This window comes from Varroa jacobsoni, unplaced genomic scaffold, assembly GCF_002532875.2.
Source record: "Varroa jacobsoni isolate VJ856 unplaced genomic scaffold, vjacob_1.0 scaffold_1382, whole genome shotgun sequence".
NCBI lineage: Eukaryota > Metazoa > Arthropoda > Arachnida > Mesostigmata > Varroidae > Varroa > Varroa jacobsoni.
Window position 1 is genome coordinate 3,356 of NW_019214284.1, and position 72,089 is coordinate 75,444.

Here is a 72,089-nt window from a genome sequence, read left to right on the forward strand (position 1 = left end):
CGACCCGGAAAAGGGACTACATTCACATTGTAGCTTACATTGATGGGACGACGAGATTTTTGATAGGGGTGATTGAAAGCAAAATTAGTGTATCATAACATTATATGGAGTAATATTATTATCCTGTGATTATTATGACCATTATTGTTTCGGTAAAGGTAATTTGGACAGACAATGGTGCCTTATCTAGGCATGGGACAAGACGTAAGGTTCAAGAAGAAGGCAATGGTAAATAAACTTATCTAAATGTATACTTTCTCAAGAACGACATAGACGATAATGTTAGCATTTAACAATGCATTTTTATTACGTTTATATCTACAGATACATTATATTTACAAACATGAAAGCGATAATTAATGCTACAGAGTAATGACTGAACGTTATGATTGATTACATATGCTAGCATTGTCTGATAGTTCTCATCGCTATTTTCAAGACAGCACACCGAACAATGAGCGTTTTAATGAGACAGGGCGGTCACATTGCAGCATAAACAAAAACGAATTCAGTTAGTTAAGACATCGACAAAAAACAATAAAGTAAATGTATTTTTTTCAAGTTAGGCTCTGCCTCGGTCGACGAGCATAACACACCTTCACTTCCATCAGGCTCGATTTTCTATTTACAATGTTCCTGAGGCTTACCTATATACTATAGTAGGTATGATAAATAAATACGCTTTCCTACAATAACTTGTTTATAACCAGCTCTGGCTTGACAGTGGTATGGTGGTAGACATCTTGAGCATTTGTTAAGACGAGTAATCGGGTTGTGGCCGAACAGTCGGCTTCAAAAGTTAAGATTAAGCCAGTCGAGGTATTTAGTGATCCGTGTGTAAGCTCCTGGATATCCCGGTGTTGCACATCGTTTACCAAATGAAACGATCCCTATCAGGTAGAATCGGTCGTCATCGAAAAATACCAACGGACCACCGGAATCTCCCTAACGAAAAAATATCAGAGGGGATATGAGGGAGGTAGATCTAGGTTCCAAGACACGAGAAAATAGCCGGCAGCTTTCGTGAAAAAAAATGTTTTTTTTTTAAAATAACAAATTAGAAACAATATAGATACATTCAAGTTTACTAATAATCGACACTTAGCATTTATGAAAAATAAACAGGGCCTCTGTTAAAAAAACTGTAGTAACAAATAAGCGAATAATAGCAGAAAGCCAAAATCAGGAAAAACATAAGCTGTCAGCACCTAGGATGCCGCACGGTTATGGTAGAGAAGGCATGTCAAGGAGCAGCACATTAAAAATCTGAGATGACCTTTCTAAGTAACTAGGGATTTGAAGAAAAAAAGCTTACCATAGTATGTGATTACGGGCATACTGTAACATTGCTTTAATAACAATAGCAAGGAATGAAGATACGTTTGTTAGTAGCTTAAGGTCATACGAAATAAACCAGACCTTATCGCTTAATATCGTAATATTTCCTTTATAGACATAATTATACTTTTCGATACGATAACTATCTTCTTTTTCGTTCTCTGTCTCGCTCATATTCGTGGTCGTTGCTGCTTTATATCAAATTTAATGTGTCACAACCTTCTCATTAAGTAAATTTCGAATTGTACGGCATGACTATCATTTTAGGCTGCATGAAATTGAAAAGCGTTTTCGAAACGTTCATATAATAGGTTTACAGGCAAAGATCAAACCAGATTCCCAGAAATACTCATACCTGGCAAGAATCCTGTAGGCCTAATCCATCTCCAGCGCAAATATATTCTTCGGATATTGTTACCTCCTTCTGAAAGGCCGCAGCACACTCTTTCTGGCTCCAGATCTTCACCTGGGCCTGCTGAAGAACATCACTCCCAGACCCTCTTCCTGTGGCGAACAGTACCATGAGAATCAGATGGGCTTAGCCATCAATTAACAATGACAGGATTTAGCGTATATGAACGGTATAACGTTAGATAATGGAACACAACTGGCTGGAACATTTAAACACCGTTCAAATATATTATTGAATAATAATTGGATGTGTTCCCCTGGTAAATTACAGTCTCTAACGCCTAGCGCCACAGCGTACAGTAGTTACGTTTATCTACCAACACACAAGCTACGTATTTCGTAAACGAACTCATTTGTTAGAATTCAAAAGCTTGTCATTTTTATTTCTAGTCAGAAATGCTTGTAAATGTACGTATAAATAATAAGGTTTTTTTTTTCTGCTTCATACTTTCCACAGCTCGACCGTCGAAATTCAATAACTACCTGTCATTGAATGTCTATTTCATAAAAAGTACGCCCAATATGCTGACAGGACGACTACGCAAGCTGTTAAGCTAAATCATTGCCAATCAATGGTAGCCAGGGTTTGCCAGTAACTTGCTTGTTAATAAAGCGGAGTGCCCTTTGTCCGGCTGTTACAACGCCTTACCAAATTTCGTGTAACCCCATCCTGTTACGAATCCGTAGTGTCCAGCTATGTTTTCGGGCACCGCTTCGTAAGGTAAGCAGACAGGTTGTATATAGCGCGTGAACGGTACTTCAGCTGTTAAGAGTAGCAGAGCAATGTCGTTGAGATAGGTTCGGGGGTCGAAGGCGGAATGACGCCGTATCCCTGCTGCTGCGACTTCAAATGTAGAACCTAGCGGTAGATCGTTTGTCGTCTGGAGGTTATGATCCCCCAAACGAACAACGAAAATACTTGGTGGTAATCTGTGACAATAGAGTGGAAAGAAACGTTTAAAATCATCTATTTAACGTCATAGTACTGAAAGTATACCGGTGCTGCGAGATAGATGATATTGATGAAATCAATTATGTTAGCGCATCTGACTGCTAAGTCAATTCGTCTTTATTCTTCTTCGATCTTCTTGGCGATCTTCGGGATGCCATATATTTTTTTTTTTGTTTAGGTAAGCTTCTGCTATAAATCTCCATTTGCTTTTTGAACCGTACGAGAATATTGTCTAATGTCATCTTATGCATCAGAGGAATTAGAAACCTTTTGCAAGTCGCATGAACCTCCTTACCATGATAAATATTAATTATTTGAATAAAGCTCTTCTTACTAGATTGTTTTGTAAATACCACTCCTAAAAATGGTCATACTTGAAAGTGGCTACAGTGTATAACGTCAAATAAAAAGTTTAAGTAAGTTTGTGGGCACGACAACTTACGTTTGCTGACGGGTTCCTATTCCGACGCAATGGGCAGCCGTTATAATATGTTTGCTGGAGACCAGAGCTCCTCCACATGTATGCGTCGACAATCCATTGTACCGCACGTAGATTGCTGCCTAAGCAACGAGAAGTATGTAAAAATAAGAGAACTTTTTACTTGCGGTCATGGTCCAATGTAAAGCTTCGTGCGAAATCGAATTGAATCTTTCAGCTATAGTTCTGACAAAGCCCTTAGTTATAACATTTTCATTTTGATGCGAAGATAGCTTACTATGGCTAATTTCATCATCCCTATTTAAAAATTCATATTCACCAGAAAGCCAATGCTACGGTGTACTGTATAAGTCCACGCACCATCCAAGGCCATGCTCCAGGTTGAGCATCGCTTCCGCCGACAATACGACTAAGACTAACGTTTGAAAAACCACAGGTCTGTGGCAAGAAGTTAGGTTTAGCAGGTCTGCCAGGAGGGAACGGACGTATGCTACCCATACTAGGGTCAACTGACGAAGCAGGTAGAGGAAGCGATGGTGGTTTTGGACGCGGTCTAGACTGAGATGGCTGGCGTTCTTTCGGCGGATGTTGTCCTTGGGGTCGTGCCGGTTGCTCAGGTCGTACAGATGCTATACCAAACTGAGGAAAAACGGGAGCCGGTCGCGGTTGTTGCGGCAGTCGGTTCGGATACTTGTCATTAGGTAGGGTGCCCGGATAGATTACTGTTTCCTGCTGATCAGGAGGTGAACCTTTGTCCGGCTTCTGGTTGGCAAATTGCGGTTTAGCTGGAGTTGCTACGGGATCTGGGCTTGGCGTAGAATTCTGGTAACTGTAGGGACAGCATAACAGTGGTGTCTTGCCCTGTGGGAACGAATTAAGATTCTTAAGTTTGCGTCTCTCACAATAGGAGAGAACGCATGTTATTGTTTGGCCGTTAGCAGGTAAGTGCATTTTGATATGTGTTAATGAGTCAATCAAACAATAGATCTAGTTTTTCTTCGTAAGAAGCAACCGTAACTCTAGAATATTATTTTGTCCACATGATACTGCGTGACATACTTCGGACCTCGAATCCACAGATGAAGCGGCGAAGTTGGTTGATATCGCGAATTGTTAACAGACCGGGGCATCTTCGCACCATTATGCAGATTCCTACTTCTTGTATGGGACTCAAGCATTCCCCTTCATTTTCCGTAGGGAACTTCCATCGTCCTGAAATGTTTGAATGACCATTTAGCCACCGGTGGTAAAGGAGGCAATGTATCAGGCAATTCCAAGACTTAGTTTTCTGATATCATTGATGTATCAAAATAACAAGGTATCTGTGATATGGGGTCGACGACTGTAACTTTATGCAGTACGGGCACCATTAATCTGCAAATTTCTTGCTCTGAACATATCTAAAACGACACTTACAGATAATACCAAATTTCTGATCGAATTAATTAACTAGATTTTAATTTTCAAATCATAATTTCTAACTTGATACAGGAATCTACGTTGACTGACCAACTATAAGCGTTTTGCTTAGTCTCAAATGTATGAAAATCTGCCGGCCATCTCTGGTTTGCAACGAGTCGAATTGCAGGAGAAAAATATTTCTAGATACCGCTGGCGTACGCATATGGTCATAAGCTATGATAGAGGTACTTCATAGAGCCAGTTTCGCCAGACATCGTATGCGCCTCCCAGTACAATAACTTTATGCATACAGGGTACATTAACAGCAATCTAAAGTCATACGCGTATTTCTAGGCCAGACAATTAAAGCGGTAAAAAATAAATACACCGGCTTCTGAGGAATAAAGTACTAGATATGCACCCTTCTTCATTGTTCTCAAAGCATGCTTTCCTCCATAGTTTTTCTTTGACGATGAACTTTATTAGCACGATGTTGGCCCTTTCCGAGAGGGCTGGCTCGAGACGCCTCTCGCAATTATCGAGTTTTCATATGATGCCATAATTGTAACGCGACTATCACAGGAAGACAATTAGGCCGATACTCATAAACACATCGATGCACGTTCGATTAGCCGATGCCAACTGCGATTGATTTCATTGGCGGACGCTGGGTCAGAGACGTCGTAAGGATCCAGATAGAGGCATATTGATATTGAAGTAAATTGGTTTTGACAGCTACGGTGACGAGTGCCTGATGGTGTGCGAAGATTAACTGTGGCCCTATAAAGCCAATACGGCTGCATTTAAACGCGCCCGTATTGGCTTTATATTTATCAGTTAAACCACTTCGTTAAATTCTAATTTGGATTTTGTTGGAAAAGTAGCTAACTCAGATGTATATACATATTTAGTGTGAAGCTTATCCTCTGGGGGTGCAGCGCGAACACAGAGCTGATTTGTAGATTTCGTCATTAACTGTTCAGTTGAATCAAAATAGTACTGCCGAATGCAGCATATGTATACCTAGTGGTTGATATTATATCCGCTACATAGTAAATAGCTATTCTAGAGTATTTCACCTGGAAACTACGGACAGTTCGACTTCTGGCGTAATCAAGGGGTTTTTACCAAAGTACTCGATTCAACGTAAACAGACAATCTAAAACAAGCTTCGATATAGGCATTTTTCATCCAGCATCGTGGGAATCTGCCCGCAGTGCGGCTGCGGACGAGCGTACACGCGTTCGCTGTCATCCGAATGACTTGATGCGAACGACTACGTGTACTCGATATGAAAAGGCTAAAACCGCGAGCAATTTAAAGCTGAACAATTCGATTCCGCACTTGATGATACTTGACAATGACTCTTGACAGCGCAGGAACCCATTTCTTCCCATAGCGCAGGTTGGTATGCCTCGCTGGGCCTACTGTCCGAACGATTGCGGCCTACTAGGTCCTACTATAACGCACACAAGCTGAGTCCGATGAAATGAGATCGAAAATTCGCAGAGGCCAATCGCAAGCCAAACGGACGCGGCCTGGAAAACTCCACCGGTCTGACGAGTATGTGCTGATGCTGTACGCTGCGCTTGGCTTTCACTATCGTCCATCTAGAGTGCAAGAGTCTAAGGAACCTGATAAGTTCTGTCTCCATCCTGCGTATAGGCAACCTCTATATTTCGAGTTGTACGTTCGGTGTCGCCGTTAGGCATCCCGAAAGCACGAAACGAAGTCCGTCTATGCCGGGGTTCGAACTTAGACCACAATGTGTCGCTAAGATCAGCAGGCGCCCACTAGGCCCACTAGACGTGAAGCCATTAGGTGTAAATAACCTGGTTATATAAATGAGACGATTAGCGGCCCACAAGCCCAATCGTCGGAAGCCAGGCCCGATAACAAACCGAATAATGCCAGTGACATGACGTATGATATAATTCTTTAAACTCTAGATCGGCCATTTCAGGAACCGTCTTGTTACCTCGGCCTTAGACCAGCCTGCAGAGTCGTATATACTCTTAACTATTATATTTTACAAAAAAAAGATAGTGCTTTTATCAAACATCAAGCAGCACAATTACGAAATCAACTTCATCATTTAATGAGGTCAGAAAACAATGGTCTATTTGTGTCGGCAGATACAGAAACTTGGTTCACTGATGCGTACGCACACACACACACACACGCACACATGTGTGACCCGGATATTGTTGTGTGAAGATGAGAGCTGGCATAATTTATAGAACATATATATATATATATATAACGAAATTTTCATTTCGGTACGAACATTCTAGTCTAGTGTAACAGGGTGAGTTACGAATATCACACAAATACTATCCCCCGCAGATAAAGTAACAGCAGCGCTAGCATCTAACTATTTTCGGCACTTATTCAAATCGACGTAATTTCTTGGAAACTGTATGGCTGTGCCTTCATGTTAACGCACGAAGTTTGAACTCAATAAATTTTTAATTAGAACGAACGGCCACGGTTCTCAATAGCATTGAATGATGCTCCGAAGCGCAGTTGAGAATAAAGAGCATCTATTCACATAGTTTCCATTTTACCCTTACCTCCTCATTGAGGCACTAGAGCTTTTTGAGGCATAATACTACCTAACAACCCAATGTTGTCAAGAACGTATCTGATTATATATGTTATAACTTTTCTGCTGTTGCGGAAGATAAGGCGAAACTTTTTAAAAGGGCCTTGTTAGAAAACAAAACGAACCTTGAGGAAGTAATGAAAATTATCTTCTGGAACTTACATGCGGTATGAAAACATCATTCATTGTTCACGTCATCCAAGAGGCGTTTTCGGTTAGTAATATATTTATTTTATTAGATATACATTGAAACGATGTAGTTTCCCCAGGAGACTGTTAGCAACATGGAGCTAAAAATTGAAAGGAAACTGACACAAAGTTGAGGGAATTACACAATTCCCGTTATGATCGTTAATGATAAATATGATCAATTTTTCATGAACTGGATAAAAAGTCATAGTGTCGAGTTAATTGATACATACGAACACTCAAACGTGTTATCATTTCAGGAGCTGCAACTTTTTTTAATATGAATACTCCTGTTAAAGATGAAGTCGAGGAAGAAATTTTATATATTAAAAATACCTTTCAGATTGTTCTGCCAGACTATCACAATTTAGATTTTCAATTGGGTTGTCTACTTGAGTAAGCTGAATTATGCTGAATTTCTACTAGTTAAGGCAGATGCGTTCCTTTCTTACAGTTCAACCGTAAATACAGTTCCTACCTTGAACAGTTGTGCTGAGAGCTCCCTCAAGATCAGTAAATGCCTCACTACCGGCTCCTTTCTGAGCTCGTTCCAAACCGCGTGTTGCAGCAGCCATAAATATCCAAAACAAAGCACAAGACATTTTGCTAATCCGATTGATGAACACCATCTTGCATCTACATAAATGGTTAAACGATATCTGAAACTTCCCCTTGCCGACCTGCTGCTGGCTTAAGCTCAATCTCTCAGGAGCGATTAGATGGGTAAAGCAAAGCAACCGGTTTTCGGTGCGCGGAACTAGATTTATGGAACTCGACGTTTGTCGTCGTCCTTGAATACGTTTGTCGTATAATGTTTTGTCACTTTTGCTGGGGTGCCCCTGCTTCTTTGTGCCGACCTTCTTTTTTGGCTGAACAGCGTCGGACTGATGTCCAGTGCTAGCTCGCCAACGTCCTTTGTCTTCAAGAAGAAACCGATGGTTCTGCCTTTTCTGACACTCGTACCATTTCACATCCTTTCAGTTACTGCCGGGCGAGAGGAGAACCAGCCTGTTGCTGCCGTACTAAAGTCGGTTCGGATGCTCACAATGATGCCATTGGTCAACTGTGACTGCGGGATAGCAGCAAAATTCCGCGGAGAGATCCACCCGCTCAGGCATCAGTTCCCTTAATGTCATATCACGCACTCCTATCCAGCAGCAGGGGAAACCAACGATGTTGCTCGTGGCACTGGATGCAGTGCGCCGGCGCTAAGCATCAAATCCGCTGTAGGTCACCAGAAAGCGGGATAGCGATAATGTTCTGGAGTAAACTCTCTGGTGTACACCTTTACGATTCGTGCGGTAGCAGCAGAACGAAGCGGCAAATGAGAACAAGCTTACTGGCGGAAGAAATGTCGGCCGCCAGTTGGTCGCATCACAAGGAGACGATGATCACCAGATTTGCTAAAAGATGTTCGCGATATATCTTCTCGGTCGACGCGCCCTTTCTGACGTCAGTAGGAAAGTTTTCACAGTGAACGTCACCGTCAGCCGCAGCCACGATGCGTTGGGGCAATCACTAAATGCACTTTGCAAATCGCAGAGGTGCCTCTGCAGTAATCAGTTTCGCACGTATATTTGTTTCGTTTTCTGCTAGACGTGGGCATTTTTTGTATGCCATGAAGGCGAGACTTCGTCTTGTTTTTTGTAATATGATGTCTGTGTGGCTTCGATGTTTGCGTTAGGTTTGACGAACAATAAGTGAACAAGGTACGTGCGTCAGGCGACCAGTAAAAAAAAACATCCTTCTTTTCTAAGTAAACAACAAGCGACTCTACAGTACGACTCGGCGGTCAGGTGACATTTATATATATTGTCTGCTTTATAAGTTATTAGAAAGCTTTCTCTCGTTCACTTCGCTCTTGCAAATTTTGATAGATAAATGTCATTGTTACTTTATCTTTATGTTAGCCATCTCAACTGAGCACTGAACTATATGGAACAACCGATTTCAAACCTATGATAAAAATATAGGACAACGTCTCTGTGTGTGCCCATTCCGGAACGAATAAACGTCCTGTTGAGACGTTATATTCCACAAAACTACGGTACGATAGATATGATTAATAAGGCATATATATTCAAATACAGTGGTTAGCTATGAGAAAGGAGAAGTTCGAAAAAAAAAAAAATATCGCGTTGTAGGCAATTAACTTATTTAATAACTTTGATAACTCGCCGATTTGTATGAGATATGCGTATTTACTTTGTATGGGTTGCAAAAATCAAAATATAATTTGTTCGTATATTTAGCTAGCGTTACGATAGCTTGCTTCTAACTACCGTATTGATGTTTTATACGTTCTTGACCTTGGCCTATGTTAAAGAGTCAAAGCTTTGCCCTTTATAGACAAATACATGTTCGGTAGTGATGTGATTATTTCGAAAAACGGAAGCCACAATTCGAAATAATGACCGATCGATGCCGCCCTAGGCGACATATTATATTACGATACATTTTTAGCCTTCACATTCGACGATAACGTTGTACAAATTCAAAAAACACCAACAGGCCGTACATAATAGAAGGTCTTCGCGACTAATACGCTCACAATTGCTTCACAGCGTTTTTGGTAGTGAATTTCCTCCAATTCGAATTTAAATGAACATCATATATTTATAATAAAACAGAAACAAATAAATTTACTGACGCAGATAAATATTTAGCACCAAACCACCATGGTCCTGAATAGTTGTTGATTATTTCAAGAACTTTATATCGCGGCTAGGTATTCCAGCAGACAGGCGGCTGTCTCCTAACGCGAAACAAACCCTGTCTATGCCGTATGGGTTCGAACCTAGATGACAACGTATCACTACCATTAAGGAGCAAAAACGTTACCTACTACGCTATCACGACGACTACCGCTTTATACCTAATAAGCATCTGACAGCCAGTACATGATCGTCTATTTCTATAGAGAAAAATCGTTATTACGCTTCCATTTCAAAATATCTATATCTATATATATATATGCATATGCCTTATGAGCAGTGGAACATTGCAAAAACATATCCGATGCTTAATTGCAGTTTATGTTTTTCCCAGTTGGCGATATGTAAATAGCGAGCGCATCACTTTACGATTCAGTGAGTGAAGTCCGTGAACGGATGACGTTTTACCTTCATTGTTGATGGTGCTTAATAAATGCTAGCAAACTTTCAGTGGGACGATTTAGTAGTTTCGTAGGGCCTGCGCCCGACCCAAGCTCCAAATTCGCGTAGATAACAAAAAAAAAAAAAGAAAAGAAAAAAAACAAACAAACAAGCGATGTAACTTTGCAGATTTTCAATTGTAGGCTATACGAGTACTTCGTGAGAAATAATGCCAATGTGGCCAACAGTATGCATTTGGCAAAAGCTACAAAACAGAACATGCGCGGCATCATCAAACGCTACACAATTTACAACTTGTTACAGATGAAATCAGAACTCGTCCGGACGACGGTTTGAAATTCGCGCGATAATTGTTTAAAAAAGTTGTAACTAGTTCTTTGCCGTGGAGCCATCGTGAATACGACAAATGAATCTCGTTTCCTAATCGCTACCTACAAAGCAGAGAAGATTCTCGATACTCACAAAAAGTGAACTTGATCAGTTTTCATTAAAACCGTAACCTAGGCATAATTCAACCACATGAAACAAGGGTCAGTGTTCAATCTCCAGCATGAACGAGCCGCACCGTGGCGCTGCCTATGTACGGCCTGTTAGCTTAAAACATTAACTCAAAGCAATTTTACTGCATTGACGTTATGCAGCAATTATAAAAGCGGCCAGTTTTTGGGTCATCAGTTGTTTCGGTCAGTTATTCGCTGAGCGTCACAGGTCCATGTTACACGGAGATAGTACAGTCCTATTTTCAAATATGGCGCGTCCGGTACTCTGTAATAATTCCTAACGTTTCCAGCTGCAACTGCACAATGTTCAATAGCACTTCAGACAAAGCTCACATTGGTGTATAAGACGAAGTACAAATCATCAGGTTCTACGCGCCCAGCGATAGGGCTAATTACTGTTGAGGATTTCCACACGATTTAAGATATCAAAACTTTGCCTTTTTCATCGATCCATAATTTTTTTTCCATCATCAGGATGCGGCTATCACCTACAATCGTGCTTACGCGATGCCGTATAGTCATCTCAAAGACAAAGATAACTACGAAATAGATCATTTCCGCTGTCACATGGTAAAGTCGAACAGCTCTATATTCACCTTTGATATGTATTTCGTAAAGCAAATACGTTGCGTTAAGTTTGTGATTAAGTCTTAAGTATTAAGGTTAATAAAGCTAAGTTAGCTAACCTATAGATAAAAACTTAATCGTAGTTTGATTTTGAACGAATAGCGATATTCGTCATTCTTTGGCAGCTTCTGACGCAGCAAAACAGACGATGTTGTATCTCTTTAAAGTACCAGATCAATAAGCTATACATAATAACAGTACTTCCGTTACATTGCTCTTAACGCTTTAGACGATAATTGAGTTGTTTTTTTTTAATCCAAATGTCTCATAAATGCGCCCATCCTATACAGGTGCACATACATGTACTAATCTGCTGTCGTTGGTTTTAGAGGGACGCCAGCTTCTTTTAGAACGAAATCACAGGCTCATTAGGGCAGAGGCAGGAGATTCGTGTCTGGCATGTGAGTGTAAACCACCTATTCTCCTACCAACTTCCAGATAAGGCCCAATCAATACTCTTATTTCGACTACCTGTTCTTCTTTGCCTCGTTTTGTGCATATGTAGGCTCATAAACCTAACAAGAACGGATTTTGGTTGTTTCCTTCTTTGAATCTCTTGTTTTCTAGAGTTTTTTTACCCTACTACTGTCGGATTGGAGACAATTGGAATGCACTAGGTTATTTTACAATTGGAAGGTTTGAGCGAGATTTAAGTGTGTCTACACGTACCAGTATCAATTCACCTATGGCCTAGGCATACGAAAAAATCAAGCAAACAATAATTCCATTGACTGGAGTATTTTTTGTCTGCGAAAGGAAACATAGTTTTTCTCAGTGTAGATGCAACACAGGAATGATTATATCTTAGTTTACTCCAAACACAATGTGTATAATATTTATGTTTTTCAAGTTGGTAAAAATGTGTTTTTCGTAACAGTTTGGCCTCAACTCTAGCAAAGTATAATGGAAAGTGGAACATAAACTACCGCTTAAACGTTAGGAGAGATAGGGAGAAACGTTAAAGAAGAGAATGAAAAGCGTTAAAACGTTGTATAGAGCTAGCCCACCCCTTTAACTCGTCTCCGAAGACTATTTGTGATACCACTATTATTGGATGTCTAGTGTTTCCCTAAAGTTCACCTCGTTTATGGTTCAAAGCTTCTGGCAAAGAAAGAACTGGTCAGTTATGATAGAAACAAGACTTTTTAAATACGTATGTTCTTACGTCTTAAGAGGAACTGTGATTTTTTCCCATATAATTCAGTTTGTCCCAAGCAGAACATTATATGAAAGTGGTAAATAGAACAATGTGGGTTAGGTCAGAATCGAATCGAAAAAAATAATAACTTCAACGTAGATCCTCTGCTCAGAAACGAGACCGTGCATCGTTTTGGAAACGTACACGGATGTAAGTAAAACGTCATTTAAAATTTTGTATTTTAATTATTTAAACTCTTGTTACTGTTCAAATACGATGAAAGCTACAATAATCTGGCTAAAAACAAATGGCTGTTAGATAATATAGAGTAGCAAACGAATGCTTGTTATAATAAAACAAAACGGAAAATTAAAACATCGAGTAGGCGAAACTCCAACGGCAAACGGGCTAGATATAGGAAAAATCATAACATTACGCAAATGCAACCTTTTGTTAGAAATCCTCAATGGGTAGTCGATAATCCTCGACTGCTAACTAGATCCCATAGTGTACAGCCATATGCATGCCTTGTTTCCATTCAAGAAACCTCTTTGGAACAAAAATGGGCTAAATAAGTTCTTGTTATTTTATGAACTAAATTCCCTTTATTTGGTTATTCAAAAGCTGAGACGTCTTTTATGAACGTTTCCTTTTGCGTGGTGATAAGGTGCGAACAAACAGAAATATGTCCATTCGTCGAAAGATGGCGTTCACTCTAGCCACACATATACTAGGTTATAAAGCATTCGCACATTCACTATTTTTTTTACTACGTTGGACCTGAGACGGCCTAAAATGTCCTAGGTATCCGCATAAAACATCGATCATACTCTACGTGATTTTTTTGGATGAACGCGTATCAATTTTGCGGAAGTTCATTTAATTCACAACAACTGCGCAGGAACGTCACCTAGCGTTACGCAAGACGAAGATCAATTACTCTTGCTGATCGGCTTTTGACATTGCGACACCATGATTGCGATGTGAGATTAGAAGATTACAAGCGATTAATGCAATCGTTCCTACTATTTTTGCCTCAACGTACAGCCACAATTGATTGCTTAATTTCCACAACTGATAATTAATACGGATTCTCACACCAGATCGTGCTTTTTACCCGTCTCCATGAAACATAGTAAGGAAAAATAAAGATTGTCTTTTACGTTACGGACTCCTTAGCCGGCTGGCTCTGTTCTGGCGATTGTCGTATCTCCGAAAATTTTCCCCCAGGAAGCTACCGATCGTGTGGCCATCGATCAACATCTGAGCCGTTTGACACAACGAGCTAGCTGGACCGAACGTTCCTGCAAATTTCTCTTGTCACCACCCGAAGACAGGAACAACCGTTAACGCTGTTATAACTTGTTACCTATTAGCTACTAATTTCCTGACTTGCAACGGCCATTGCTACTACACTGTAATAATCCGCTTGGTGCTTAGCGGTAGAATATTGTCACGTCCTCTCATTACTTATATAAGCTAAAGGAATCTGCTAAAAAACTATGTTCTGTGTCAGATGTGATGGTGGAAGAGACCGAAGTTTCCACACTGGGAAAGAAAGAAAGGAAGACGCAAAATAATGGCTGGGTATCGTAGCGTAATCACAGACCCGTGCTGTGGCGTCTATAGTGGAACATTTCATCTTTTCCGACACGCCAAATACTCTCATCGCCTCCTGTATTTATATACTCGCGCGTCGACTTATGTGCGACTTTGTTACATGAAATAACGGCTATTTCTCTGCTAAGTTAGTGGGGTTGTAGTTAACAAGACGGGCTATTAGCCGTAGAAGGTATATCTGGAGGAGCTTTAAGACAAAGTGTCGTGCATCACGATTAAGCTCCAGAGACCTATTTTATTATTAACAATTGAGAATCAGTACTTTATCGTTTAGAAAGTAGTGAACTAGTCATGCCGCCTTCATGCTGAAGATATGACTCGTCAATCGATTCCATATGTCCGAACGGCAATTCCGTAGGGTTGACGAGAAGTACCCAATTGAAACGCGTAGCAATAAATAAGGTTTTCGCCTAATCTGAACTATACTGAAACTGCGGAGCTTCTAAGAAGGCCAGTGGCCGTACTAAAAACTGTGGTCCTACAAAAAATGTCGCCCGCATCAAGCGATGTTTTAATTTAGAGTGTAATATTTTAATGTAATAATTTAGAGTGTAATATTTTAATGTAATAATTTAGAGTGTAAAAATCAATACCGCATTATTTAGTTCTAATAAACATTGATCGCGGGAATCGAATTATGATTTAGAGCTGGGCTCACAATAGGCCGTGTATCTGCGTAATTTTTTATCGCAACTGCCGCAGAAGATTTATGCTATTTTGGCCTAATACAAGGTACCAAAAACTATTGTATAGTTAACAAACGAGATCACAGTAGAAGTTCTCAATTAGCAGCGTGCTTTAGTGAATTATCCTTACTATAACGGCCGACTGTATGATACGTTTGCATGGAAATGCGACAGCTTATCTCTATAAAGCTCAATGTATGAATAATTACTGGGAAAAATTTTACGCAGATCAAATAATTCCTATTTCATCAAATGGAAAAGTAAAAGCTGGATCCTGAAAAAAGAACACCTATGCAACGACGCGTTCTCAGTTAACGCAAGCGCTAGAGTATATTGTTAATTGTTGCCCGACGTACGCGTCCAGCATTGCGTAATTAGGGCTAATTTCACGGTCGAATTGGGTTACGATAGAGCTTCCCTTGTCGACGATGATCAGCGTTGCAAAGCGAACGATAGTATATAGACGAAGAGTTGAATCGATTAGCATCCTCGTTTTGCCTAGTGGATCCTCCTACCTTCACCAGTTTATGCCGGTCCTGATATGGTCCAGAATAGTAAACATAGTTTTATAGTTCAGCTCTTCGTTCCCTTTGTAGTTTCTGCCCGTTATGCTATTTGCCTTTTAATAAAACACATACATCTCAATTATCTAGATTGCAGTAGGAAATCGCTGCTCACCTATTAATCGCGTCCACTCCGCAACATGATTCATAGGCAAGTAGGTTTTTTTTTACTCCCACCACTTTTGTGTACCTTGTTTACTATGCTACTGTTTATCGTGGCCCTCACACGTATGGCCTACCTACCAGGTCTTCTTTAACATTTTTCAATATATTATCTTTTTTTTCTATGTATCATACCATTCTGTTGGATAACAACAACTCTTTCCACTATCCAAGCGATAAGCGACATGCGTCGGCTGGTCTCAATTGCGTTTGGCGGCACGAATCTGCCTATCTGGACTGACTATTGATTGGACCTTCTACTTGATCATCTGATTATTACTCTAGCGCAACACTCTAAACATCTAAACACAATACATATTAACAACGAATTCTTCTACCTACTTCGCTTTCTTACTTATGTTTTTCTCTTTATTTTTCAGCAACTTGAAGTTCCGTGTAACTGGCCGATATCAAACAGTTATAACGATGACAACGTCCACACACAAAACCAAGGCCACCAAGGTTGGGTATAGTATACTTGCTTCTAATGAGGTAGATTGCGTCCTCTTTGATGGTGTGTATATATATATATGTATATGTATATATACATATACGCAAATATATGCACAGTACTATCTTAATAGTTAATGAACATTCGCTCTCTGTAGACTTTAATTACTGCAGAGAGAGTCTTTTTTATGCAATACGGATGCCTTGTATGGCTACAGAAAACACTATTCTGTCACCATATCAATATTGTTGTATAGTGACATTTTGACTTCGAGTTCTTGGCTCGTACAAATTGTGGAATTTTCTTTAAAAAGATTCCGAAAAACAGGATCGTAATACGTATCCGGTGATTGTTTGATTGCCCGTCACAGTGGAAACCTCTGCTATGCTACGGTCTTTGTAGGAGGTAGCAAATGTAAACTGTTAATAGGGACTTAGTGGAAAAAGGCGCGTTAGACAGGGTCAAAATGCGTGTTTGGACTTATTTACGTACAAGATCGAAGGCATTTGTTGAATAAAGAATAGATTTCAAGCCAGAAAATGCCTCCGAGGATCATCCTGTGGGCGCGCTTTTAGTGCCAATAGCGTTTCGTAATTATGCGAAAGACGTTCGTTTATCTGCGTTCATTCACAAACCGGGCTTTGCAGTCACAACGTAATGAATACAGAGACTAAAATGCATCGGGCTTGTTCGTTACCCGCGTTTTTTTCTTTGTAAGTAACTATCACATGTTCACTCGCAGTCGAAAATTCCATCTGCGGTAATGGCGTATCTAGATGACGCTTGTCGGACCGATGCTAAATATCATAAGTTCTGTTTGGATGTAACTTTAGCCATACCGCTGACCAAGCACTCCGATGTCTCCCTGCCTGCTCCAACTAGCTGAGCGGTCTAGGGTGAATCGTTCGGCAAATTCCGTATGTCAGAACTCAATTCTACTGTTGACTATTGGTTATCATTCAGAAATCAGCAACAATCGATAATTATCAAGTAGTCTCAATGCGTAGCTGGCACAGCGCAACGAGCAGTTCGAACAATATGAGTTCGTTCCAACCCGACTTTCCCTGGCAGACCTTCCACGAACCCTCTGCAGGTGAGTGGCCGTCTGTGGTGCGATACGCCGCAGCATTTTGCCGTCGTCGATGAATTGCCTCCTCACCGTCTTCGGCAAGCACCGCGCATATACCGCCATTGCGATTATCATAATCTGTTCGATTGGCACGACGGACTCTTACAAAGCAAGGAACAACCGCCATCCTGATGACAAGATAGCGATCGGTAGCTGGCGGGAACACGCGACGCCCGATGCCAATCGGCGCAGAGAAAGTGTGAACAGGCAAACAAACGAAGGAACGGACGGATACGCCTAGGTAAATCTGACACCAAGCAGACGCGGCCGGTGGCAGTAGCGGTTTATGGTGCGCGAAGGATCTCGCCGTCTCGAGTTTAAACTTGAGGCGGACATAGCTCACACGTCCTTTCCCACGAGCAGCAAAGGCATCAGTCGCAAAGAAGATACACCGTGTCAGAATCCAGTTGCCCACTGTCGTTTCTGCTGCTGCCGCTGCTGCAAACCCTTAAATTGGCCCCGTATATAACTGCTAGGTGCAAAAAGGGTATCATTCAGACGGCAGTAAAGACAGCAATGAAGCTGCAAGCCACTTCAGTTTTTCTTTGAGCTTCACCCAGTTCTATGGGTTAGCGTGTGGCTCAAGCAACAGGTTGTTGACGCCGGATCACGACGCCGTATGAAAATGAATCCACAGGAGAAAATTGCGATATTATCTTCAAGTTAAGATTTTATCCAAGCCACAGAAGACTCGGCCGAACGGGCCATGTTGACAGAATTTCTGTTAGGCCACTAAATGCCAATAGCTTTTTTTCGCTATCAGCATATGTTGGTCATTCATAATTAAGATCAAACTTGAAAATATAACGGAAAATGGAGATAGTGCGAAGCGCAGGTAACAAAAGTGTATAAAAACGTCGACGATCATTGTGCCGAACGCTGAGGCGTGATAGTTAAATCAAGTTTTAACTGTGAACTTTGTGAACCGTAGAAGAAACAAGGAAATCGACTTCAAGAGTACTCGCTGACACCTAGCACGCACGTCTGAAGCTAACATGCATATTGAAACAAAAGAACACGGCATCAAAGGTGCGTAATTCAGGCCTACCTCGAGTACAGATCATTGTTATGGCAATTATTAGTAATAACTATATTGGAAGTTCATGTAGTTACTGTGCTACCAGCTGCCGTTACCCATTACCCGTAAAAATCAACTAATTCGACGCCAACGTGCCCATGCTGAGTGTTTAGTCCTGTGGAGCACTATGGCTATGATAAGCTGCACAAATTAACCGTTTCAGATGGCAAAGTTACGAATCCATTGATTGACCAATTGACAGAAAGCCGTACAACCGCTGCTCTGAAAACAGGATTTGCCTTTCGAAATCCATCGATTTATTCGTTGCATAGAAACTCTGACGCGGATATATGATAAAGGAAAAGCACGTACACTGTATAGTATCGTTGATATATCGGTGCTCATAATTTGGTGTACCTGTTTCAAATTATGCAAATGTGACTTTCCATTAAGTGGCCCAAAAAAATACAGAATATGATCGTATTTTCACAAGTAACTTACGTAATTAATGCGGTAACGTCCTTTCCATTGCGTTTATTATATGTGGCCGCTATTTGTACGTGCTGTATAAAGCGTATCGATTAAATATGCACGCTTTAAATTCAATTCTTGGATGAATTCTATTTTTTTTTTTAATTAATTTAAAAAATTAGAACGGGCTGCAAACAAATAAGCGATAGCGGAAGACGAACAAATGTAAAAATTTCCTCATTTCTACCGTGCAGCCAGCGGTAGTAAATGATCTCTATGCTCATAGAAACCATTCGTTCTTATTGAAATATCTGTTATGCTTGCTTACGATAGATAACCCCGAACAGACCCAAGACCAGCCACTGTGGACATGTAGCGCCACTGAAATGTCTAACAGTAGGCTGGATTCGTTTACGCGGAGTTCTAACGTCAGACTTTACTTTCTATTGGCAAATTTGCGAGTATGAGGCCGCAGTAATTTACATGTATCTAACCAGACTAAGACCCGAAACCTTCCGACTTCCCTCGAGCAACCCAGTTCAGTAAGCGATTTCGCCTCAGACGGATCTGAACAGATCGTACGTCGGCCTGGTACCAGACTGTTTAGCGATATCAAATTGCCCCTAATGCAAGTCCCGTCCTAGCTGTTGTATTGGACGAGCAACTCCAATTAGATCGAGTTTTATTACCAAATCAAGTTGCGATTTATTCAATCCTTTAACGTTTTTTTTTCTTTTGTTAGTATTAGACTGAATCCAAGCGCTTGGAAACGGAGCAGACTGGTCAATTGAGAGTCAGTTAATACGAATTTGAACGGTAAGCGCTTGATTAATATAGCATGCATAAGACATACAATAGACTGATCTGCTGCACATTGGTCTGAATGCTATCTACTGATTACATTGTTCCTTAAATAGATCATACAATCTTTGCGTATGATTTTATGTACACACGCTCAACAGAATTTGCCAAACCACGACGTGAGCTCGTACGCCATAGTAAATGATCATCGCAGTGCTAGAATTTCGTGTCGAACTTGAAGCTTTCGCAAAGAAATGCTATCTCTTCAATGTTTGTGCTGTGCTATAAGCTGTTACTACATGGGTATTGAAAAAGTACATAACCCTTTGGCATGCATCAGCGCCTCTGACGGTACCTGAAGGCCCGTTCCGTCTCCATTACAAGCAAAAGGGATACTTAGAGTATCACGTATTGTTTGTAAGCCAATAGCTCTTGGACAGCCCTTCATGTTACAAGGGTATTCTCCACAGGGGGCTTCCATCCTTTCAGAAGGGCGGCGCAAATTTCCCCTAACGTTGTACTTCTTTACTAGTAGATTTAATACTCGGGCAAAAGTGAGTTTGGCGACTTTATCGGGTACATAAAGCTGACGTCATTCAACGTCTTACTGCACGCACGGGTAACATAAAGACAAAGTATCTAGTTGACGTCTTCGACCGACGCAAGGACTTTGGCGTGAATTTACCACCAACCTGGTTTTATTCATATCTGCTCTTTTGTAGTCATAGTGTTATACATGTAGGTCAAAATGCTAGACGTAAAGCTTGCCGTGCTTAAGATTACTTTATCAGTCAGCTGATCTGGTCTGGCTGTCTTATCCCTATAAAGTATCTCAGGCATCACTGTGCATCGTAGCTCAGCCGGTTAACGTCGAACGGATACGATGCTGACGATGACTGACAAAGCGCGAAAAACAGATTACGTCTCTGACACGGATTAATTGTGTCATAAAACTAACCTTCCGTTGGGCCTTTCGATCCACTTCAAGTCAACATGAAAATAAATGCTATAGAAAATGCGCCGTCCGCTCTCCTATCAGATCCGTAAGCTCTGTATTCTAGCCTTCAAAATAGTGCGTCGCTCAATGATGACACAATTCAATGCCGTTGCGTCACTGAAAAAAAAGGACCACATTCAACGCTATTAAAATTGCACATTTTTTCTATAATTGAATCTGCTAAATCAGCATAGGATGCGAGCAGAAATCATGTTATGCAATAGAGAGCTATGAGTGAACATCTGGATGTTCACGGAAAGCCAGCGTTTGGGGTAACCGGTTCGTGGTAATCGTTATGTCGGCTTCTTCAAAGGCTAGATTGCGAATCGAACTGCCCTAACTAGGCGGAGGAAAGCGTCCTACGCTTAGTTTAGGACAGAGAAAACATTATCTCTCTAGGATAGGTTAAGCGAGCAGCAAATATAAAAAAAAAAACACTTATAAAGCTGGGAACATGGGCGAGTAACCGTTGAGAGCCAACGTTTACAGTTTACAAGAACGTTTTGTTATGGTGCATAATGTTATTCTCAAAGAGTAAATTTCTAATTCACAATTGATAAGTATGGTATCGTTTATCAAAAGCATGTATGTAACGTGACTAGTATGTGTTGCTGAATCTATCTGTCCTTGTTGGCACCTCTGTAATTTTTGGGCTGTAAAAAGCGAGCATCATTAGGAGAAGAACTAATTGTAATGGTAGAGGTGTTACTTTGACCGCATAGTTCACAATGGGCCAGAACAAATGACGCCACTCGTCGACCGGCTAAACGAGACTGAAGTCTACATACAGTATTACATGGTGAAGACCACACGACTCTGACAGCAGTAGTATATAAAGCATATTTCAAAGTGAAGAGATGTCCATCGACGAATGAATTCTGCCATAATCTATTGATGAAAGGATTATTTCCTAGATGTTCTCTTAACGCAAACCTCGTCTATCGAGGGTTACGTCCCTAAGATTGTCATAACGCGTATCGTTTGACTATGCACTTCAGCACACGATAAAAACAATCTTGTGTTGATCAGTCCTCCGCTCGTGTCCGCATGTTTTCCCCGCACGGAAAATCTATCCCCTCAGACTTAGATACCGATCGTATCGGTATATGCATATATATACTAATCAGTCGTTGTATATTGAAATGTATGTAAAAGCTCTTGTGTACGTTTCGGTATATGTTGACGTAGTGATTGTTTTACGGCGACCCTCCGAAATTTCAGCGCGCGTTCTTATTAAGCACAGTTGAAGGAGCACATTACACATATGACGAGCGGAACACGTACCTAGGATTGCCATCGCTTGCTGTTTTCTTTTCCCTTGCGACCATATACTAGCTTGCCAAATACCTGCGCAATCGTATATGTTGTTGTCAAGATTTCACTGTCGACCAGACCAGTGAACCCAGAGCTGATCGCGGAAGTTGACCTCATTCAAGCATAAAGTGATCTTCGAGCGCGTATTATTTGAGCAGTTACCTTTCAGAAAAAAACACTTTACTGACTGAAAAAATGTCATTATCAGCGGGTAAGAAAACCATAATTCGTAACACGCGGGTCTACTGCGGGCTGGGCTTCATTCTATTGAAAGAAACAATGATCAATCGTGCAAGTATGTATGTAACGCTGTAGCTTATCACTAGCCCGTTTTCAATATTTGCTAACCCGGTATTAAATAGATATACAGTCACCTTTCCCTATAAAATTTCTGTTTATATTGAACGTCAGCTTGCGCCGAAATTCCAGCAAAACACTACCAGGTACACCAGTTGTTATCCGTGCGTATGTGTATACCAAAGGACCGATCGCATTGTATTTATGTCGTATGCTAGGAAAACAAAAAATGTCTGTAAATAATATGACCGGATTGAAGTAACTGATTCGAATTCTTCCAGGTGTAAACTAGCTCTTTTCTTGAAAAAAATCCTCTATTGTTTGAGTGGGTGTGGATATCTTAGAACTACATACAATAGAGATACAGAGAAAATTTCTTCGTCATATATATAGGTAGGTAGGTGTACCGTCTCAACGACCTCGATATTTTTATGGGCAAGAATATCTGCTGCAGGCTGACTTCGCTTTCCTCCGCATCACACCGAGGCCGAAGAAACAAGAAAAACATCGATGTCACGCCATCTGATTCAACGCTAAATATAATAAATGTGCACAAGACTGCAACTGAGAAAGTTAGCCGGCCGGCTGATCGAACATCAAAAAAGGACTCGAGTGCCTTTTTATACTTTTTTCATACGCGTATATCAGTCAGAAACTAGGGAATCTGGCTGACGTGGAAATAATTTCTCAGCGTCCTTTATAGTAAATGACATTATCTAATCAACGAATGCCGCTAATGCAATTTCTAGTCGTATGTTAGCTGTTCAGCCACTAGTAATTTGTTGGTATGATTAATTGTCACATTTATTAAGACCAAATGGACAAGGCATTACATTGACTGTGACGATCTCACATTCACATTACAAGCTATGGACATTTCTTCAAGAGCCCTTTCACCACTTCTCGTTCCGTCAGTCATCAACAAACGTAGAAATACATAACACAAAAAATCAACTACGACGTCTGGTTACTGCCGAAAATCGTTCATGTCACTTCGGTTCGCTTGATAACTTCCTCCAGAATACCCATTGGCACTAATGCTGAGGCAGCGGAAGTTGCACTAACTTATTTTGAGAGTATCTGTTTTCGGCTAAATCGTGAAAATACTCGTGATGCAGACAGCACTGTCAGAGCGCTGCTTGAAAGCCAAAAAACACAGTCGCCTTAGAGCACAATCGAATAACCCGATCTGAGTTTTTCAGCATTCAGACATTAGCAGACGGCGTCATAGCTGGAGTGATGATTTTTACTAGAGGTGGAACGAGCTTGCACAGTCTCGACTAAACAGAAATGCCATGCTTTGTAAATAGATAATCTTTTCTGATAACCTCTGATAAAGTTATGCCGGACAACTTTCTTTGCTTCTAATTAGGCCCTGGAAGCAAACGGCTTCCAATGAACATAATCGATGCTGTATACTTATATATATTTATTTCAGTATAAATTTGACATACGTCCACGATCCCCGTAGCTTCGTCCGTAAAATAATTCCAACTAAGCCCATATGTGATTGTCGTTATCCTTGTGATAACAAACCTTATTTGTGTTGTCCAAGTTGTCTTCGGCTAATGTTATGACATGTCGTCAATACCGACACAGGGCCATATGTAAGCTAGCGTTCTAATATCGACTATGGCGCCTTCGAAGAACATTGTCAACACAATGGCGTGCTTAATTTCTTCAGTTTTAGTTGGCACGCGAAAAAGGCCAATACATTCGCGCACACTATTCCTTGTTTGGACCTTAGACTACTATAATTAGTTATACGGCTTTAACCTGCTAAATGATCGATTTGAGAGCGCAAAGCACTTCTGGATTCGATGTTGGCACTGCCACTGGAAGTTAGCGATCTTCACGTACATATTGGCTGAGATTCATGCTACTTTTTACTAAGATTGTCGCAGATTTGCCGTTCTCACATACACTACTGTCTAATGAAATGGTGATCCCATGCTTGCATAATAATAATGTTGCATTAGGCAAAGTATTTTGGTGGTAATCGTTTTAAGAGTTAGAGAACGCCAAAGATTTGATGATGTTATGCGGTAGTACACGTATGACATTATGAATGTAGCGGTCGCTGTTAGTCCAGTCACCAACTTGCGATAGCCAATCGAAATGGCAGAAAATAGATTCTTTTTTAGCCCTCTCTACTTGACCAAGGCCATCCATTGCAGACGCGGCGATTATAACAATCTAATTTGACCTTCTGCCAACGGGCAAGAGGTCGATCTGTTCTTATGATGCTGATTAAAGGATCCGATATATTCAAAAAGCGCGCGTAAAAACATCCGCTAAACAACGTTTCAATCACAAGAGACTTTGATGCAATATTGAGAGGCCCTGCTATGTGATGGAGCAGGCCATTTCGGTGAAAAAAGACTCGACTTCTGCACTGAATCCGCCGATCCAGTGTTAACTATAAGCACACAGTTAACCAGATATGTATACTTGTCCAACTTATGCTGCCTGTTAACTCTTACGTCGCGTTTCTCCATAAACAACTAGATCGCATTTCGCTTCGAGTAACTATATAGCAAACTGTGCTTAAAATACGTTTTCAACCAGATCTTCCTACCCATATCTGTTCAGCTAGTCGTATGCTCAACCATTCTCTTTTAGTTGGTTTAACGTTCACCAGCATGCGGAAACTTTTTACTGCTTTTTATTACATATCTATATTTATGTGATTGTGACGAAAGAAAGCCATGTTGCTCATTACGTATTGGAGGCCATAAATGATATGATGAAAATATTTGCGACGTTGTTGCAAAGTAAAACATTTACATATTTTCATTCACTTAATACGTAAATAAACGTTACATAGCAGACAGGACGTATGCACATTTTTATACAATTTCGTGTCTTCAGATGGCGGAATACGTCGCTGGGCCTGGTATGGTTAGTTTCGGCTTCTTGGAATCGACTACTATCGGCTTCGGCGACACACTACATAAAAAATAGTCGGCCGACTTCTCGTTTCAACAGACAAAGTCAAACGGAAATTTCCCGATCGCGATTGCAAACTGTAATCATGTCAGATTGGGCTGGGTTGGGCATTTATTGACGCAGACTATAAATCATTACCGATTTTTAGCGTTTTCTGAAAAGACGCTTCCCGTCAAAATGAGTGAACGTTGTATAGATAATGAATCAACTGATAATATCTAATAATCGGACATTCATATATATAAAAATCGGATAATAACGGATTTAATAATGCAGGCTAGGTCGGAGACTCCTTACGATACAATCCAATTAAATAATTGTATTATTATTATTTAAATTTATGCCGAATGGTTTAATTAATAGTAGTGTCCATTCATTTTACGCATACTGAACGGTTTGGACGACGTTTCAACGCACATACAATTTTAGAGACGAAAATCATCTTTCTACAAATTTCGTTCCGTTTACGAACCTTATTAACGTGATGAAGTTGTACTTACTTATATTCCTTATTCCTTATATTCCGAAGTAGCGTGACCAAATTTGCTCAAGCCCTTGTAACTATATGCTTACTGTAGAAAGATTAATGACAAAATTGGTAGCATACATCGAAACTGTGCCCTTTAAGCAGAAATGTAAGATTCTAAAACCCTGGTAAAATACATGGCGACAATATCTGTCGGTACATGAACAAGCACTGTACACTGTAAGGCAAAAAACAAATTTCAATCAAGCTTCATAATTACTTTTAAAAAAGATAAACTGCTATTTATTAAGAGTCGTTTTTATGCAGATTTGTGATGTCAGTATTTAATGGTTTCGCCAACGTTGTACAGGCATAGTAGAACGCAGACGATGGCCAAACCCGCTCCGACTGACTGATTCAGAGTTATTTGAGGATTTGCGAACATCGTAAATGGCTGTCAGTGGAAAAAATGCACTGCAGTTAATCAGATTTCGGTAGTTGGCGCCTTCTGTTACGTGCAATAGACCTTACGACCACTTGATATTTCCTGTATGTATAATACATTATATATATGGGTTCGTTTGACTGACAATTGAAGCTTACGTATGAGGAATTTACTACGGACCAAAGGCATTTGTCTCTAGCAGTACTCGTGGAGGCCTGATGTAAAAAAAATACTCGGCTCTTTTCTAAAACAAACCTCCGTTTTTTCGGTGTGAAAAAATCACTTTGGCTATATGGTCTCTTTATGTATATACACCGATTTAATATATACTATTCAATGCCAAAGGTGTTTAAATGACGATAGGTATCAAACGATAACTTTGAGCTTGTTCGATATAATTATGATTCTAGCAAAATAGTAACGATGGAGCCGAAAGCTCGTGCTATCAAACTGTGGACTACAAAGGCTCGTTCAAAAGTTGTTCGAACTAGTCAGTAACTTCCAATAGCGGATAAAAAGCGGTATTGACGACTCTTCTTTGAGAATGTCAATTCCCCGAATTAGCTCTGTGTAGCTTCGTGACTAGGTTATCGTCTTTCAACAGCAGGGTCACGCGAGGCAGCGATTTGGTGGTCTTCGCAGTCAGAGTGACTAACGTATACTACGCAGAGATGTCAAACGATGAGAACGAACGAATGAAATCATTTTAGCCGGGAGCAGCAAAGCTTGTGTAGAAGATAAACAGCCATAGATTTACCTCAGCAATGACCGTATTACACTGTGATACGCAAAACGATCTCCAATGACGATCTGTGAAGTCGTAGCAGTCTTTATCGGGGAAGTATTCTACTCTACTTAGTGAAGATAGTGCCGAGTACTGAAAAAATTACAGATAACGCAGGAACAGTCAACAGTTTTTTTCATATACGAAACACGAAGCAAAACTGTTTTTGACTTATAGTTCCCGGATGATGTGGGAAAGCCTATTTCCGCAAATAACCATTGCTCGCATTGAGGCTTCTGAGCTGCGGTCAATTTTCATCAGAACAATAGATAGGAGGTTGCATGATATCTCCTAGATGAAAACTGTGGTTTTTTTTTTATCAGTAATAGTAATACACTTATATATATTTACAGTGGCATTTAATTAAAGAACACATGAAAGGTATAATTCTGTGTAAGGTCTATGGTACCGAACAATTGGTCGGCGATAAAATAATACAACGAAAAAAACTCTTTCGTAGTATTGTACCTATGATCGTCATGTCCATCTCAGCCCAATCCAATGAGAAAATTGGTTCAATTCCACCAAATGCCTCCTCTTAAAAATACGAGACACGGTTCAACGGAAAATTAATGATAATAATTATTATACTATATTAATTATCGATATTATTGTTGCTATATTTAAACAACTCTGAACGATTTGATATTATTGCAGTCATTTTTTTATGACACTTAACAGCTAAATTGACTGACGTAGATTATAATTCTAGTACCACACTGATTTGAGATAGAATTTATATAAGAATTTATATATAGTATTTATATCAGAATATTTATATAGTATTTATATATACGGAAAATTAAGGCCGATTTACCAAGTGGCTGTATTCATATTGCCACTACAATGTACAGACACAATCAGAAAAAATTTCTATTAGTTTTCCTGACTTTTTTTTTACCGGTTAACCAAGTATTTTTGGCAGACCTCATAAGTTGTCCGACCAAGCGACATAAGCTAAGACAGAACGCTACTTATATATGTACGTATATATATATATCATAGCAAGGCGTAACGTCTCGTTTTTATTGTAGAAGGGATATAGCCCACAGATATATAGCCTGCCATTGTCAATTCATAGTCAGATATGTCATCTAAGACGATATCAAAGAGCCTATCAGGTTGTGTTACTACTCTAAAAGATTATACTTATCGCTAGGAATGGTATACGATGAACTATGAAGCGTTCTCCAATGATATGTAGGGTGTCATTGATAACAGCTAGTCACTATCGGTTCAGTTGCTAGGTCATGGCATGGGGTATGCGTAGATATACATAGATTTACGTCCTAAATTCTGTGTTGGGAATTATTGGAGTTCGTTAGGTCTCAAGTAAATTCCGTAAACCGTATGAGGAAAAACCACCGAAACGATAGTAGCCGCCAGGTGAGCAGGTTTTTCTTATCCGTAATGGTAAAAAAATAAAACGAATGTAATGGATACATTCACGCTAATAAGCACTAGTACGATAGAACGTTCGAAGTCTGGCGGAAGACACTCGACTCGCTGTAGTCTACACCGCCGATTTGTCTTAAACTACTGTCTGTAAAAAATAATTCAAGTTTAACTGTAATCCCTGATCAATCCCATAACTAAGTTGGTATCATCGTTATTCCACACGTCATAATCACTATCAATCCTTAATAATAGCAACATCGTTAAATGATGACAGCCATTTAGGCGCAATACATGTACGTGTGAGAAACGCTACAGGCCAAACTACAGGTCGCATTTTAATGTATAAGATGTTTGTTTTTGAAATCTTCTCGTCTCTGTAGAGACGAAATAAGCATTTTGATAATGTCCGCTTGAAGTTGGCCTGTTACTATAGTACGGTTACTGTGAATAATGACTTAGTACCTATTCGGCGCTAATTAGGCATGCTGCTGCTATTGGGTAAGAAAAGATTTAACGCTTTTCTTGACAAAATGTCCTAGTTCAAGTAGCAAAAATAGGCTTTCAATTTCATCCAATAGGCTGATATTCAATCTGCCAGCCTTGCTGTCACCGGTTTACTGTCGTTATTTGCTCCGACGTTTTTTGAAACGAGGTTTTGAAAACCGAGCAGTTCGACAATAGAGATCAACTATTGCACCGCTTCTAGATAGATTACCTAGCGTACTAAAATTATTTGAAGGAGTTATTTTCTAATAGGTTGGTGGTTTAATAGGTGTATATTGGATTTTTAGAGAGATTCAAAACTGAAAACGAACAAATTGATTTGAAAACCAGTCCGTGTAAAGGTCATAAAAACAAAAAAAAAACTTTTATAGAAACAATGAGAATTGAAGTGTATCATGTTTAATAACCATTCAGTAATCAGTGACAAAGATGTCGGGTGTATCTTGTAGGCTTTTTGTGAATGGAACAAGTGTCTCTAGATAGGTAAAGTTTGTCGTTTCAACGAAATCACTAGAAAAAAAATTGCGCAGATCTGCCTGTAAACATGGCTGAACCTTCCGATTACTTAGTATAGGCGGGATGTAATGATTTGGGATAACCGTAAAGTCAGTGTAAGGTAACAGTGAGGTGGACAAAGATCGACGGTGTCAGTTCGACAGACAAACGAAGCTGGAAGTCGAAGGCTTCTATTCAATCCGTACTATATGCAACTATTACATTTGCGTAAATCTATGTTGTCTTAGCAATATTCTCTAAGCGTCTATTGCGCATCCCTATCGCTTATCACCGCAAATCCATTTAGCGCGCATCTATCTGTTGCTTGGACATAGCGCCCGTCCTGCAAACCGTAACCGGATATCTTGGCCCTATCTGGTCCATTTTTAATTCAATAGTTCCGTTAAAAAAAACAAGGAATACGCTTATTAAACCGTGCAATTTAGTAGTAGCCCAAAAATAGCTCTTCGTTCCGGTTTCAGACCTTGGGTGATGAACGATCGCAATCCTGAAACAATTAGAGAAGGCCATTGTGCTATTACATATATCGATTACTCGTCATTGTCCTTCTTCTAGCCACAGGTCCACTTAAAGGATTAACCGTTTTCTAGCCTTTGTATTATTGTAAAGCAACGCTTTAACTCTTTTACCGCTATCCTTTTAATTCTGCGGTGGGTTTTACGATCACATTTCCACTCATAGAGAAAATTTTATGCCCCTAAAAACTAATATTCGAGTGTTCGAGCTTGACGGAGCATCACAAGAGATGTGACGTTTGCGAGCTTAGTATCCATACGATGGCCACCATAGCGCAAAGCAGTCCATAGTGGAATTAACTGCAGTAAACGACTTCACAAAAAACTACGCGCATTCAGCATCCTTCACTCACTCGCCTATCCATCTTCGATCATGAGGGATGAAATTATAGGGAAATACCTGTACTCTCGAAGTTTACTAGCTTTTTCTTGTTTTGCGTGGTCTCTTGCTTTACGAAGCTCCGTGTGCCTCCTCTCTAGTCAGATATGCTCCTTCTCTTTACCTTCTTCGATGGATTCTGCGCAGTGATTTTTAGACGATAGCATCAGCCAGCTCTACGTTGTATATCCGCAAATTATCTTGCTCATACCGTTCAATGAGAGCAAAACATGACCTGCTCCGTTTGTTAGTGCAGCAAACTCACACGCTGTGTCTGTTTGATAATATCGCTTTTCATCCTTCATCGTCAACCTCAATCAACAGAATAGAGAAATACGTATTCTATGGCAAGCATGGAAACCAGACGCACACACATGTAAGCACAAACAGTGTGCTTTTGTGCACCTCCTTACGTTTTTAAGTCTGTATGGACCTGTTACATGTTACTATGCTGTTTTCTGATGGCCCGCATAGCCTGCGTAGACCAGCGGCTCGCATGTTACTGGACCAGCAAAATGTGACTATAAAAAATAGTCATTAAAGAAAGAGTGAACAAACACAGAAGAGACAAACAACCAACGCTTGCCCTGTCTCCAATAATTTTTTTTTGTCGTCGAAAATGGATGCTTGATCATCCTGGCCCGAATTAGCAAGGTCATGTCGCAGTGTTTGTTGCCCGGCATTAGCATGCGCCTGTGCTTAGCCGGCGGCTCTTTCCACTTCAGGTCATTGTGGTCTGGTCATCTGCCCTCTCCAGCAGCAACGGGTCAGCGGCCTTTCGTGTCGGTTCTACACTAGCCAGGCTCAGACTGCACTCCCGAAAGGGTAAGAGTACCTCTCCCGCTGTTCTGTGGAAGAGAACGTACGCATGACCTGTGTTGTATGCCCAGGAGAGAACGGTGGAGAGAACAAGCAACAGCTGACTGACTGATGGCAACTGGCAGCCCAGAGGCAATAGACCTCTACAGGGCTGGGGTGTCAAGTACGCCAGGCAAAGACTCAGGTGGTGCGGGACGCCGCCTTGGGAAATGCCTGGCTTGACGGATTCAGTGTACACGCCGCTTAACCACGCTTTTCGTGAAACAGGTTTGTGTATGGTTTCTCTGTTGACCATTTTCATAGACTCGAAAGAAGCTCGAGAACCTATAATGTTTATTTAATTTACTACGCATAGACGAAAAGGAAGTGGCCAGTTGTTGTTTCAGGCATCTTTGAAGAGGTGGTGCCAGTTGAGGCAGGCTGAAACAGCTGACTGGAAGGCTCGTGTTCGATATCAGCTGTTTGTTACGGATAGACCACGCTACGGCTGTGATGGCTCCGTGTATATATGCTAAAGTAGAAACACTATTTTCTCTTTGTTTTGCGAGAAATAAGATATGGATAATGATATCGCTCTGCTCGTACAGGAGATTGGCTTTAAGTATGCACTGCAGAAACTCAACAGAAATATTGTTGAAGTAGCGTAAATAGGTGAACGTAATTAGGAATAGAGCTGTACGTAAGGATGAACGTACCTTATCAGCATTATTTTAAGGCATTCATTGTCGTTTTTTTCGTATATATATATATATATATGTATATGTAAGTGACCATAACTGTCATTAAAGGTATCGTCTGTCATGCCTGTCGAGATTTACCATGTAACAAAAAATCTAATAAAATTTTTGTTTTAAAAAAACATTAATCACATTATCGGCTTCTTCAAGTGACCAAAATTCGACGTAACCGTTTGGCCTAAAGTGGTATTAATGTGGCTAGACCGTTCATAAAATTGGTGTACTTCATTAGACAAAATGAAATCTTTGGTTTCCAGTACAATCAAATTTATGTTAAAGCAAGTAATACCATAAAAAAATAAGGATAGTCACGCTTTGCATATGATTATATGCCCTGAAGGTGTTTTTGATCGGCTATATGGTTCAATCGCTAATGTTGCAGTAATATAAACCTGCATTCTGCATTCGTACAAATAGATCTATTTACAATGAATGAATATGACATTGCCATCATAATTGTAGTTTTTTTTTATTACTGCCATTTATGTGTGTGGATTGGCTGCAGAGCCCGACAGACCACTTTGCTTCTCTCTATGTAAAATGATTTCACAAACGTCCCCTATGGAACTCCCAGTGAAAGCTTACTCTCAAAAATAGCTTAAAGAATAAGAAATCCATATGACACTATCTATTACATAATGCCTTTTAGTGCACTATGTAAAGGCATTGTGTAATAGACTGAGAGGCGATAATGTATTTCTATAGCAAAATAATCCATGTATGGAACACACGTCAGTCGCATGACGACCGTATAACAAAGGGCTGCGTCCCCGTTCTTACGTCGCAGCTCTGTTTTGACTTGTACGTCACGTGTGCAACTATCTCAATTTAGTAAATAAAATGTATATAATCACTGCTAATATATATTATGTAAGTTGTTTTTACAGAAGATGTCAACAGCAATGGATCGGCACCGAGCGGCTGTGCCGATATTAATAGGGTCGAGTCTGAAACGACAGCTGACTTCTGTGGGAAACTTTGCTGCGCAGGCACAGGTCCTCAAAGGTAGGTCTATTGGTGATAAGGACAAAGGCGATTGTCTTTTGGCAACATCATAGAAAGACATTCATCTTCTATTTTTGGCAAATGCACTGTTGTCACCGTTGCACAAACCTAGACGTTCAGGAAAATTGTTGTGGATTTTAGCGGTCCATGGTTTGTTTTGTACACCGTATTTGTAGCGAAAAGTACAAGTAAGAGCCCATCGAAAATAAGATAGCATATTGCGCCATAACTGGATGCGGTAAACAAGTTTTAAAAATTTGTTCTATGAAATGAAGTTAAACTTGCTGTGAAATAAGTCAGAGACGACCTGTAACAACCTTGCGTCATAATTTAAATCGTGAAGGCTACGTGCAGACACGTAGCATGATCGTCGATCGGATCGCCGTCGGCACAAATCGTGTTTATTTTCACGCAGTGTGAATAGATCATAGCTAAAGCCTATGAAAGACACCATGTTCCGCTAACATCGAATAGTTGCTAACAGCTACCTTTTGCGGAACATGAATCGATGGATCATGAAATTACTATTTCCACTTCGATTGTATTCTTTTTTGTTTGCTTCTGTCTTTACAGTCATATGTTTCAATTTTATTACTATAGATGGCGTTACTGTATTTTTACCGTAGGTACGTGTCATGCGGCAAGCATCAAAATCTGGTGATATTATCGACATACTATCCTAATTAATTGTTAAGGCCGCTCTCGGTTAGCTCACGGCTTGGGCGCCCGACATGGGAATAGATGTCGCCAGAAGCACGGCCATCTGTTCCGAATTCCGGCCTACGTATAGGCGTCTATAGCAGATGATATACAGAGCATGCAGTTAGCTCGAAGTAATTTATAATTCGAAATAGACAGTTAACAAGGGCCGTGAAGTTCAGTACTGGTAGTAGTATGAACGCAGCGAAACTTACTAACGAATCTAGCCTAAAGTGCCGCCGTTATCATTTAGCGGTTTTACGAGATGCTAGCGGTACTCTAAGATAAACAGGTCTCTGCTAGTTAACGCTTACCGATATCGGCGACTGCAGCAATAATCCGGCCATTGCGAACTGTTCCATTGCATTCATCAACTTCCCCTCCGTTTCGATGGCCTAATTATTTCAGCCTGTGTTTTGAATAATTCTGTTCGACGAAGATAGACATCTCGAGTGGCCTACGCTTACAGCTGCCAAGTTGAGTTAAGTAACGGCGTTTATTGGAATCGATTAAGAAAAGAGTTGTTTATGTCTTTTGTAGTACTCATTTACTAAATATTTACCTTATTAGGGTTCGTAAACGAGAGTTGACTGTGTGATAAAATTACCTAAACCGTAAAATATTTCGAAAGATCTTAGGTCGTAAGTCGCAATATAGAAGCTTGCGTTCAGCTGCAGTGACAACTTTAAACTCTGCCATAACTTCACCGCGGCCGCTTGTACGGTAACGCGCATGTACGGACGTGCTATTGAATGAATGGTTCTATCGGTAAATCCTAATCTGCTTGCGGTCATCACGGAGAGAGATTAATATTTAAAATCTCTAGCTATTGCTAATTATATTTAGCCATTCGAAATAGCCCAACCTTCTTGTGTCACCTTGAGCTAAATGATAAGATGGGTCGTTACTTCGCCCAAATTAGGGCCAAAAAGCTCGAAAATGGCGGCTCACGTATTTCCGAATGGCAGCCGAAGTTGCTTCGTCTTAAAAGAGTGTCGCTAATGTTCGCTTGACTAAAATCGGCTACCGCTGAGTATCATATAGATACTGAGAAATCCGATGAGCTACGTCCTGTTTCCACATATGACGCAACGTAAACATACTGAACGTTGTATTAAAACTATAAAAATGGTCGATCAGACTGTTTTTCAGGCAGGCATCGTGTCACATTTACGACCATTGAGTTGAAATATTTTCGTTGAGCGAGATAGAAACTGCTAGTACAGAAGGAATGGCGGAAAATATTTTGCCTACTCCAGACCGCGCTTACGTCTGTGGCGTCGAGAAGGACATAAGCGACAAAAGCACGCGAGACTATTTTCTATCGTAGCCGTGACCTTCTTAGGTCCGTGTCGATTGACCGGTATTTTAGCGGTATTTGGTATTGGCGTCCACCTCATATCCACGGTAATAACAGACAGCCTCGAGAAAATGGAGAAACGATATCGCATTTATTCTGATCATTGCTCCTATTGCGTGTTTTCGATGACAACTGAATTTCGAAGTTTGAATTTCGCTAAACTCTGAGACCAGCTTTATTTCCTTACCTGCTACCTTAAAGCTATATTTGTTTACATTTACTTCAGATAACGGATACAATTTCAATTACTGTTAGTTCTAACAGCTTGGTTTACGAGTTCTTCTTTTGCCGACCATCGATAATGTACAACGTTGTATATTAACGTATTTTTGTTTCGAGTCATGGCTTGCAGCCCTTTAAGCGGCCGGAAAAGTCAGCGTCATATTTTAAACGGAATTGCCACCGATAATGGTATTTATTGAGTAGTCTTATAGCTCAATGCCGCCCCGTGCAGCGATACCGGATTAATCTTTGCTTCTAATAATATTGCGGATAGGCTTTTGAAGTCTTCTCTGGATCTCCTTACTTTAAGGCTGACGCCCGTTGAAAAGTGTGTCGTTATGAGTTTACATTCATCCAAAGCCTCCAATGTCAGGGCTGGGAAAAGAATCAACCAATATTCGTTACTGATTGCTGCACCGTACTTTATTGCCACTGTTTGCTAACGAAATATCTAAGCAAAGCTCGTCATGCTGTTAAAATGAACGGCGACTAATTCTGTATTTCGTTGGTTTCGTTTTCAGATTGTTGGATCGCCTCCCTATCGTTTCCTGGTTACCAAAATACTCGCTTGAGGATTTGTATGGTGACGCTGTGGCTGGTACTACAGTAGCATTGACAGTGATCCCTCAGGGTTTAGCGTTAGCCGGCGTAGCGAACCTGTCACCACAATATGGCCTATACACAGCCTTTATGGGCAGTTTTATTTATATCTTATTTGGTTCTGCCAAAGATTTGACAATTGGACCAACAGCCATTATGTGCATTATGACGGGACAATATACCAAGTTTGGCGGAGCGACCTATGCAGTTCTTCTCACGGTACTTTCTGGATGCCTTCAACTAGTGCTAGGTACGTGTCAAGCGGACACGGTGTCTTTAGTTAATAAGCTATCTTTGTGCCCGTTAATGAAACGCGTCGCAAGCGCTCGACAGGTCCGTTGGGTATTTTTCATATTTCTAAACGTCCAAATAAGTATTTATAGGCCTAAGGTTCTTAGTACAATTTTCTCATCAGGCATAAAAATCTATTGTGTCGTTTTCGAAATTATTCGTACCTACATACCCATATGTTCAGGGTAAATAAGTTGGGTGTACGTTGGAGATAAATAACTGGAATACACTAGAACACTCTTAAGCAGGCAGCTCGTTGTAGCTGGTATGCGCTAATCTGTTATCCTAGGTATTTGTAAAAAGCCAGTTTCTTTCTAAGGAAAAAAAAACGCAAACCCGCTCTGGCATAGACGAACATTTCTCCTTCTTGTGCGGAATATCAGAAGAATATTTCTGAGGGCAAAACGGAAGATCAACAATAGGGGCTAAATTGAAAGAGCTCAGAAACTAATCATAATGGCGCAAAAAACATATCTCACGATACCAAAATGCTGACACGAAATTTGCGACCTTTTTCTACAGAAAAGTATTTATGGTTAATTGTCTAAATGGGCCTCAGTGTACTTGATGTTTTGCACGATGTCATACTTTTCTGACTTCTTACACCTTCAACTTATTAACAACCCAAAGTTAATTCAGCTGGGTTTTTTGCGCCTGGCGTGCTCGGTCGAAACTTTAACGGTTTGGCTACTTGTACCGATATCTCTGACTGTTATATAGGTAGTGTAGAATACGGAGAAGGATGACTTGTAAGCTATTCAAATTTTGATTTGAAGCAGAAGGCCATTGCGTTCAATAGACATGTCCGTCAGCACATGCGAAACACTTAATTCAAACATTATATATATTAGCTCACGCTCAGCTAGGAAGTATTGACTCGTTTTTTTACGCGGTGTGATGCCGATCAGTTGTTTTCTTTCCTACCTAATGACTTGAATATGATTTACGCAGGTGTTGCGAGAGATAATTGCGGACGACGTTTTTCTTTCGTTTTTTAGGTTTGTTGAACTTAGGGTTCATTATGGACTTCATCTCTGGAGCAGTGATTTCGGCGTTTACTTCAGCAGGCGCACTTACCATTGCTGCTACGCAGTTGAAAGGTCTTACTGGCATTAAAATTGACGCCGAACATTTTTTTGAAGCCATCTATCAGCTGGTCGCGCGTTGTACGGGAATCAGGTACAAGCACCATTAATTTTAAACGCTTTAGGATTCGCCATCTCAAATACGAATGTTATCCAAGGTTAAAGAACGTTATATATACAACAAATGACGGGATAGGGTAGCTATTAGTTGTAGTGTAAAACAAAAAAATTAGGCTAAATAAATTAAACGCTACATAAAATATAAGCTGCAAAAATATAAGCTCTATTTATGAAAGTTAACATTATCATTATCGTAAAGCGCACAACTATTTTTAGGGAGAAAACGTTTTTGCCATTCTTCCACTGTGCTTCCCGTCTCAATTTTTTAGTAACTCTAATCCTCCAAAGGAGCTAACAAGCATTATACTTTGGATGGTGGTTCCAGCTGGGCGGACACGAGTCTAGGAGTTGGCTGTATGATCGTCTTGCTGACTATGCGATACTTTCGTACCGCACAGCTTTCCGAAGGCACTTTCGGTCTTTCCAAAACGCTGTTGCGAGCGATCAACGTTACTTGGTGGGCGATTGTAACTACGCGTAACGTTATCGTTGTGCTTCTTTGTGGTGCTCTTACGGCTCTCCTCGAAGCCCAGGGAAAACGACCGTTTGCTTTGACCGGCAAAGTTCACGGTGGCCTGCCCCCGTTTAAAATCCCTGATTTCAGCTATACGTACTTCGACTCGAAGACTAACACTACAGAGACTAAGCATTTTGGGGAAATAGTTGCTGTAAGTAAATTTAACGAAGACTTCTGGGTTTAATCCGAGTCGGCAACGTTCCGTGAAAATGTGGGGGTGGTATGACGTCGACCTAAATTGACACCAGTCGTAAGTATTGACCTGCGCTGGTGGCAGCCTGCGTTGAAGAGGTTGAACGAAAAAGCAATTAGACTAAGTAGCGGTTCCACACTTATTCGAATCGTATTTGCTCATGTGAGCATAAATAAAATGTATTTATTTGCTTGTTTTAGGAGCTGAATGTCGGTATTTTCGTTATTGGTCTTTTGTCAATCCTTGAATCCATCGCGATTGCTAAAACGTTTGGTAAGTGTGGACACGAAGAGTGCTTTCTAGCACTTCATTACCAATTGCAATAGTAATGATAGAGGGAAACTTTAACATTGGCAGCAGTAATCGAGAAATGGAAAAAACTCACTAGTGCGTCATGCAAGAATCCCTAACGGGGGTACAGGACGTAAAACTTAATGTATTCAGTTATCCAGAGCACTTGTAGATGTAAAGGATCTTAACTTGAATATAGAATACTAGTTAATATAAGATTTATCGGGCGTTCATTTCAATTTCGACATCCGTTGCCTAAGCGCGTTCGTGTCAGCTGTGTCAGACGCTATCGGGATTTCCGATAACTGCACATGTCTGGTCGAGCCAATAAGATTAACAAAATCCTATAACGAACAAGGACTCAACCAGCCACAGATATCTGACCAATGTCTATTTCTTCAATCAGAGAAACGCTGTATTATACAAATTAAATGTATAATATGCAGGATAAACCTGTGATCTGTCTCAATTTCCATACCAGCGAAGGGAAAACGCATCAATGCGACTCAAGAGATGTTCGCTCTAGGTTGCTGTAATGTTGCCGGATCGTTTGTGTCGGCGTTTCCTGCCACCGGCAGCTTTTCCCGTACTGCCATAAACAACATGTCCGGTGTGAGGACGCCTATGGGAGGTTTTTTCACTGGTGCTATTGTCCTGGCTGCACTCGCCTTCATGTCACCATATTTTTACTTTATACCAAAGGTACGATAATCTCAACATTTTCCGATACTAAAAACTGTATTTATTTGTAATAGCTAGCAAAAATGAAAGACAAATAAGGTGAATCTTATTTTTGTTTATCGAAGAAATTTTAAATAATGTATGATTATAGCTAACTTTACTTAGATCAAATTATTCAATTGACAACGCATGCGCACACTTACCACGTCGGCTTCTCATCGTTTAATATGTATGTTCGATTTTTTTTTTCATACTTCTATCTTAGGCGACTCTCGCTTCGATCATTATCACATCGGTGGTATTCATGGTGCATGTAGAGGACGTTTCCGTGATGTGGAAAACCAGCAGTACGTCGAGCTTTGTTCGAACCACATAAGACCGCTTAAGTTTACCATCTGCCTGCCCCCCTTTGTCAATAACGAAAAAGTTCTTATTTCACTTAGAAGGCTTCGAGCTGTGCAACAATACTTTTTGCCCATGACTTTGAATTACGTATTAGCTACGTACATATCCTTATCAATAGTAAACTGACCAGTAAAATGTGTACGGATTCGGCATCGCTATTTTGTTTTTCTTTTGTGGGCTTATTTTGTATTTTTGTCGTTGTCCTATTTCCTATTACAGAAACTGACCTGATCCCATTTGCCTTCACGTTCTTTGGTTCTTTCATCTTTGGTCTCGAATACGGGATAATGATGGGTGTCGTAATGGCAATTCTTCTTTTGCTCTACCACAATGCTCGGCCGACGGTCACCGTTGCTCATGTTAAGGTTCGAATCCACTAGCAGCAAGCAGTATACTAAACATAAATATTCAGTCCCTTTTTTACAATAGGACAACCGTTCAACGGGCTGAGTAATCGTTTGTTTGGTTGTACTCCCTAAACGAAGCGGTCGAAATAAGCTAAGCTGCTTAAAAGGAAACATCCTTGTATGACAATACTTAACTTAGCCGTTTGTAACTTGATGAACGTTTCTAATTTTTTGAAAATTCAGAGACTTACTCTATTATCGCATACTGTCAGAATGATTTCTTATATTCGACCATGCAGTTTACATGAAAAGTTTTATTACAATATTTTGAAGAAAATAGAAAAATTACTCGATTACGGTACCGTTAAATGGGGTGACACGAGACGTTTTTAAGATCCCTTCAATTTTGATGAAATTTTCATTGTGCATTATGTAGTAAGGGCATAGAAATATACGTGTGAGAACCGTTCCATTTTCCTGTGGTACTGAATCAGATTTTGGCTCGGGCAAAAGGTATCTTATAAGTAATTTCACTATACTCCATAAAACCCTTGTCTATTATGCATCAGTGCCTGATAGAGCATGACAAAAAAAGATATAAGGTGAACCAATCCTCATTCTGTAGAGGCACCTAGTTGAATCATTTGTTGACCACAGCCATGCAAGTAGTATCCTGTACACCGATAACCTGACAAGACTCGACATACGCTAGACCCATATTTTCTCTTATATTTTTACCGCTCTCTCCACCATGGCAAACTACAATAACTGCACTAATTATATACAAAAGTTACACTTGTTATAATAATATATCATTAATAAAATGTGCCAATTTACTTCCCTAATCATGCTTTTTGCTTATTCTGAGCTTACTACAACTGAATAGACATCGAAAATATTTATAAGCGGGGTCACTATCCCACTTCAGTGAATTATTCTCACGTTATCTTTTTTTTTTTTTTTTTTTAAACAATAATCGTATTATTGATACCAGTTATTTTTAACACTAGATAACTAATGCATTGTTGATAACGGTGATTTTTTGTGGTTCTCCGTGGCTTACCGCATATGTCCGCCATTGTTGTTGTTGTTGTTGTCACTTCTATTTTGTGTGGGCTTCCACGTGTGCTGACTGTATAGGCGTACGGATCATCATCATATGTTCTTTGTCGCATTGACCGGAGCGTCCTGTTCCCATCTGCTCTTTATGCAACGGGCAAGATCGGTCGGAGGCTGAGGGAAAGCGTCTACGGGACCGAACAGGAACAAACACTTGTCGTCATCGATGGCTCCCATTTGCCCCGCATTGACTATACTACCTGCATGGTACGTGTCTTTATGATACTGTCACATCATATTTGCGCTTATTTTGGAACAGTGTTGTTCGGAAACCACATTTTCTTCTATAACGCAGTGGGCTTATTTGTATTTCAACGGAATTTAAACTGCAAAGCTTACATCCCACAGAAATGTGCTTTAATAGGAAGTTAACCAATCGTAGTACAATAGAATTATGCTGTTTTAGCTTATGATTTTTCGAATTACGGCAAAATTTCTACAGAAAACTAAAAAAATCCTTGCTCAAAACAGTCAGACAACGTCGGGTTGGCTAACCTTAGTCTTAATGCTTCTATAATCCACAGTCAGTATATACATATACCTGTGTTACCAATTATTTAACTAGTTTTTACTATCTAAGGAGTGAGTTTAAGGAGGTGTCGTTATACGCTGGATACTAGATTAACGCTACATTTTTGTGCAACTGCTCCCATTAAACTAACCCGTTAACAAGAAAGATAAAAAAAAACAAGATCTTAAAAAGGTTAAAAATAATACGAGCTGATCATTGAGCCTTGTATGGTATTCATCCGTACGGTGAAACGCTAACACGTAAAGTTCGCTTATACAGACATGCGGTAATCGCCTGAGTCGTCCATCCGGTCCGATCGGACTTTTTGCGTCTGGATGCTATAGCGCTACCACTTCCTTGCACAGATAGTTTACATTGAATAACTATATAGATGCGGTAGAATATATCATAATAATATGATAGCATCATAGTGTAACTATTTCGCATAAACTGTTTTTCATCCAAATAGCTATTAATTAGTCTGGGTGATTATTGAGGTGCCATGACAAATGGGCTTCTTTAGTTTATGTGAGTTTACCACATTGTAATGACTCTTTGACACTCGTCGTTTTGTACATAGCGTTAAAGCCTTTTAGGTAACATTTCCTTACCTTTTCGATATGAGCGGCAAGTTTGCGTTTTGGCCAAACAAACAAAATTATCATCATACAAAGGTAAGAACATTCGATTTGAACTATGACTGGGTCGAATCAAGACTGGATTCTAACGATTGAGAATGCATCTTTTAATTAAAAGTGACCGAGTTACGTTAGTATTTAAAGCAGGTATCGGGCTTTCTTGGGACAATCGGGTAAAATAACAGTCAGAACTAAACGTACACCGGCATATTCCTTCGATTTGTATTGAATCACTGTAGCACTGTAACTCAACTACAATGCTTGTTATTCATTTTGAAACATCATGGTAAAAAAAAGTAGTCCATTCACGAGCAACTCAATTCCGTTCCACATAAATATATACAATCATGGGTCATCTTCATCGAGAACAAGGCGTTTCTTTGTCTTGTCTTCTTGCCAATTTACCAACACAGGGTACAGACTGTTTGAATAAAAAAAATCTAGCATGCTCATTCCAACTTCCGTAAAAATGACAGCTTTTATCGATTTGGCACGTTGCGCTCTAGTATTTAGCAACCGTTAAAAATTTCGATTCGTGTTTATTGTGAAACAGTTTATCTAAAAAAAATTGCTGAAATTTTTGCTGAAATACTATTTAGTTCAATATATTTCACAATAACATGACAATAGCCTCAATCCTAACTTGCAAGAGTTGTAGCAAGGATATCCTTCACACTCTGTTTTTCTTCTGGTAAGTCCACCACTCTTAAGCTGTCGACAAAGCGAAGTCGGATTAAAAAATATAAACATTTTTTCAATATGCTAACGCTGACTAAATACCATCAGTTATTTTGTTTTTTTTTTTTTGAATGGAATACGCCAGGAAATATAGGTAAGAAAGAGACGAGAATAAAGAACTATTTACTTTTTTAGTTAAAAGGCTATTTTTGATATATTCAAATTGAGTTTCTTATGATTTATCTAAACACACACGCTCTCACATCTCTAATCAATAATAGTAACACTCGCCGCATTGCTAATTGCGCACATGAGATTCTTCACTAAGCCCTTATACCAAGGACGCAAGTGATCATGCAGGATTCCAATAGACAACTGCTGAAAACTAATTTTACCAATTCGGGTTTTAATTTAGGACCTAACTGTCTACTTTTTTTTGGAACGTTTATATTGACGTGATTACGTAGATCAGATATGGAATCATACGATATAAAACAAATGCTTCCACAGTCTCTCCGTTTTAAGTAAAAGCTCATCTCTTTGTAATTCCACGGCATCCTTTGATTCAAATTGGTACATTATATAAGTTGAAATACTTCAACAGTTCTTCAGCTAAATAACATGTGTTTTTGAGGAGAATAACGGATGTAGATTGAAGAAGCTTTCCTTAGAAGTATGAATAGGTGACTATGTTTTATTTCACGCACACGTTACGAATCCTCTACTATTTTATGAAGTGATTTTCTGCGTCAATGGTCAATTTATTAATTATTCGTCCTATGGCAAAACTGCGAAAAAAAGAGATGACTTCAAGTTACAAATAGCGTACCGTATGTGCACACAGAAACGTAGTTATATGTGAATTTACCTATAATATTACCTACTCTGGCTGTCAGAGTCTGACTGTATTGTGCAATATAATAAAAAATAAAGTAGGTAATAGAAATATAATATAAAAAAAAAAAAAAAAAAAGTATATCTTACTTCTTTATCAGGAGGCCAAACAGCGTAGCTGAATCTAGATTTTCATCGTTCTGTTATTATTATTATCACGAGCTCAGCACAGCCGTTCACCTCTATAATTTACCGGGCTCCCGCACGCCTATCAAGCAGGATTTTTTCCGCCAAATCTTACAGCCGTCACTTGGTTTCGCGCCTCTGCAATCATTTAAATTCGCTGTTCACTTCCCCACCCGCGCCACTGCTGTTACCGCACTCGCGATTCCCTCTCCATAACAACTAGCCGCTGCTGCTGCCGCCGCCGCCTTTGCCGCTGACCAAACTGCGACCAATCGATCCATTGGCTGTCGGCCTGCGAAGCAGCGGTGGGTCTTTAAAGGAGTACTTAGTGAGCCAGTGCGAGAGCGTGCGGTGCTGTGTTTACGCTTTGCTACTGCTCCTGTGGGCTACTTCAAGCATCTCGGTGCAGCCGAAAGCTGCTGCTGCTGTTGCTGTTTGGTCGGTGCTACCATTCCAGTATTTTGTTGCATGCTGCTTGGGTCTGGTGGTGGAAAAGCAGCGGAAGCAAAACTGGTCGTGGTTTGGTTGCCGTGAAGCGCTGCAAGCCAAGCCCAACAGTTCGAATGGTGCCCGGTCGCGAGGCCGACCTTGCAGTGGGCAAGCTGTGACGGGCGGGCCGCGGCTACAGCGAGTGCTGTCTGTCTTTGTCACCAGTAAACGACGTCGGTCTGGTCTATTCCTCACGGTAGCGATCAATTGTGCTGGTCGTACAGCTTGTTTATGTGTGTGTGAGCAGTGCTGAGTGCTGTGGTGTGCTGAGTGCCGTACTGTTGTACGGTGCCCACTGGTTGTCCTGTCACCAGACCAGTTCGTTACGAGTCGTTAGTGACTACGAGTGGTCAGCGCGTCGCAACAAAGCTTTGTCCATACCAACACCGTTATGGGACCGATCAAGGTTCGCAGCCGAAAGATCAGTATTGTGCAGAACCTAGCCAACCGTCAGCTGTTTGGACGGTTAGCGGTTAGGGAGCATGAACGGCCGCCTCGGTTAATCCACACAATACCGAAACGTCTGGTCTGTCGCCTCAAGGACATCATCCCGAAGTCGGAGTTTGCCAAAGGCCATGTCTTTCTGGGTTTTCTACGTGGTGGCTACTATCTCGTGTCTTACACACGAACAGAGATTAGCAACAATTTTTTAATGCCGTCGTTCCGTTTTCAACTGCAGTTCTGGTTATTCTATCCGGGCCAGGAGCTGCAGCTTGTTCGAGAAGTTGTACTATTCGATGATGAAACGACATGTGACTCAATGTTCATCACCGTGTCTCAATGGCCCCACGACAATTCTAAAGTGCTCGTTGTCGGGTACTCGCTCGACCTGTTTAACGGTGAAAATCATCAAAGTGTCGTTCAACTAACGGTGGCCGCTATACCACCATTGGCTGCGTGCATCGAATGCTCGAAGCGGAAGGGTTCTAGCTGTCTGCCACACGGCTTTCTGCTGCATGGCGTATGTAGCCTCGGGGGCAACGCCGTAACCAACCCGAAAATAATGGGTTGCGTTAAGGACCACATTCTTGTCAACACGTCTTCCTCACTTATCTGTTACCACTACCAGCACCGGGTCGTCGAAGAGAAAACGAAGGATACCAGTTCAAACGAGCAGCCTGTGATCTCACCGCCAATGAGTCCTCTCAATGAGGAGGGTCAACCTGTCGAAGAGCAAAAATTACTTCAGTGGCATTTGACTCGACTTCGCGACCCGCAGCCAGCTACCGGATCGCGCAGCGATGACAAGGACGGCGACGATGCCGACGATGTTGATAATTTGAGCGAAGGCTGGCGGACCCCGACGTCCGATGACGAGGTAGAAACCGAGCAGAACAACCAGCTCTTCTGCATACCGCAACCAATGCAGGAAGCTGTCAATTGGAAGTTCCCACCTGAACTATCGAAGCAGACAATTGTCTACTTTGTCGAGGGGATTCCATCGCGCGAGAAGGGTAACATCTCGCTCTACAACAATCGGCTAGATAGCGCTCTCTACCTGCATCCGCAGCTACCCGCCGGCAGTGATGAATTTATTCAGGTGAAGGAATCTAGCCTTGACCTCGATCTCTGCGCTCATCTCATTTCAGAAACCTTTTGTAAGGCCAATAAAAAGCGATTAATTCAGATCTCAAACTATGACGGCCGTGTCATCGATCTCTGCCCTTACTCGCGCCTGGTTACGGCGTCTCTGTGCATCCAACTACAGGCTACCACCCCGCAAAACTTCCATAACTACCGTGAGCGTCTGACACATATATTCGAGTTATTTGTCATTCTGAGATGGTCCATCGTATCGACAGAGCTACGAGTACTGCATCTTCAACAAAGCCTGACAACGCTCGATTCGTTACGTCGGAATGGAGAACTCCCGGAGAGCTTCAAAGACTTCCACCGATGCCTTAAGAATCTTCGAGAAGAAAAAACACCATTACGGGCTGATTTGAATATGCTGAGCAATGTACCGTTCCTCGAAAATCGCAGCGTAAACTGGCTCTCGGACCCGGACAAAATATTTTGTATAGCGTTGTAGTTCAAATGGCAATCGGCAAACAAGCAATTCATGCAAGTGTAGAAAACAGGTCGGGAGGAGTGGCTTTTTCGGCTTTATCGACGAGATATGTAAACTAGGTCTGGGGGGATATCTTTTTTGATAGTGCCAGCCAGAATCTCCTTGGTACATCTTTAAAGGCATCGTTTACCGCCCTTGCATTCAATGGTGTTGAACATTATGGCGACGTGTTCATCGCAGAACGATTGCTTTATCTCAGCAAAGAGAGGTCTTTGAAAAAACAAACGAGGCACATAATCGAGATTCCTGCGTTGGGTTTCTATATTTGAAATCTTTTTGTGCATACATATCGATTAGTTTTGCTGCTATTAATTTTCATCGATATTTTAGCTTTGTTGATAGTGAACAGAGAGGGTCTGCTTAAGCTGACAGAGCTGGTTTTATTACATCGACGTCTGACAAATTCACCTGTACACAATGTGAATATACAAATCTCGGATCTCGGTTTTAAGGAAAACGCATTTCAGTTAGTAAACTGTTATATTTACACGCGTGATTCTTGTCTCTATGAGTAATGTGCTACACACAGAATCGCGTAACCATATACACAGATAAAAACATGCAGAACACTGCGGCACGAAGTTATGAAAGACGGTCGTAACACAATGGAAAAATGAGCTGTTTTTCTTCGCTAACTGGAACTTAATTTTTTCAAAACGTTGTCCTTTTCAGACCTTTTCGGGCGATAGCCTATGTGAAGCTTTAGTATATTGCCACGTTGACGCATACATGGTTGCGGCCGAAGCAACAACGATTGATCGGATTTTTTCTTGTTTAGTCGATGAGAACAATCATAGCGAACCAATGTGTCTACTGCCGTTCGCCGGCAAATTTATTCGCTTTCGACTAGATGAAATGGCGTGTCAACAAACACACATACACATACAGAAAAACAGATTTTGTATACACATGTATACAGCAAAGTTTCACTATCATCATCATCACCAAAATGGATGCGCAGTGCGTGAAACTGTTTGCCGCCATAAGTGGACTAGACGCGCTCGTTGCCCGGCCTTCGGTGCGCCGTAACCGGTTGATAGACTCCTTTTGGTTGCGGCGTAGCATTAGTGGTTCAGGTCGTCACCCCATGGGCCGGCATTGTTGAACGTTGCCTGCTGGTGTCTAAGGCTAGCCAGAGACGGATGGACAGAGAGGCTGGAGGCAAACGACTGTATTCTGTTTTACCGCGACTATTGGCAGCTGCGTGGTAGACCTTGATTAGTTTGTACCGTCGTTTTCTCACCATTGGTGCGGGATGCTACATCCTGCTCACCACCTCAAGGGTAGCATATACATACACATATATATCGTGTGGTAGTAATAATGACCACAATAATGATGATAAAGGTTATTCAACTATCTTTCCTGTATCTTTTGCTGCCAAATAATGAGTTGTTCACTTTGACGATAAAAAAAAAAACGTAGTATCTCTTTGAAACGCAATGAACGATGAATTTGTATAAAGAGACATTCATACAGCAGCCGTTGGTAACATGGCAACAGGGAGAGCGGGAGTCGTTGCATCGCAGTTTGGCGGACCCCTCTGTTATTATTTAGTTTCTACTATTAAACAGGGAAGGGCGTCTTGGTTCTGTAAAATGTGCATCATTCTAACCGCAATAGTCTCGGCCGAAGAGGGCTATAAACTAATGCCAGCCACTGTATTATGGCTGTAGCTAACGAAGCAACGAGTGTCGTAATTCGAAATAGATCAGGTTTGTCTGTTCATTATTCGGTTGTTGCGTCCGTCACCATGAGTGATTGATCGGTTAGGCTTATTTGATTACGAAGAACGTTTCCGTAAAAATTTTTCTGTGGCTGAATAGAACTTATGAGGATCTGTGCCGTAAACAACGTCGGAATACGCATGGTTTCACTGCGGCTTGTTTTGCTACCAGTGAGCTAGGCGATTAAGATACATAATAATAATAATGAAATCTCTGATGACGTGTCCACCAATGAACGAATGCCTACAGCGTGCAATGTAAATGCGCTCATATAATCATATAATTTTGACTGTTATATCGATATAGTAGCCATTGCCATCGATCGACAAAGATCATCTAGCTCCTTGTGAGACAACCTGCCTATAACAAGATATCCCAACTGCAATGTTCTTATTGCTTCTTCTGCTCCTCCTGATCTAACTGTTCCCCAACCGACCGAACAATTTCATCAGAAATCCGAAAATAGCCGATATAAGAAAGGGTTCCGAGCCAGCCAAAAATATCCAAACAGTTATCTTTGTTCAGCCACTCTGTAGACATCGAGTCCTTCGGTATTTAATAGTGGTTAAAATGCGAACCAACTGGCGAAACAAATACAACAAGCGAGAGTGGACGACCAGAAAATAGACCGACTTTGACATCTGTACGCAGTCTACGATGTATTTACTTTGGCGTAACGCCCCCAATGACCGAAGCAGCTGCCAACAAACGTGCTGAAAAAAAACACTTGTCCACGACGCCAGCTACGTATCAATGAATGATGCTGATAAACAGGAAAACCCACCAAGCACCCACAACAATGACTGGTGACCGCTGCTGTAAGCTGCATCAGATCTGTCGCTGCGAGGAAAGGGGAGGTTATGCGATCAGCCGACCGATCAGCATCTGATGATGATAGAATGTCATTGGTCATCTGAAAGATCCTGCTCGCCTTGCAACCAACAGCGTCTTCGTCGGCTTCGGCTATTCGTAAGTGGAAATGGATCGCCAGAATATGAAGCCGTCTACTACCTTGAGACAGAAAACACCAGGCCAGAACTATCATCACTGACTACAGCCAACCAGCCAGAGGCGTCCACGGCAATGATCTTCGAAGGCCATCGCCGTTATTGTTGTGGCCTGCAAGCTGCCTGTTTCATCCGCATCCCGTCCATAGTCATCTAAAAACAGATTTTCGCTGACAGTCTAATAGAACCACACTGGAGAGACAGATGAATATATGTCGATAAGCTAACGAACGCTCAGGTCAGCTATGGTGGATTCACCCATGGCTGGCGAGTACTCGGCGTCTAAGTTGGCCACTCGTCTGCCTGGTGTTGCCCTCTGCGTGGAAGACATAGGTCAGCTAATGGACTCTCAGGTGTTGCCACATATTGCCCAACACGTAGTAAAAAAAGTTTCGAAATAAATAACTTCGGAATGGCCCACTAAATTGATATGTGCCACACTCAGTTCATCGTGGACTCACCTTAGACAGTAGATTAACAGATGGACGCTAGTTGGCTACGTAACTTGCGTACTATACGAGCCCGTCCGTTTGGGGCGGCTTTACGAATAAGAACAGGAAATAATTGCTCGAAAAAGCAGTACAACAAATGACAAAAACGAACTTTCATTCAGGTGAAGAGGAGTGAAAATCACAGAAGAAGAGGGAGATAAAGTCATAGTGAATATACGGTGTCTGTATGTCTAGGCACATCTCGTTTTCAGATGTTGCTGCTCAAAGCGTCAAGCTGCTATTTTAATTTAAGATTTAGTTTTTTATATCATTAATTAATTAGTAATGGTAGTCGAGTTAGTGGTAGCAAATAATGACAAAACAAGACGTAACCGTGGTAAAAAAACAACAAGGAGAGACGAAATAACGGTTGATAAAGCGCACCATTATAATATAAAGGAGAACTTTTCTATAATGGTATACAGGGTGATGCGTCTAAATTGAGTTCTTTATGTCATATTTCTAGAAATGTGAAAAAAACAACTTCAATTGAAGTTGTTCTATTTTAAAGAAGATGTTTCAACGAAATTTTGTGCTTGTGGTAGAAGCGTCGTTCCTACGGTTATGCTTGTTTAATATAACCACCGTACACTGTGAATACAGTTTCGATTTGGGACTTAAATTACGAATTAATTAATTAATTAATTTCCTCAATCAGCAAGTAACTTGATAGCAACTGCATGTTAAACGATATTAGTAGTATAAAGGTTATGCGGAAAAGGCTCCAATGGAATCATACTTTGGATCAACTGCCTCGAAAATGCAAAACCTTCTAGAGAAAGTTAAATTGGAAAATAAGGCAAGAGGTTCCAGAGCGAATAGCCGTTGGAGCTTGACTCGACGATACAACTGACAATTAGATATTCTTCTCTTTGAAGGAACCGTTAATTTTCTTCAGATCTAAACCTCATTCAGAATCTAATCATGAATGTCTTCCTGGACTTTGTTTAGGAGTCGCACGTAAATTGGCACGAGCGCAGACCATCGGTTTCGGGTAAAAAATAAATTTTTAATAATGGCGGAGTTAATTTAGCACAGAAAGATTGGCTACGTAACTTGCGTACTATACGAGCCCGTCCGAAATTCCGAAAACGACTCACTATTATTCACCATAGCGAGTTTGTAACTTCGGAGTGGCGCATTTCCTTTCGACGAATAGCCTGCCAAAGCTTACCCTAATTTGAACGCGCCACCTTGTATATAGATATACACATAATCGTGTGTGGACAGTGCTCCATATAAGCTATTGTTATCATACTGTACGATTATAACTCACCTACTTAGCTAGCTAGGATCTATATATTTTGTGTGTGTATGAGTGAGTGTAGGTTCCTCATACAAAGCGTCGAATGCTGTCAGCTATCACATCCCTACGACAAGCACTGTGTAAATGAGGTACTACTTTGCCTACGAGCTAACAAATTAACAGTCATCTACGGAAGGCCAGGCACCGCTAAAGTCTATGATATATTCGCACGTGAATTGTCATCTCAAGGGTGTTCGTCTTATGTCGTCCTTTGATGACGAAAATTTTGACAAGCCAAGTCACGTAAAGACAATTGTCACCATCATCATGTAGGTATCATAGGACGACGATGTCAAGCGTCTTACGGTAATTTTAAACAAAATATTGATGTAGCTCTATAGCAGGAACATGAAAAAAAAAACACCAATAGGGGGTGTCGTTAATTCGAGTCGCAAAAACACGCTAGCGGGCCAAACATTTGAACGATGTCGAAACCTGTAACAGAAAAGACATTGGGGGTGGCAGGGCTTTTGGGCCACACAGAGGTAGATAAATTACGATACTTCATTCGTTCGTTGGACGAGTCGATGAGGGAAGACATGATAAAGACACAGTACGACTAGTGTTGCTCACAAAAATACACAAAAGACTTCAAGGCTCTTAACGTGGTTGCTAACCGGGGCGATATTGTTAACAAGATACCTATTGTATAATATGATATGTGCTGCTGATTCCGCTGAACATGGAAATCCCGCTGCGTCAGCAAGCCGTATGTGTCCTATATATATTGTAGACACACCAAACTAAACAGTCTTCAAAGATATGCCTCTAACTAACTGATTTGAAGAATTCAATTGCGTTCAATTAATTTCAAAATATTGCACTTGCTGGAGAAAACGACATTTACAATGGGAAATCTATTGATTGAATAACAGCTCATTTTCTAAGTTGTTTAGCAAGGTGATGACGAAAGTTACGCCATGCTTGAACTTGGCGGCGTGCTTACAGCTAAACCGAACGGCAAAATTCGAAAGCACTGCGAATCAATAGCTTAGTAATAATTTCAACTTAGTCTGGATCGCGTATTTTATTAGATATGGAAGTTGACGATCCGAGTAAACAAATTGCGTGAGCTGCGAACATATGTGCACCTCGATATACGGTAATGATGTGAAGCCTATGATGGAAGTGCTGAGTGAATACGTAAGCAACAGTGTGGGGCCAGAGGCGTGGAAAAGCTTTATTTTATGGACGCGTCAATGATTATGTGCTAAGTGGCTCTATTAAAAAAATCATTTAAAAGCGATGCTCACAACAGCTAAAAAAAAAAAAAAAAAAGTGTTCCATTGATAATTGAGCGACAAATGGAATAATGATTCGTGTTTAATGGTAAAAATAAAGTGAATGCTCCTGACAAAAATAAAGTAAAAAGGGCGACGGTCGGTGATGTGCAACGGTGAACAAAATGGCGGTGTGAACTCCTTTGTAGCTGATAAGCATCTAGAACATGGCTCGAATGAATTGCTATTGACCTGTTAAAGTAGGTTAGGTCGATGAGACTTGACCTTCAAAAACCGACTTCTTATCATTAATAACTGTAAATAACGGTACGGTCCGTGCCTTTTGTTCTGCTAATTATTGTTTAACGACATGTTACTTATATGTGGATCTGAGACGACAATATTCATGGGGAAGATCGAATTTAAAAACTTGGAATCGGCAGACTAATGTATTGTTTCCGTTTGTTGTATGGGTGTGCATGTGTTTTCAACCTCTCCTTTTCTCGCACAGGGTTTAACCCCTCGTTCCTCAAAGTTTCAAACTAAGGGCAGTCCTTAACTTTAGTGCCGTAGACGAACATGACATTACTATCAATTTTAGTTACATAAAACAGCTCAGTATGGTAGCTTAGAACCGCGTAAAACTCGTTTCGTTCCTTTTTGTATTGATTTGAGGATTATCTTAACTTCTCTCTAAAGTCTTTTCGCTAGTGCTTTTCCGTATCCTTTTTATTGATGCTATGTTCTATTTACTGATCGGAATTGTTGCATCGCGCCCAACTATGAACATTTGTGCATCCTTGTACCTCTAGCTGCCTTTATACAAGTGAGCAGTATTTATTAATTTATCATTTATCGATTAATATTTATGCTGTGAGAATCGCCAAGGCGAACGACTCGATTCCGACCGATCCCCGGAGAGAAACTTCAGAGGCGTCTTACTTGGTGCTCTGTCGCTTCGATTTAAAACCCCGTAACACAAACACTTAAACGCTCGTTCTCTTCGTTCGAGTGCAAACCCCAAACCGTAACTCGAACCTGCCTCATGATGCATTCCAATCCACATAGAAACCCTACCTACAAACCTGACAAAACGAAAACATGCAATTCGTAGCACCTTAATTGTTTCCATTTTCCTATTTTAGAAAGAATAACGTTCCTTGTTAAAATGTTCATGCATTTAAACGCATGTATCTGCTTATCTATTGCCTTAATAATTTACTTATATTCTTTTTACCGGACAAACTATGCCGACAGCTAAAGTTATTTATATATGAACTTTTTTTTTGGCTAGCTACCAAGGAATGCGAATATTATTATATGAGCCTTTGATTCGCAGGCTTCTAACGTTGGTGGTTGCTAGATGGTGTTGGAGAGCCAGGACCCCTACAGACACATTCGACCCGTAAATGGGTCGGGCGGTGCAGTTACCTTGCCAGCTATAGGAGAACCGCCCTCTCGATACGCTCGATTAGGAACGTACATATACATATATACGCATATATTGTTTGCTGTATTGGCAGAGTCAACAAAACGTGCTCGGTTTGTTAGGCTAATAAGTAATTAATAGGCAAGGCACCGCGTCCATCTAGATTAGGAAGCCTACGAAGCATGATTTTCACCCTAACTTCTCCCACAAATGAGATTCGCTAAGGCGCAAATTCTGGATCATTCGAGAATTTCTCTTGAATTTTGTTAGCGGCAAACCGATTCTCTAAGAGCACTGCTCTAACGGCTGCTAGGTCTTCATGAGGAATCGGCTTAGGCTTAACTTCATTAGCAAAATTTTTATCTATTTTTGTTAATGAGGCTGTCACAATTGTACTAGGTGAGAAATACAATAATATTCTACCTCTATCTAGAACGTTTGCCATATCGAAATTGAGACTAGAGACCAATGATATACGCGTAAATACCTCTTAAATATATCCTGTTTACATCTAAGTACATCCCACGCTGGCGCGCGTGCAATATGTGAAAATCTTGATATTCCATAGCGTTCTACTGTCCAGAGAATCTGTTGCTCTACACACAGTGGGCTTTTGATCTTTTGGTGTCGTTGAATTTTTTGTTCGAATAGAAATGCCGCTTTACAGTCATGACTAAACATCTGTCGCCATATGTTGTCGTACTAAGCCCCACGTTTTACAACCCAACTCGATCAGCGTAAGACTTAAATGGTTGAACAGCAGTTTCGGTGTCAAGGACGATACCATTTATCGGTTACAGTTCACCTAGATGTGACATGGCGTGAAGCGATTCCTAGTAGATAAACTGAGGTTGCCACACAGTTTTGTATTTATGCGTTTCGCCATCCCTACATATACAATCAAAAGGCATCCATCGAACATGATCTTAGAGTGGGTGGAAAAATAAGGTTGGTAGAATAATATTTTTGTTCTATGATTGACTAGATTCTTTCCCTAACTTTATTCCGCCAATGAAATATGCTTGAGAGACGTTTGCTATCCTCAAAAGGACGCCGTGCATCGGCAACGATTTCTATATGCAGGACTAGTAATAATAATAATAATAACGAACAGGCCAATTAATAACTCCGTTGATCCAACATATATCATCTAGTCTATAATAATAATCTCCGTAGAAGTACATCGTGCATACAGTGTACACGGCCTATATCGCTTCGCATCTGTGCCTTAATCAAGCGCATGCGTATGATTTGTAACCACGTCACGCTTTCCACATTTGCTTTTAAGCGCGACCATACCAGAAACATGTAATTCATGTAACGAATAAGATACAGCCGGTCTTTAGAACCGAAAAAAACACGAAACGACAAAAATATTATCTATTATCAAAATATAAATCTAAGCATGTCTTCATAGAGAGAGTTGAATCGGTAGACGAATGTCCAACAAAATAAGAAAGGTCGTTGGCTTGCAGATGTCCTCGCGTGACGATGCTACTCGAGGGTGCCTGGCGTGCTACGAATAGAGTCTACTTATAGCTACAAATGCTTAGGGTGGCCAAATTGACTGTGAGAGGCGAACAGACAGACCGTCGACCATCTTTAAGCGTCCATTGAACTAACTATAGAATATAGTTGAATGCTGATAGCCCAAGCAACAAATGCTGCCTGCACTGGCTAACAATGGGGGGATGACCAGTAACACTAGCCCTCTGACTGTATCCGATTGGTATAAAAATATGTTGGTGCAAAAAGGATGTTTGGTCGACTGTTTTTTGTTTGGCAGTGAACGGTGGGCTGGTTGTTCTAAAGTGGCTGGCACATGCGCTATTCACTTGTACTACGCGACTGAATTGTGACTAATAACATGGAATACATTAGCTAGACAACGAAATTTAAGCTTAACAAGAGTAGATATCGATTGAAAGTACAAGATGACCAAAATCTGTTCCCACTTTAAGATTAAGAAATTCATTAGCGTGTAAAAAGTTCTTACGAACTTTCTGTCCTACGATTAAAATGAATTATATAATTTGTCGCGTTCTACCTGGCTTAGGGGTGGAGATTAGAATCTTTCATTTGCCTAATGCAATTTTAATGTTTTATTGTTGGGATCGATAAAGCTGCAACAACAGTTGCATCGCCGTCTGTCTCTCTCTGGTTTGGCATATTACTTAATTAGCTCATAAGAGGCGCAGTTTTCATTCTTAAGAATAGGCCGGTACAGCGTAGGCATTTGGGAAGGTATGTAGATATCGACATCTCAGAACTTACACAACTTGCTCGAAACAATCACAAGTTTTTTAGGACAGCGTGTTTATCGTCACGCAGCTATTATTCCGATTTGTATTGGAATCCAAGTATTTTCTCTAGACGAATGCAAACGACCTCGACCTCCAAGTACAGCCGTTATAGAAGGCACTCACTCAGACCAAAGTGAACTTTTCACACGAAAATCTATTTGACATCAAAATACGCACCCCCGTTCCTACGACTCAAACAAAATCGCCCTTTTAGGCCTGCTGGAACGTGTACAGCCATGCGGTCAAGCGTTTCTCTTACGAATTCTTTAACGTTGCTTTTCTATCATATTCGTTCTAGTTTGGGCCTGGAAATACGAGCTGCAGATGACAATTCAGTCCTCACGGTAAGGAAGTAGTACTGTCTTTGCCGGCTAAATCTAGGGGCATGCAAGGTGATCTAGGTTCGAAGCCCAACCTATACGAGCTTTGTTTCATGCTTAAGGCAATGTTGAACCTAAAACTCAACGAATTTTTTTATTGAGATGTTATTTCGAGAAACCCAGCGCGCTTTGGAACATCAGCGCGAGAGGAGTTGTTTGACAGCACTAACTATTACCTATTTTTACTACTATCTTTACTATTGACGCAAATTAACGTATTTTGAATTTTCGAGTACAGCTTTTGTGCATGCTTCTCCAAATAACTTTATAGCCAGCGTTTTGTATATTGTCAAAGAAGTCATATTGATTAGTACGCGTGTTCCGTGTTCGTTGTATTAAGATTATGAAAAACTACGTCATTTGCCAGGCCGCTGTTTATTTAGTCCAAATCGCAGGCGCTTAGGGTGTGATATCATTGTTGGTTGAAACGATATTGCTATCTGCGTCGACTTAGAAGGTCACAGTGCAGGGTATGTTAATAGTTACTACCGTGGCCCTGTGTAATATTCTCAGCAGGGAGCTAACTGGAAGCCAAGTCTCTGTCGAGACTTGCACATTTTACTCATCTCTGATTGCTAGTACTGCGCACAACAACAGTTCAGTATTCAGACTCAACCTTGTGCGGCGTCCTATTAAAACAAGCAAAGTATTTTCTATATTTGTTAAAATGGATAGATCCGCAAGTTTCCCTTTCACGACGAACTATAAACATTCTACGCTTCATATACGAATCAGTTTATCGATGTTTGCACCTTTAAAAGCCTTCTTATTGGATTAAATTTCGTTTTCTGAAACCTAGATATCCGAGGTCGACAGCTGTCAAGACAGCTCTGCACCAGTCCACGACCACAAATGTGCTGCTCAAGCTTGACGTGTCTACTCTATGGATTTAAAAGATTTTACAATGTAAAGTTAAATCTTCTAGGATTGTTTAGGGGTCGATTGAGGCTAACAATAAACTCTCCACAAGGAAAAACATACACACACGTAGTGGTAATACAAGATTGGCTATTAATTGCAAAGTATTGCTTCAATATGGAACGGATGAATATCAGTGATTAGCACGTCATACGCATTCTTCGTGCCCAATGCTGGTCAGCATGCTATCATACCTTGATAATAATTCAGCGATGCCAAGATCGCCAGCAAGAAAGCCTCATAGAATTTACCTTAGTCCCGCTGTCACACTTTTTACCATTAGGTCCGACAGAGCCGACACTGACTGAAGGTGACCATTAGCTCTCCGCCACAGCGCTTCGTACTGCTCTCCACATATTGCTGTTTATTTTAGCGGTTCAGCAGAAGTTATATGTAATTTCTTTTCTATATGTAGGTTCTTATATAAGTTACCTTTTATAATCAGTTAGTTAGGTAAGTTCTACTGCTATTCTGCTAGCTGTGTCATCACTAACCGCAATTGACGCCGCTGCGCACACTATGAGGGACAAATAGAACGTAGAAATAAGATGTGAAACGCTAGCTCTGTCAGAAAGTGACTTTACGTTGTTTTTATAACTGGTACAGCTGCTTTCGATCGTTTTGCATGGACGCAAATTGTGTTTGCCGTGATCCGTATCGTGATTAGGGCTCCTACCGTGTTTGTACGCCTCCTGTAATGTCTACTTAGGTTTTCTATTTCTACGATCTTATGCTTAGCTGATCAAAGCTTGACACGCAGATAGGCGTTATGTTGCAATTAGAGAACAGACGAATAGTTAAAGCGATAAAGGGCGCAAGAGGGAAACAGAAAAATGAATGCAGCACATAAAATAGACGGCTAACTATAGCGACATATTTTATAGGCAAGAAAATAGCGAAGTCGTTCCAAATTTGCAAAACTATGAGATTATGCTAAACAATGTCCCATGCTAGTAGCAAGTTTTGTTGTTTTCTCCAAGACTGGTAAAGGCGAAAGCTTAAAATGGACGAGGTTACGCCTATAGCGTCATGGAAAGGCGGCCTAAATTGACCTATCGTGGTGTTAAATCAGCATGCTGTGCCTGTTGTATTATATAACCGGTTCTTCTCGAAGAGACGACCCTTGTTGTTGCTTGACCTTACTCAAATCTGTTCTGTTTCATTATTGCTGTTTAATCATATCGTTGGAAAAGTTTGTTTTGTTTGTGTTTGAAAGTTATATTGCTAAATAGAAGAAACACTCACAATATAGCCAATAGTTAATTTATTGTTGATATAATGCTACTAATTAATAAATAAACACCCTTACGCGACCATAGATGCGTTCTTGAAACCGTTACAAATATTTGATTTTGATGAGAGTAATTTAAACAGTTACGAAAATTAATTTTATTTCCAAAAATGCCGATTGTGACTTACTGTGTTATTATCGTACTATAGCAACATAATGGATTCCCTAAATCATACGTCAATGAAGTACTCTAATTCAACAACATATGATTCGTAATACTTAATACAAATCTATTTAAATTTATGCAGCGTTATGCAAGGTATGTAATATTTTACCGCTGCATAAATTGAATAATACATTACTATAGTTATCATCTACCTTCCATTTAATACAATCCAGTATATTTTGTCCTATTTATACCGTAGGCACTACGATCTTTGAAAGACGAGCTTGCGAAGGACGGTACTGCTCTGGCATTCACTGCCCTAAATTCGTCTGTAAGCAAAGCGGTCTCTGCCGCTCTTGGCGAAAACTTTCGGTACTTTTCTTCATATAAAGAAATTGAGGACTTCGCTGGCAAGTATTGTTTACTCTGTTTCATTTAGATCAACTATTGCCAATCTGATAAACTGATCGTTATTAGCGGCAGGCATCATTAATTTAGAACTTAATGTAGCTTGATATTTATTGCCACGTATCCCTTTCTTTTTTTTTTCTCTCTAAATACTGTTGATTATCCTTCCTTGTTAATTGCATTATATTTATTCCGGCCATTTTTTATCCGACCCTTTGTCAATTTTATTCACTGTTAATTTCGCATTTCATGTGTTTATATACGACAAAAAATCTCACCCCATCATTACATAGCCCAGTAGTAAAATAGGCAAAATCTTTGACGGTAAACCGTAACTGTTCGTGGCCTCAAAACCATGCAGCTCATTCAATGTCTTTTGCTAATCTGTTTGCGAGACGCTACCGCTGCGGAGGCATTGTTTCGATCCACTTTTCAGTCGTATGAGAGTAGCCATTTACGTTCTGTATAAGCTAGAAGATATATGAACGGTGAACAGCGGAAAAATAGTAGTTTCGACGCATGCAAACTGCGTCGCAAAGTCCGTAGCAATAGTGGCGGCCCCAAAAAGCGCGAGTCTGTTCTGAGATCTGCCGGTTTGCCTGTTCATCAGTTTTTGCCGTTCTGGCGAACGCCCGTTGTTACTGTTCGCATTGCCGCTATGGGGCCATGTGCGTGATTGGTTAGCTGTCGGCAAGGCACCGACAAAACTGCCCTTGGTTCCAGGGCAACAACCGGCTAAAGGAAATCAGCGGGCAGCACAAGTCGGACTTACTTCATCAGCAGTGACGACAGAGTTTTTAGTCTGTGCATCGTAATGAAGGGAGGGTGTACAGTGCAAGGAGCGCACCAACGAATCACTAGCGGCCAGATGGATACACGGCCAGATCGAGTAATTGTTGCTTTCCCAATGTTATTGTTGTCTTTTTTTAACAATCTATAATCCAACACAACAACGGCAGCGATGAGGAAGCAATACGAAAACCAACTGAAATCGGCCATATACGTCAAAATAAACAACGGGGTTCACTTTACTTGCTTGTGTTCGTGAGTTGGAGTATCAGCCGCAGGTCATCCATGCGTCGTTAACCGTAATGTCTCTATCATTTAGCTGTATCTGCTATAGCCGTCAGAATACAAATGGCCTGGAATGGTCTAGTCAAATGTAGCGGAGCAGATGTTTCTTCACTCAAACATGAAATTGTTATTCGATCGTGAAATCAGGTCAAGAAGGCGGACGGAAGTAGACCGCATTAGAGACTACTCAGGCCAGATGCGCTTTACAGAGACGGAACGCAACGACCAGCCAAGACATGAGCTTTCCCTTCTTCTTCTGCAAGTTTAGTCATGATGCATTATAGAGTTAACGTACGCTGACTTGAATATACATACACACTATATATATCGCATTGTTAATGAGCTTTGTTCAGTTAGTTCTAACGAATGGCAGCTATTCAGATGATTAGATAGACAAGATCACTGATAGCTAGCGGTGTATAACGAATCGTTAATGTCCACCTTAAATGTATCTATTTCAGGAAATTTAGGTGTTACCAAAGTGGGCGCTCCCGAGGACATTTAATCAACTTTCGACGCACCTTCGTATTTACTCGAGCCGGGAGGCAGTTCACTATTTCAGCTATTTAGATAGAAGCTGCTGCTTTAAATCAGAGCAAGCTAATAAGCAAAATCAAAGCAGCTCATTGAATCTGAATAAAAACACTTACACACAAACAGACATACACAAATGATATATATTTTTTTCGCTGTATGGAACAAAAAGCAATTTTTCTAAATAAACAACTTAATATTGTCTGTTAGAAATATTTTCTTGTTGTTTTATTAGTGTATATTTATATATAATCCTGTATACGCTGTTGATCAAAGATCGGCAAAGTATTACGAGTAGCACTTTTATACTCGCACACCCGAACGCGGGTCGTGTTCTGCATCCGCTCTGCGTTTGAAATACTGCATTTCTCGCAGTTGCCATCAGAATCGCATCCTCGCTGCAATCGCACCCAGCTGGTCATCTTCTTCAGGTCTATCTAGGGGAAAAATTACATAATTTTTTTCCAATTATATCTGTTCTTTATATATATGAGCTTTTTGCCCACTGCTGCATAATTACGAGGTTGCTGGTTTTACGTTATTGTAGAAGCCGATGAATTCGATTAAATTATAGCGCGTAACGGCAGTTCGAGAACGTAAGAGTTTTGAAAAGGAAGGCTCAGAATAGTAGAAGGTGGATTAGAATATAAGTAAGCCGCTAAATGTTCAACGTATTTTTATTTGTCTCAGAATACGAAATTCAGAATACACACCTGTTATAGTTTTCTTACAATCTTACAATTCATACATTGGCACAAAGCTTCAGTAGGCAATAAGCGCAAAGTATTTTCAGATTGCTTGCATGGTTGGCGAAGCCTTTACCCTCGTGTAAAAGAATATAGTTAATTCTATATTTATTTGTATTCCTTATTCGCTACTATCTGACCTACAGCTAGCAAAAGCCACCATAGAGACAATTAATAAATATGACGAAACTGGTGTTTGAGCAGAGCCTTCATGTATGCTGGAAACTGGATTTTGGCTTTCGATCCTTAAAAGACAACTCCCAATAATCGTGAAAATATTTCTCAATCAATTATCAGACCATTGTTGCGTCCTGACGTGTACTATGCTTCACTAACCTTCATACCGAGCACAAAAACTTATGTCAGTTCTAAAACAATGTCGTTCCCAGACAAGAATATATGCACAAAACCATCCATGGCGTAAAAAATAATCGAAGCCCGCCAGATGTAAAGTGACAATTACTATTATTGCTATAAGTGAACGTCATTACTTTTGTTACAATTAAATCACCGTTGTTGCAAATGGAAGGAAGACTTGGATCACAGTTCTGCCTCCAAATTCGTTTTCACCCTGTTTTGTTGGCAGTTTGACGCTCCTTCCATCGTTACATCAGCTGAAAATATTTTTCTGTACCATTACACTAGCAGATATTTATATTCTCTCCAAACGGTTATTAAGTCTCAATATCAATAATCAATACAAAATATTATTATTTTATTGTTACCAAAACGGCAGCGCTAGCCCCTATATATTAGAAATGACTCTCTATTCGTGCAAAATAATAATACAAACATTTTATTCAACGTACTTCTGCACTACTAGCTTTACAAAGTTGGCTATATGTTGAAATTCGCTCGAATTTTTTATATCTTGTGGATGATGTCGAGCCGATTCAATCGCAAGAAGAGGATCTCAGGTTGCATCATGTCATGCATAGTTAAGTCTCTGTTCATCTATTTGCACTATAATATAACACAAGAAGGCTCCAAATTTGGTCAGTATTTGAAGCTGTATGATTAAATAGTTCATGCCATTGTATTCTACCTTTTCTGGCTGTAATAAAAATTAGAGGCTTGTTAACTCCGACTGGTTCCTCTTAGTGATATTCTGCAGGGACTTGCCTTGACATTCATATCAATCATGCGTCTATCATAATCATTACCAAGAGTCGGAGCTGTCTTACAGTGGAGCGGAATACGTGGAAAAAAAGCTATATTTTAATGAACTTTGATATGTTGTGACATGTCGAAAGAATCCTATAAAAGCACAGACTCCGAATGAACTCGAATTTGAGGCCAACATAACTTAGGACTCCCTCCCCCCTTTGCTCGTGTCTTTGAGGAGTTATAAGTACCTAACAATTCGACTATGAATACAAAATAGCCTTAGAAACAGACCGAGAATGTTCGCTTGCCGACTATTCGCGTAACCAGTACAACAAAACCATACTTGATAGTCGTTGAATTCTTCAAAAGATGATAAGTCAAGTATCTTCTTACATGAAGTAGAGGAAGGATGGAAATCTCAAGTGATTTCAAGGTTCATCCTGATCTATGAGGACCCCTTCTGCGCCGTAGCACTCGCTACATTCGTAATGCCCTGACCAAGAGCCTTTTCCTTTCACTGTCTATTCAAAAATATCTTTAATAGTATATCCGTCAACGCGATGCTAAAAATGAAAGACCTGATTTTGGCTTGGATAGCGCACACACAACGTTATACAAAATCATGTATGTACAAACGTATTAACGCACATTTATTCATATCGCTATGTATAGAGACGACCATTCTTTTACGTTTGTCGTTCTTTGACACGTTTAATAGACCACACTGGCTGGTTTGATCAACTACGCTGACGCAGCAACGTGTTAGGGTACGAGTCGTTTGGATAAGTATTCATTCCATTTTTAATGAAGACTCAACACAGCTTCAACTCGTTAAAAACGCAATATCCATAAAGGCAGAAACCAAGAAGCCATAAAGTTATAACAAGGACTTTAGTGTTCACGATAGAAAGTGTTCTTGGATGCCAGGTTGAATTTTCATTGGCACCTTCCACACAACTGCTATCGACTTGATAAAAGGGATATTGATATCGAATGAAAATACTAAAATTACGTGTAGGAAGAGGCGGCAACACGCAGTGTCACTCCGTTTACGCAATATATCGTTAAAGATAATAACACACAATCGTATCGGTAAAATAAGTTATTACTGTCCAAGTTATGATCATTATTTAGGATGTCCAGGATAGGCATTTAATATATGCACGATGGCGCTTATATGTAAATAGCAGCTTCGGATTTTTACTAAACATTAACATAAAACACTAATCTATATTTAGCATTAAGTTAACACTGCACTTGGGAATATGGATGGCTATACGACTGATGGTATTTGCGAAATATGATTATTTTAATGTGTATTCGTAAATTGATAGTGCTTTCCAAATAGCTCAGTACGTTAATAACCGCCCAGTTCGATAAAACTGCATCAAAAGGATATCATTTTGCTATATCCTGACAAAAAAGTTTTGACAGTAATGTAAAATTGTTTTGTCATGCTTGTTATGCTGTGACACGATATCATCGTTGATTATTAATTGGTGTAGTCATAAAGATATTCTCGGCAATGGGTTTTGTCTGACAAAATGTGATTTTTCTAAAATTAAACAAACACTATTTTTCGATGCTATACTCGCGCGGGGCGAAGAGGCAGGAAAGCGATTTTTAGTCAGTTAATTCATTCATGTCATTATCAACTGTAAAAATCTATCGTACTTCTTCAATATGAAGATAAACTGTTTCATTAGTAAATAGAGTGCATGTGTTTTTAATTTGTGTTGTACTGCCAACTAATTTCTTAATTACATTGCTAAGCACAGTCACAAAAACTAAATTACCGTATTAGAGAAATTGTAGTTTTAGCCCTACGATCGGCAAAAATGTAGCATTGGGTGAGCTTATTTTTGGCCTCGTGACAATATTTGCCCTTATTTTTTTCGTGTTACATCGTAACTTGTTCGTGTCAGACCTCCGGAAATCGTACACTGACAACATTCTTATTGTACGTATTTACGCCTAGGTTTCACAATAAAATTGCGGGGCGGACGAAATCGACTTGGTCGATACAACGCATCTCGATCAGTTAGCAGGATTAAGGCTGCTCTAAATGATGCTTGGCAGCGTCCTCGCGTTATGCACAAATAAGGCCTGCAGCTGAAGTGTAGAATCGATTCCTAGCTATGCACGAAATACCTAGTTTATCCTTATATATTTATACACACCGTATTTCATATTTATCTAAACGCTATTTACTTCCCATAATTTTAGACCACTCTGCATAATCGCTTGCCCTTCAAATTTGTTTGGATTTTATTTGTCGCCAGGCTCCATCGACCATCAAGTCCCTAAACAACATTCGTGACTTTATTACATTAGTGCTAAGTCAGCAAATCCTATTCGCGGTTTTGGGGCTAGCCTGTAGCTATAGTGCCTCAAGAAAAGCCTGGACCGCACCAATTAATTTCATAATAATTCGTCGAGAAAACCCGAGAAACATAATGGTTTGGCAACCCTAATATTGGTTAAATAAAGACTGTTTAAGCAAATTCTTCCATCGACCTAAATTTGTTCACCTAACAATCGACCTTAAGTTTATATACCAGATATATTGTTTAACAACAAAGTTCCGACCAGGTACATTTTGTCAATGGCTTGAAACAAAGATGCTCTTCGATAACCTGGCAAAGGCAGCGTGCCATGGAACAATGTCGGGGAGGCTCTGGTGAAGCTGGTTCTGTTGAGTAGGCATCTGGATGAATTGGGACGTTGAGGTCGAGCCGTTTGCGCACGAACGACTTCACCCATCTTTGACTATAGCGAAGCAGAAGTTTTTCTGCCGTTTTCTGCAAACAAGTAGAAACAGTGAAAGGCTACTATAAGCGACAGGAGCACATTAAACACTTAAAACCAATATGGCGTACTAAACTAGAAGCTAAAAATCGAACATCTAGTTTTGCGGCTGTAACGGTCGAAAAATGTAATACATTAGGCAAACAATGAATGACATGCTGCGGATGGCATGTAGGAACCTATCGATACCTCTTTTTGAGAGAGCCGCTCTGTCACTGAGCCTCGTGTGATAAAAATATTGTCTTCCTGGCCAATATCCATCCGAGATCGAACTACCGGGTTTTCTCTAGCTTCGTTCGCCGTATCGGCTTTCTCCTGCTCTTCTAGCATTGCACAAAGATATTTCTGTCAACAAACATAAAAACAGCGAAATAAAATATTTAACTACGATTACAATAGAAACACAAATCTCAATATTTCGGTCACATTAGGCGCTTTAGCTCTGTCGTAGACACGCTATTTATAATAATATCTATTTATCTTTAATGAAGTTGATAATATATATGGACTGAATGGCCTGTCTTTCTACGCACAAAATGTCTTCCCGCATACTTACGATGCATGGCTCTGTATCAAAATAAAGGAATATGAGATGAACTTTGTGGCAAGAAAGTTTCCCTCTGTCGTCCAGTCCCAGCAGAATCTTGTGTTTAACAAGAATCTGGTTTACATGGGCTATACACCGCTCGAGCATGTGGTATAGCTGTAACTCATGAAAGCGACTTACATATGCTAGTGAAGACAGATAGCATGAGATAAATATACATGAGAAAGTTCGCTCAAATCTTAGTTTCGTTTAGTAAGCATGGGCATTTATGCAGCTCAATGGAGAGAGTGACGATCATAGAATAATAGAGACTGTAACATGTAATTTGAGACTGTAAATTTAATTCTATGCCGAACAGTATTCGAATTAACTTGCGAGTGCGTTAAGGCATATTCCTATAACAAACGCTGTTAGGTTTGGATTTTTTTTTGAGAAATAATGTGGAAAATAGTTTTGTCGAAATACTTACCTTTAGTTTGATATACATAAAAGCAAAAATGCCTACTGCATTAACTATAAGCCAAAATACACCGCCGCCGAACAACGCTAGTCCTTTTGTGCCTGGTGAAAGGTAAGATCGGATAACAGGTAGAAAGTTAGGTAATCTCTTTTATTTTTAGAACAGCACTACTTATTTTAGCAGTGCTCCGATATTCGTATCAGCACTATGTCTGTCTATGTTCTACACTATTGTACAAGGAAACATACAGTCAGTAGCACCTTACATGGAGTGAATCGTGAATTGAAAGCAACTGAAAATATTCAGATAAACTCAAATTAACCGATTAAAATAATCTACTACATACGTGCAAATATTTTTTCCAGTGATGTACGTACATGCCAGAGATTCAGTCAACCATCAGATGAGCACCTCAGCTAAAAAATCGATATATAACAGATAAATTACTCACCAGAAAATAGCAACGATAGCAATATAACAAATCCCATGAGCATCCACATCAGCAAGATCCGTTTATATAGTATGTTGTAAAGTGTGAAGCGCAGGTCATTTGTTAATATCTGCAGTGCTAGAACGTAATCTTCCACGGTTATCTGAAATAACAATCAGCAGACAATCCAAGCGACGCATCAATAGATTTTCTATTAAAATTCTTGCAAAGCAAGACTGTAGTAGGCAGTAGAAGTAAAAGACGCGCTTTCATGATGGGTGTTTTTCGTTTTTATCGGTACTTGTAGATAATCACCTTGACAAATTTCATATTTTAAAATTTTGTGATTCATCTATTTAGACCTCCTTATTTTTGTCCTTACGCGGAGAAACAGAAATAAAAAAACCCTTTGCCGTCATTACGTATATGGTCTCTTAGCGTCCATCATCAACTCACTGTTAGATTGGTGTCCATAATTTCCTCTGGTACGAGATTTGGTTTAAATTTCGCCCTAGTCACCCACGCGCAGCTTTTATTCGACGGCAACACGGTACAAATAACGTCTCCATTTACTGAAATTTGCAAAGTACATTCCAAACATATAACACATTGCAGTTCAGTTAGGATATCTACAGAATTTTCGATGCGCAAAAAATAAATTGTGGCACAACGCATAATATTTTTCAAAACTGAACTAAATATGTGAAAATGATACGCCTCGCAGCGAGGTTCACACTCGCCGTCGCCATTTAGATGAAGTCAGCTCATATAATTGTATTGTTATTGTTACTATTGAAAACGTAGCGAATATATACAGGCGTAGCCGTGAAAGAAATTAAGCTCTTTGGGTACGAATCATAAGAACATAGTGGGACCTACAAAATTTGTCCTGCGAATTTCTTCGAGCTGACAAGTTAGGCCACATTGTGCTGCTTCCACTAGGCGGCGGCTCGATTGCCACCGGGCTCCTCGGAGGCGATGGGCGAAGAGCCATTGGTTCGATTCGGATCTCTGTTGAAGCATTATTAAATGAATTCGTTTCCTATGTTGTAATCTCTAATACCCAGTACTGCTTGATGATTTCTGGAGGGAAACCGTAATAATGCCTTTCCATGTAGAAAATAATTTTCATATTTCGTTTCTATTATAAGGACTAACCAAATGTACACGACGTAATATTCAGTGCACGTTGTATAAAAGAAGAAAGTTCCAAGAAATTGAAAAGATACGTGCAAAGGAATATATAGTTATACAGGAGATGTGTAATGTTTTTCTTTTTTTCCTAATTTCTTTAAATTAATCAAATGGATATTGCGTCATAAGGTAAGCTTTGTATCCAATATCGTTTATGTAAACGAAGCAAAATCTACGCTGATTTTTGATGGCATGCTTTAATATTATGTATTCACAATGAACTAACTTCGTGAAGTAATAGGCGTAACTGGATTATAAACTCTCAGTCTTATGATTTCGGTAATTGTCCATAAAAAAAGCATTTTTAACTGGCTTTACATCATCTACTTTTTAAGATTACAGTCAAATTACTTCACAAAATGAAACATCCGCAAGTTTAACTAGCGCTGGGAGTTCCACCCGCTTCAACTCAAAAGAAATGCAACGGATCCGAACAAATCGTATTTCTTAGCAAATTAGCATATACAAGGAAACAAAAAGCCCTTATATCTTATTTGTAGATACATAAACATACACTTGCACACACCTGACTGATCTTTCTGTTGCAGATTTGCATTATTTTTTGCTTGCTCCGACGTTCCGCTGCTAGTCGTTCCCCATTTAGCATCTTTGATGATTGCCTGCTGTTGCAAGGCTTTGGTAGCCACGACCTCTATTGAGCTGGGCTGTATCGTTGCTGCGCCTTCGCTGCCGTCGTCCTCCTCAAATCTAACCCATGTTGTATCCTTTTTGTTTCTGGCTATACGTACTTTCGACTCGCCTATGCTTTGCGCTGGTGGCTGTTCAATCCAGTGCCTCTTAAGGTTGTCTTGATCGAGTGCACGGTCGTTCTCGAGGCTAGTCACTCCGGTAGACATGCCCGGGTTTTCTGTGCCACCAGATTCTGACATCATCTGGAAGAATGGCGTTGTTAAATGGCAAATACGTAAAATATCCTGCATTGTTGCTACCAAGAAAAAACAAATATCTATGGAAATTTGCTAGCTATACTCAAGTGAAGACATTATTTAGGAGAATTAGATAAATGAATGTATAAAAAGGCCTATATCTATTTTACTGTTAACAATATATTATTAATCTACAGAAAGCAGTGATTCTTAATAAGCCAAATAGGGTACAGTCCAAGGATACCGTTATCCTTATAAGCAATAGCAATATTTCGTACACGGAAAGCTCTAACCTCAACGGCAGGGAGGCCGCTTAAGCTTTTGGCAGAAGGTAGAGTCCTACTTATTAACAGTAAATATCTGAAACCCCAAGTACTTTGAATATTATTTGCAAATGTATGCGTGATGCGGCGATATTATGAGCTCAATTTATCTGAAGAGATCACGGAATTTTCACGGAGGGAGCAAGCGAACTTGAGACTTCCCGCAGCTTAACTACCTCGCCGTAGTCGTAAATATAAGCTCGTCTCTTATAGCCCGTTTATAACACAACCCACTGATTCTCGATGGTACTTTAGAAACTTACTCTATACATTGCGCCATCAAGGCGAGGGACAATACGTAATCTTAAACTTTTTTACCGCCGCATTTGTAGGCACACGCAGCTGAACATCTCCGTACATTACGCTCGTTGGAACACCTTCACTGCAGAAAATAACCATAATATTGAAAGAAAGGCGGGGACCAACAAGCAAAGTTCAACGAGGATATATTTGAGGAGCATAGCAAAATATAATGTGATGGGTCTCATAATGAATCCCCTAACCATCGTAAGTGTGTTAATGATTACGTTCATGGCTCTTTCGCTGACCTCTAGAATATAACCTGTCTCGACCTTGTTTAGGATACACGCCCTATATAATCATTTCGGTAGCGTCTTCGTATTTAACAAATATTGACTGCTACAGAATGGACTTAGAAGAGAAAATATTGCAAGTCACGAACGTGCCTACGAGAGCATAACAATTAACTGAAATTAAAATGCCAAGTAGTAGACACAAAGATACGATCCTGCAGCGATTTCCTTCAGCAGAGTTAGTAGGTCAATACGCAAGCGCGTGTGTGCGTGTCTGTCTTTGCTCTACTGAAACGTAAAAACGTACGAAGACATTTCGGCTAAATATACGTTTCTATATTCAGAGTAGTAGATTTACGTTCGAATAAAATGTTGATTCCACGAAAATTCGCGATAAAGCTTTCATACCTAGACTTGAACAACGATTAACATATGCGAACGATCATATTTATGTAATGTGTGCAAGCCCCATTTTTTAAACGATTCATATTATTAGATACGATTGAGTTTTGTCAAACTGATCACTTGGAGCACTCGAACAAACTAATATTCGTGAATTGGTAGATGTAAGACACTCCAAGTCTTGACCGACTTTTCATATTTATATTGTACTTTTTGAGTCACCGTGTTTAATATAGAAAAAAAATGGAGGAGTCAGGCCGTAATACAGTATATCACAGATAGAACCAGATATATGAATAATATCATTGTGATCACATTATGGAAGACGACGTTGTGCTAAAATAGTGGCCATATGCATAGCTCATATTGAGCGCCATTTACCTATCATCGTTTACGTAGGGAACTACTCTAAGTATATGAAATAATGCTTCCAGACCTTTAAACGTACAAATCAAAAGCAGCCATTTGGTGTATCTAGATCTCCTTATCGAAGTGGATATGCTAGAGTTTCAAGCAATAGTGTGCAGAAACATTTAAGGGTTGTAGTAGATTAAAATTGCTACCAAAAGACTTTTATCTTTGGTTACAGCTTCTGTGCTTTGGACTAGTATTATTGTTACTACTATTGTTATCAAGTTTAAAATTTACTCAGAATACTCATAGTACGGATACGGGCTAGTTAACGTTGAACTGAGTTCGACTTTTGATGGTGGTAAAATTATAATTTCTTTATCATGTATCGACTAAGAGTCGAACTATTTTGAACTTCCGACTGAGCGATATAACACCAGAACAAAGCTATGCCTTGGAGTCTATGTAACTGCAACTACTTGCAACTCTCGTTTCCTGCTGTAAGAGATAATTGTATGCTAGCCAGACCAGTCATCAATAATGATTACTGCGTATGATGATATATTGCTTACGAAGCAGCTCGGTAAGAATCTTTCTTTCATGACTCATCGTTAATTACAATTGTTTTTATATTACCTACGTTTAGTTGCTTGCTTTTGTTCAGTTAATTTAGCACTTGTTCTTCATTCACGTGGTAGCGTTTCCACTACAAGATGTTTCGGATAAGATGCTTGACGTGTGTCCCGGTTAGTGTTCACGACGATATTTGATTGTACTCAGACATTCAGACGGAAATGAGTTTAAGGGACGTGAATTGATGCCAAATTGATACGCTAAACATTTCGCATGATGGAATGACACCTGTATTCCATTCAACAATTTATAGGTTAGTCACTGTAGTTATTACACCTGCCTTCAGTTTAGCCAGCTAACCCTCATATAACAGTCCAGTTGTAATTGTTAGTTGAGCCACGTTTACATTTTATTACAACGATACTTGTCACCGTAATCGACAGGCCAGGTTATAGGCACGAATGCAATAGGCGCAAGCGCGTCTCATCTTTAGCATGCATTCTTAGCGACATTTCTGTTGCTCGTCGGCAACTTATGTTTTTCGACCTCTCTAGTAAATGTAGTAAACATATCTAGTAGACAATCAAAGCAAGCCAAATGTATTACCACATATTTAAACGCTCTACTGCCTTCCTTAAAAAAACAGGTAAAAGAACAGGAAAAAATGATATATATATATATATATATAGACTCGTTTTTGAACATCCTACTTATTCATTCATTGATCCTTAATATACTGAACGACTGACAAATAGCGTTGGCAATATTTAGTTCGACTGGTATTTCATTTATATCTGTTGTCAGTCTTAGATTAGGGATTAAAAATACTCATCGATTTAAATGAAAACTCGATCGTCAGTTAGAACTTTAACTAGGTGACCGAAACGCTCCACAGAAATAGACTATTCGTGGCGCTTAAGGTAATACAGTCCAGACCATAGACTTATGGAAAACGAAATTATTGTAGGTAACTTTCCCTCAGAAACGTAAATTCTGCATTACCTTCGGACCAGGAGGATCACGTCTTTCTAATGGTGGTTCATATTAAATAGAAAAAAAACTAGGCTTGATTAATCCGCATGTTTCAACGTGTTTAAACTACTCTGCAATGTTGTGCCGATGACAGCATGCCCTTTTAAGTGCATATAGCACCTACAATACCAACATAAACGATCCGATGCTCGTAGTTGTTAAAGAGAGTAGCGCAGTTATTATTTGGCACAGCATAACATCTTTAATCTAATTTATGCTGAGTTAAATGCGGTTGTGACTACTGATCACCAGCGAATACCAGACACCAATCAGTAGAAAATGAAGCTTCAGGATAAATGAAGCGATCGCAAAGAAAGCCTCGTATTCTTTTTATACATGCGTAAATCTAAATCCAAACTAATTTCATACATTCGTCACACCTTGACATTCCAGGGCGGCCTTGTTTGGTAATCTGAAGAATAT

At 40.1% G+C, this 72,089-nt stretch overlaps 4 protein-coding genes and 1 long non-coding RNA gene across 21 annotated transcripts in view; 2 read left to right on the forward strand and 3 right to left on the reverse strand.

Moving 5' to 3' along the window:
• Nucleotides 1-277: 277 nt before the first annotated feature.
• On the reverse strand, nucleotides 278-11,555 carry LOC111269371 (proclotting enzyme). 3 transcript variants are annotated; one of them, XM_022848914.2, is made up of 7 exons: nucleotides 7,814-11,330; nucleotides 4,207-4,352; nucleotides 3,501-4,001; nucleotides 3,144-3,262; nucleotides 2,399-2,679; nucleotides 1,694-1,875; nucleotides 278-945 (listed from the first exon to the last, which is right to left on the reverse strand). In XM_022848914.2, exons 1-7 carry the CDS (start codon nucleotides 7,962-7,964, stop codon nucleotides 793-795), a joined length of 1,533 nt encoding a protein of 510 aa, XP_022704649.1. In that variant the 5' UTR covers nucleotides 7,965-11,330; the 3' UTR covers nucleotides 278-792. The 3 variants fall into 3 exon arrangements, with proteins under 3 accessions (XP_022704649.1, XP_086828194.1, XP_022704650.1); XM_086972068.1 differs by having other exon boundaries at nucleotides 1,694-1,842; nucleotides 7,814-11,320; XM_022848915.2 differs by lacking the exon at nucleotides 278-945 and adding an exon at nucleotides 952-1,349 and having other exon boundaries at nucleotides 7,814-11,555.
• Nucleotides 11,556-17,421: 5,866 nt separating this feature from the next.
• LOC111269369 (sodium-independent sulfate anion transporter) lies at nucleotides 17,422-60,488 on the forward strand. 10 transcript variants are annotated; one of them, XM_022848900.2, is made up of 12 exons: nucleotides 17,422-18,356; nucleotides 32,613-32,742; nucleotides 35,545-35,873; nucleotides 36,913-37,093; nucleotides 37,445-37,787; nucleotides 38,030-38,102; nucleotides 38,602-38,822; nucleotides 39,067-39,148; nucleotides 39,426-39,571; nucleotides 40,694-40,879; nucleotides 58,517-58,667; nucleotides 60,201-60,488. In XM_022848900.2, exons 1-12 carry the CDS (start codon nucleotides 18,323-18,325, stop codon nucleotides 60,242-60,244), a joined length of 1,920 nt encoding a protein of 639 aa, XP_022704635.1. In that variant the 5' UTR covers nucleotides 17,422-18,322; the 3' UTR covers nucleotides 60,245-60,488. The 10 variants fall into 10 exon arrangements, with proteins under 10 accessions (XP_022704635.1, XP_022704636.1, XP_022704638.1 ...); XM_022848901.2 differs by having other exon boundaries at nucleotides 32,625-32,742; XM_022848903.2 differs by lacking the exon at nucleotides 17,422-18,356 and adding an exon at nucleotides 28,427-28,765 and having other exon boundaries at nucleotides 32,625-32,742.
• LOC111269377 (uncharacterized) lies at nucleotides 29,687-30,556 on the reverse strand. Its single transcript, XR_002685740.2, has 2 exons — nucleotides 30,203-30,556; nucleotides 29,687-29,774 (listed from the first exon to the last, which is right to left on the reverse strand). It is a non-coding gene; the product is annotated as an uncharacterized LOC111269377 (long non-coding RNA).
• LOC147752262 (uncharacterized) lies at nucleotides 40,886-52,016 on the forward strand. Its single transcript, XM_086972066.1, has one exon. It carries the CDS (start codon nucleotides 44,400-44,402, stop codon nucleotides 46,038-46,040), a length of 1,641 nt encoding a protein of 546 aa, XP_086828192.1. The 5' UTR covers nucleotides 40,886-44,399; the 3' UTR covers nucleotides 46,041-52,016.
• A 1,300-nt stretch (nucleotides 60,489-61,788) lies between the features above and the next one.
• The window catches only part of LOC111269370 (uncharacterized), a 16,520-nt gene continuing 6,219 nt past the window's right edge, over nucleotides 61,789-72,089 (reverse strand). For 4 of the 6 annotated variants that reach the window (XM_022848913.2, XM_022848912.2, XM_086972067.1 and 1 more), the window contains 8 exons: nucleotides 68,092-68,458; nucleotides 67,251-67,382; nucleotides 66,828-66,943; nucleotides 66,393-66,534; nucleotides 65,951-66,042; nucleotides 65,491-65,637; nucleotides 65,124-65,279; nucleotides 61,789-64,927 (listed from right to left, as the gene is read on the reverse strand). In XM_022848913.2, coding sequence (XP_022704648.1) covers nucleotides 64,697-64,927; nucleotides 65,124-65,279; nucleotides 65,491-65,637; nucleotides 65,951-66,042; nucleotides 66,393-66,534; nucleotides 66,828-66,943; nucleotides 67,251-67,382; nucleotides 68,092-68,458 — 1,383 coding nt within the window. In that variant the 3' untranslated portion in view covers nucleotides 61,789-64,696. Of the gene's footprint in view, nucleotides 64,928-65,123; nucleotides 65,280-65,490; nucleotides 65,638-65,950; nucleotides 66,043-66,392; nucleotides 66,535-66,827; nucleotides 66,944-67,250; nucleotides 67,383-68,091; nucleotides 68,459-72,046 lie in introns of all 6 variants that reach the window. The other 2 variants (XM_022848910.2, XM_022848911.2) reach the window with 2 other exon arrangements.

Excerpts from the sequence above, each read along its gene's own strand:
- LOC147752262 (XM_086972066.1), top strand. The coding sequence starts at position 44,400 with ATGGGACCGATCAAGGTTCGCAGCCGAAAGATCAGTATTGTGCAGAAC.
- LOC111269369 (XM_022848897.2), top strand. The coding sequence starts at position 31,210 with ATGCCTGGCTTGACGGATTCAGTGTACACGCCGCTTAACCACGCTTTT. Across the intron at positions 38,823-39,066 it reads ATTTTTACTTTATACCAAAG|GCGACTCTCGCTTCGATCAT; the intron begins GTACGATAATCT and ends CTTCTATCTTAG. Across the intron at positions 58,668-60,200 it reads AGAAATTGAGGACTTCGCTG|GAAATTTAGGTGTTACCAAA; the intron begins GCAAGTATTGTT and ends TATCTATTTCAG.
- LOC111269371 (XM_022848914.2), bottom strand. The coding sequence starts at position 7,964 with ATGGTGTTCATCAATCGGATTAGCAAAATGTCTTGTGCTTTGTTTTGG. Across the intron at positions 4,002-4,206 it reads GCTTCATCTGTGGATTCGAG|GGCAAGACACCACTGTTATG; the intron begins GTCCGAAGTATG and ends TCGTTCCCACAG. Across the intron at positions 2,680-3,143 it reads ATAGGAACCCGTCAGCAAAC|ATTACCACCAAGTATTTTCG; the intron begins GTAAGTTGTCGT and ends CTATTGTCACAG.